Source organism: Taurulus bubalis (genome assembly GCF_910589615.1).
Source record: "Taurulus bubalis genome assembly, chromosome: 15".
Taxonomy (NCBI): Eukaryota; Metazoa; Chordata; class Actinopteri; order Perciformes; family Cottidae; genus Taurulus; species Taurulus bubalis.
This window is the reverse complement of record NC_136603.1, coordinates 23791782-23863870: the sequence shown is the minus strand read 5'-3', so window position 1 is coordinate 23863870 and position 72089 is coordinate 23791782. Positions and strand designations below refer to the sequence as shown.

The 72089-nt window shown below is 42.5% G+C and overlaps 2 protein-coding genes and 1 long non-coding RNA gene across 3 annotated transcripts; 1 reads left to right on the top strand and 2 right to left on the bottom strand.

Annotated features, from left to right (window-relative positions):
* Positions 1–6704: 6704 nt before the first annotated feature.
* Positions 6705–14251, bottom strand: LOC306747889 (ly6/PLAUR domain-containing protein 6-like; the record flags this gene model as incomplete). Its single annotated transcript, XM_079230989.1, has 4 exons — positions 6705–6878; positions 7275–7405; positions 11682–11780; positions 14134–14251. The coding sequence occupies 4 exons, from the start codon at positions 14249–14251 to the stop codon at positions 6705–6707; spliced, it is 522 nt and encodes a 173-aa protein (XP_079087115.1).
* LOC306747652 lies at positions 9876–11143 on the bottom strand. Its single transcript, XR_013771145.1, has 3 exons — positions 11112–11143; positions 10895–11007; positions 9876–10335 (listed from the first exon to the last, which is right to left on the bottom strand). It is a non-coding gene; the product is annotated as an uncharacterized lncRNA (long non-coding RNA).
* A 20232-nt stretch (positions 14252–34483) lies between the features above and the next one.
* LOC306747888 (interleukin-10 receptor subunit beta-like) lies at positions 34484–58172 on the top strand (the record flags this gene model as incomplete). The annotated part of the gene is made up of 7 exons (XM_079230988.1): positions 34484–34685; positions 35079–35202; positions 38782–38954; positions 39943–40097; positions 54215–54365; positions 57253–57398; positions 57513–58172. The coding sequence occupies 7 exons, from the start codon at positions 34484–34486 to the stop codon at positions 57648–57650; spliced, it is 1089 nt and encodes a 362-aa protein (XP_079087114.1). The 3' UTR covers positions 57651–58172.
* Positions 58173–72089: the final 13917 nt, after the last annotated feature.

Sequence of the window (72089 nt, the reverse complement as noted above, 5' to 3'; positions counted from 1 at the left end):
TGTCAGCCCTGTATAAATGCCTGTAGAAACACTATTGCAACAGATACAACAGTGCACCACATACTGTACATTCATACATTAACACAAACACCTGTACAGTACTTTATGTATGGACTTCCCGTGCTCACAATCACAGGCCTGTGTAATTTCACCTGGCCTGCGCCGCTGACCCACCTCTAATCCCTTTCTACTGACATTTCAGTGGGACAAGGGGAGAGTGTGTGTGTGTGTGTGTGTGTGTGTGTGTGTGTGTGTGTGTGTGTGTGTGTGTGTGTGTGTGTGTGTGTGTGTGTGTGTGTGTGTGTGCGTGTGTGTGTGTTGTATAAAATAAGCCGTATGCACTGATCCCATCTGCTTCTCCAGGTGCAAATGCTTAATTGTATCAGTTTCAGCTGTGCAATGGAAATCACTCTTTATATTCTTCTGCTCTATATCCATGAGTGAGTGAGAGATCCCAGCTGACATTGAGTGAAGGTTCACCCTAGACAGGTCGGCAGTTTATCACAGGGCACAATGTAGAGACCAGTGGCGGGCCGTCAGGGCCTGCTAATGCTGCATTCACACCGGACGAGGCGCGAATTTGACGAACGACCAGATTACATGCAAAGTGATGCACAGACCCACAGGTTGCGTCAGCCAATCAGCGTTGAGAACCTCCGCCCGTCATCACCGCCATCTTGCCGTTCCTGAATGAAACTGCTGCTGCTCCGCCTGAACCAGCACTGGCAGCGGCTTCATTGAGACGCTGTTGTGGGACTACGGATAATATTATGAACCCAGACACCATGGAGTTTGATGTTCCCACGAATGTGGAGTTTACACAACAAGTATAAAGCAGAACTAGTTGTTATTTCCATGGTGGGTGAAGGAATCGGTATCCGTTTTACGGAGATTAGCCAGACGCAGTTCCTGGAGGAGTCGGTGAAATTCACCGAGCTGTGTGCGGCTACGGATATGTTATGAACCCAAACACGAGGGTGTTTCATGTTCCCACATGTTTGGGACTTCCACAACAAGCAAAAAGCAGAACTAGTGGTTATTTAAACAGCTGTTAAACAGCAGCAGCAGGCGTAGGTCAACATCCACGGCCCGCCACCGAATAAATGTTAAATATTTAGTAATGCGTGATACCTTTTTTTGCATTGAATCATACAGGGATGTTTGCTAAAATTGATTAGATGGCTTTACCAAAAAAAAGATGAACTGGACTGACTCTAAAGTTGATTTTGTTTTCTTACCCGTTAAAAGTTTTACTTTGGGGAGTTTTCCTGTGTGAGGTACTAAAAGTCAATCTGAATGAATAAGGGGAATTAAATGGATCTTTATTCTGATTTTGAAATGTCAAAATAACAGACACATTTTTTTTCTAGTTTACCAAAAGAATAATAACTGTTTATTTTAATAATTAAACATCTCTGACAATAGTTATTTGTCCCCATTACAGCTGTAATCTTCCCCTCCAAGCTTTCATTGAAGCTGCTTGCAGAGAACATGTAGGTACAAGCATATTATGGATCAGCAAGCAGGTCACCATTAAATGAACACCATCACAGGTTCTAAGGTCATAGGGGTAAACTAATCCCTTCAAGGAAATAGGATTAGAAATTACACTTGAGGGTAGAAAGCCTGAGAAAGCTGCTGGCCTTCCTGGAAAGAGGAGAAGAAAGAAGAGAAGATGAGAGGCTTTTATTTATGTTAATAATGCTACATTCACACCAAAAGTGTTTTGAATTTTCGCAACGCTTTTGGTGTGGACGTAGCATTAGGTTGTTTCCAGACTAACATCTTCCAAGCAGCGAAACGGCTGCTCACGCCAATACACTGTGAAACCAAATGTGTTCAGCAAAGTCCACTTCATTTAGTCCACAGAGCCCAACTGGGACACAAAGAGTCACGTATTCCTTTATACCTCCTCACATCCCCGGAGAGTCTTAAAAGGAAATTAGTTATTGAGTTAATGTTAGAGATTACAATGTAGAATGTCAAACAATGCAACGCCTTCTTCTTTTGCCATGTTTAGTGAGATAAGGAAAGGAAATAATTAAGTTAAATTGTATTGCATTGTTCTGCATTGCATATCATTGTATGATATATAGCTTTAACGAGTTTCATCTCGTTTAAACCTGGCACGAGATAGCCTCCGGCCCCTGTCACCATTCTGATTGAGAAAGTAGAGGGTGTGGACTGTTGGAGTCCAAGTCAACAATAAACGTGACAGGTCAACCAACACTGGTGTCCTCTTGTTCAACAAGCTCTGATTTGCTACGCTCTGTGGTTTCTGGCTGTGATGTGCTGGGCAGGAGGCATAATGGCTGATGACACCAGCGGAGTCAACAAGCTACTCAAGAAGGCCAAATAAGTGTTCAGACTGGACAATCTGGAGGCCGTGGCTGAGAGATCATGTCTGAGCCATCCCAGATTACAACTCTCACCCACTCTGTGATGATCTGTGGCAACCGGGCACCTCATTCATTAGACTAAGAGCTGGATTATGCTTTCAAATAACTATGTACGTTGGGCTGTCACACCACTCTGTAGAAACAGAATGAAAAGATAGCCGTCATAGATGGGGCCACATTTAAATATGGATATAATGGCGCACATTTTCAGATTTCCAGACCGGAAAAAAAAGTGACAGAAATGGTGGTGTAAGGAATGAACAAAGAGAGCTGAGAGAGTTCAAACCCTGATTCCTCGCTCTCATTCACACACAGCTGTCTTCAGTTTTTTTTTTTTTTTTTTTCAATTTGTTGTTGAATTATGTCATGTAGTGTTAAAGCGCTTTGAGTGGTCGGAAGACTAGAAAAGTGCTATACAAGTACGGGTCCATTTACCATAAGGCATTTAAGTCGTTAAAAATGCATCACATCATGAAAGTGGCGCCACAAAGCAAGGGAATCTGCAGAGGAGACCAGGCAGATGAACAGTGGGTTGATGTCTGAATTGTTGATCTTGTTTTTAGTTTATTGTAGAAATACCTTAAAATAGGGTTTATCATCCAAAAATCTCCACCAATGATTTAAACATAGAGAAATATTGTTGTTATTACACAATGATTTTACTGGTCCGGCCCACTTGAGATCAAAATGGGCAGCATGTGGTCCCTTAACTAAAATGAGTTTGACACCTTTGGTCTACATTGTGGACTCTCTGCTCCTGTCGCCGACATGAACACATCTCATTCCTTCTCCTCATGGCTAAAGTTTCGTCCATGTAGTGGTACCAGTACATATCTGTACTTACCCCATTACCACAAATTCTAATCCATGTGACTAATCCATGACAACTGAGCAACTCCATTCACTGAGGAAGACAACAAGATGTGGTTGAAAGCTCCTGGTGGTTGTATAGTGCAGCTGTAGCTCATGGGGAGAGTGGTCGTTCTGAAACCACAAGGTTCCATCCCTGTCCTCCCCATAGTTCCCATGTTGAAGTGTCCTTGAGCAAGACACTGAACCCCCAGTGTCTCTCGGGCGCTTCACAGCAGCAAACTGCTTCTTAATTACTAAGGATTACTAAGGATAATTGAGGATTCAAAAAATATGAGAACTTCACCTTAACAGTAGCACGTGGCTACAAGGTTCATAGCAGGTGGAGAGGAGGTGAAAAAACTCTGTAGTTCTAATAAACATAAATAAAACATTCTATGATTAGTGACTAAAGAGAGAGATTTGCTGGTGTAGCCTCTGCTTGCTCTGGTTCCTTATACAGCCCTGTCATTCAGCACAAACACAAGAAGGGATGGGTGTTAACTGCATAACGACAACCATCATCTGTTTTCATTTCCCCTCTAAGAAGAGACAGAGGTCAGCAGGAAACTCTTATCTGAGAATACGGCTGCCTGTACTGATAGTGAAGGCAAACACTGCAGAGGAATCACATTTATTGGACCCATGCTCAGTCTGAAGCATGGAAACTCAACCATCAGCAGAAAATCACAGAATACAGAAAACAAGTTTAACAACATGACATGAACTTCATTTGTAACATGACAACTAATACATCTACAGATACATACATATACATGTATATTTACATATAAATTGGCACAAAATTGGCATGCAACTGTTTTCACATTCTTTGTACAAAAGTTTGCTTGATGTCAAGTGAAGGCAACTTGTGAAACATATTTTGAGTTAATACAGAAGCTTGAATTTGTCAAATATTGCTGACTACAATAAGATTAAACACTTCTTAGCCTTCAACTGTTGATAGAAAAAACATGATATGTGTCTGTAAATCAGAACTAGAAGCAGTGTTGCTTTGAAACCTGCTGAAACAAGACAGATAAGAAAGAGAGTGAGAGGCAGCGACAATGAGAGGGGAAGTTGGCAACCTCCTCCGTGTCTCTGCAACTGCAGATGCAGCATTTTCTCAGCATGATGGATGAGACAGATGTCATTATCGGTGATCCAGACACTGAGATCTGTGGGATTACAGCAGAAGACATAATGCTCCAGAGATTGATCAGCATGTGTGATGCACCTGCTGACACCGACGTCAAGGCCTTTCCTGATCTGTATTAGCAGCTATACAGCAACAGAAAGAGAAGGGACTGCAGATTGAGCTGATAAATGCTCTACACAACCTCAGTCCTGTTGTGGAAATTCTATTTTTGTTGAATTGTGAGACTTCTGTTGGCATTTTCACAGCATTTTCACAACATGACAGGGGCTGAAAGCAATCCAACAGAGCCTGGACTGGAAGTAAGAGTATATGAACATTAATCCATTTAGAAATGCACCTGTCTGTAGGTAGGAAGTTCACCATAGCCAATAAAAGCCAGTTATTGCAATAACCAATCAGTGAGCAGCAGCATGAGGACGTTTTCGAAGACTGTGGGGCTCATGTGAACCATAAAGACTGAACCAGTCCTCCGAACTGTGAAGGTTTGATACGGTCAGTATAACTATCACTATAAAATCCATCATCCTGACCAACGTTGGATGATAAGGCCATGTGTCATGTGGTCAACACTGCTGCTCACTCAGTCATTCGTGAGTCAAACTTTGTCAATAATATTTCATTTCTATTATATGTTTATTAATGCCATAATTAATAATTTGTCTGTGTGTTGATTGCACAGCAGCTGTTCCACAGTCTGCATATGTTTTCCTCTCAAGAGGCAGTGGGAACTAATCCCTGTGACATGGAACAGGCATTTCTAGCCTCTGTGTGATGAAACCTAGCCCACTGTTCTCCACCACATGATATTAGTTCAATTGAGCTGAATTGCATTCAAATTATTCAGAAAAGAGGAGAAACCCCATTTTCATGGTGAAACTGGTAAAGAACACCAAGCTAAATTCAAAATTTCCTTGAAACTGAAATGAGATTAGCGTTTGTCATGAGAACAATCCACAGACAACATCAATGTCATGACTAACAGTCTTTGACCTCAGTTCTGAACCGCAAGACTCCACGTCAAACTCTAACACCGTCAGCCGACAGTTGATATAAAATAAATACTATGTTGATGTACATCTATGACATACATCATGGATTACTGACTCACACATGCAACTTCAAATCCTAAAGATTTAGACAAAACACATTCTGGCAATGTTCGTCTGTTCCTCTTTGTGCAGTCTTTAAGCAGCATTGCTTTGCTGGACCTCTAGAGGAACCTGAAACACTGATATATCATTGTCTTTACCAATGTGCTTGCAAACAATCTAGAAGACACAGAGCAACACGATCCTCTTGCTAAAGTTGTGACAACACGGTAGATGAGAAAGACGCTGATGAGATGATGACTACTGTAGGAGAGTACTTTGCATGTGCTGTGCACTAGTGTGGCCTGATGAGCCACATGGATACTTTAACCTGTGGTTACACAAGTCCAGCCCATTTCAGCAACGTGCAGAAGATGTTTGTAGGACGATGACGGACTATTACAAGTCAAAAGAAGGTGCTTGTTGATTAGTTCACAGGGCTCTCAAGTGTCACGCATTGAGCGTGACTGCCACGCATTTCGGTCTTAAGTCACGCCCTCCCGCCACACATCGTATTTCTCACGCTGAAAAAAACCTCTAGGCTATTTAATGTGCCGCAGCGCACAAACATGACCTAGTCGCGCTGCCCTCACCATGGAGGAATCAAGCACGTCTCCCCCGAATCCCCTAGAGTTCTGCCGCGAGGTGCCACTCATCAGCCAATCAAAATCAATCAATGTCACTCTTACCTGTCTTAAAAACTTGAGAGCCCTGAGTTCACTTGCACGCATTGCTCCCTCTTGGATTTACCAGATTTACTATTCAGAAAATGCATTCTTTCATGTGACACGGTTTCCCTGTTGTTTGGCAACACCGTGTATGACGAGAAAATGAAATGAAATTGTGTCTTACAGGACAACAATTATTTTTTTACGTGAACTGTTGCAGCTGCAAAATGCTAATAAACCCCTATCCATCTTATTATTGCCTTTTTATTAAAACAATGTAGTTGGTCTGAGCAGGGTTGTATGACAGAGTGAAGTATGTTTTTAAGGTTTTGTTCCACAATGTAAACAATGAATTAAGCATGCCTTTGAAGTCAAGACACACTCCTTCTGTAGATATGTATTTAATGTATATGATAATGTACTTAGTTGAGGGGTTGTTCCACCTGCTAAAGTGTGTTTGGACCTCGCAGGAAAATAAACTGTCTGTCAGAGTAGAATCCAGCCTTCACTTAACCTCAATGCACTTGACTGTCTTCACTCTTCAAACCCCGCTTGAGATGCTGAAGGAAGCCATGCAGAGGGACAACGTCAGTGTGTGTCTTTGGGAACGCCCCACGGTGCTGCTGAGTGGTGAGGCGGTGGTGAAGGTAGCATCTGTTTGGTTCCAGGGCATTGGTAAATTACAGATGTTTCCCTCACAGCAAGCTGCACACACCTTGATGGGAAGATCATGGACAATGAAGCACATATGATGATATTAAAACTTGATTTATATCATGACATACAATCATACACAGCAACACGTGATGGCAAAAATAAGAAAACCCTGAGAGGGGGGGAGGGGGCTAGATTGTTGTACTATATAAGAACCCTGTCCCAAAATACTCTTTCAATTTTCCATTTCAATTCAATTTATTTCGTATAGCAAAACAAGCTTTACAAGCCCTCTGAGGCACATAATTCAGTCAGGAAAAACTCCTGACTGAATTCAGATTACAGATGTCACATTTCATTGTGAACACCACAAACTCTATTCCATTTGACATTTTATTTTGGTGGGGGTAGATAATAAGAACCTGGCAATAAGTCATAATATGTTCCTTCTCCTCACCTTGTTTCCTTCATGACCCGTTTCAGTGCATCCTGTGGAAAGACAGTCCTCCAGGGCCGCACAGCGCTTGGTCACCGACACACTGTCTCCCTCCACATCCATGATGTGCCGCGTGTAGCAGTATCTGGCTTCTGGAAAACATAAAGATAAAGCGCAAACATGTACCTGTTTAAGTTCGAGAGTAGAGTTGGGCGGCATGACAATCTTAGAACCACACCAGTGCTCTACCCCTTCAAAAGCATTCATATTAACATTTTAGAAAAAGCAAATATACCATGAAATATACCATGAAATACACCGGTACCGTCTGTGCTTCAAAATAATAACGTGATTGATTTTTAGGCCATACCGACTAAAATCATGAGGAAGTCAGTGTAAACTGTAAAACATTTGAAATGTTATCTTTGTTGTTGTTACTTTGTTAGTATCATCTATAGTGGTTATTTGCAGAAAACACACAATTAAATTGATGAGGAATTAAATGATTGTGTCACTGTGATTACTGGGAGTTTTATATAATAAATAATAAGTGTCTAATCAGTTGGTTGTTCCAAATGTTTTAAGGTTGTTCCTCCATGAAGTTAGATTTGTGTCTTTATTCTGCAAACAAAGAAACATGTTTTGAGAGCAAATTTCTGGTTTTGAGAGCAAATTTCTGGTTTGTAACTAGAATTTCTGCCTACAATTAAAAAATCTTTGCTCTCAAAATAAAAACCTTTGCTCTCAAAATAAAAACCTTTGCTCTCAAAATAAAAACCTTTGCTCTCAAAATAAAAATCTTTGCTCTCAAAATAAAAACCTTTGCTCTCAAAATAAAAATCTTTGCTCTCAAAAAAAAAAACCCCAAAAAAAATCCCAAAAGTTACGAGTTGAGTTTTGGACGTAGGGGGCGGGGCATACGTTGCTGAATGAGGCAGGAGTTCCTATTAGTGGGCTCGACTGGGCTCTTGGTACACACACACACACACACTAAGGACACGGAGGTAAGTTGACATTATATTGCTCTGTTCGTCAACATTATTTTAAATGTAGCAGCACTTCTCTTTGTTTTCATGTTGTTAATGTCGTGGAGTCTCTTTCTTTAAAGAGCGACATGGAGCTGCTGTGTTGACATGCAGCCCCACGTTCTGCCTGCATGTAACGTTAGCCCACAGTGAGCTACTTGCAGCTTGACTACGTTAGCAAAGGTTGTATGATACAATTTAAAATAAACCCTATGAGTTTTGGTTTCCCCACTGGGGTAGGTACGGTTGATGAGGTTGCAACCATGTTACTGTCTTGTATTAAACTGGATGAAGATAAGCTGAAGTTGAATGAGCCATTACATACTTAAAACTCGTTAGCTAAACACAGCAGCAGCATTTAACATCACTTTTTTAAGTAACTACATAGACAACTTATGTTAGCTTAGTTAGTGATATCATGTAGTGAAGGTGAGACACAAGTTATTCATAATTTGCTTGGTGTTTTTGATGAAATAATTACACTCAAACAGTACATTGTCATAGTAATATTTACTTTTTTTCTTTTAAAGTCAAAATGGAAACCAACAACAAACACCTCAGGCAATTGCTTAATTTGTTTCTATACAGCCTGTGTGACAGTAATGCATTACACTGTAACGTCCTTTTACCATTTTCATACATCTAAAATCCCTTTTCCAGTATGATGAACATGAAGCCGTAGAGGCTGCACGACAACTCCTGTCCCTGATTTCAAGTGCCATACCTGCGAAACCTCCAGGACAAAGGCAGGTTATGGAGAGATCTTCTGTGCAAACTAAAATTGGCGGGTAGACAGGCATGCACTGTCAATGAGCCAGTCAAATGTGTCATTAATCTGGTTTTTACCATGATGGCAGCAGTACAGTTACGCAACTGTCATATAACATTAATAATGCCTTTATTTAAGCTTTTTAGAAAACTATCTGGTTGAGGCCAATTTTAATCTAATTCTCCAGTCTACGAAAAGCCAACTTTGCAAAAGCAGCAGGTTCATAATTACTGTACTTAAATTTAAATATCTTTTATGTGTATTGTACCTGCTAATACAACCAAAAGAGGTGGAATACATCATGATTTGAGGTCATCCCCAAAATCTGTTTTAGTTTTTTTGTGTTTTCACAGGTGGAAGGAGAAAAGTCTCTGCTGTTCCTCTGGAGGCTGAGGGCTACACTGGGTCCATACTGAGAGGTTCAGGAAGTGCAGGAACAACCATGCTCTGTATTGTTCCTCTCGAAGATGAACTAGAGCTAACACCTTCATGCAAGAGTACCAGTGTTTGCACTGATGCTGAAAGCCAGCTGCAAAACAGAGATGCCTCTGCAAATGCTGGCACTCGCTATCAATGACTGTCTTCACTCACGCCCTGAAACAGGTAAATTACCTTACAGTTTGGGGTTAAGGATGATCAAAATAAGTACAAATTGTAATTTTAGGAACAAAAAACTGTTTCTGTTTAATATATCATCTTAAAAAGCTGTCAACAAATGATCTTAATTAATCTTAATGAACATTATATTTAACTGTTTGCATATAAAATGACTGGAGATTTATTCTGGTCTACACTTTGTATTTCTCTTCAAGATGCACAACCTGATGGCAACACGGCAGGAGAGGCTTTGACTGATCCTCATCATGCAGTGGATGATGGTCAAGCTCACAGACATCTGCTTTTGGAAGATTGGCAAACAAAACAAACAAAATGTTCCAGAATAACTATATACTGCAGCTATTTATGCCATCTTGTTATAATGTTCATAAGCAAAATAAACACATATGTATTTATTTACTGTGCTTTATTTGTAATTATTTAAAAGAGCATACTTGTTTTAGAACAAGCAAATTAGATTTGCATCATGTTTATCAATGGGAAACTTGGGGTCTGTTGAAAGACATGCATATAGATGTCCCGTCCAAAACAAGAGGAATCGACGGTGGGGTTTGGGGTTTACTTGCTGCACTGCAACAAGACCTTCAGTTGACAAGGGGCATACAGTGACCCCATGCTCTGGATCAGCACCATGAGGTTCCTCTTCTTGCAAGTGTTCTGCTTGCAGGATCTGAGATGGACCAAACACATACATTAATTACAGTTATAGCCATTGCCTCGTTTTGTTTACATACTGTAGACAATCTAATGTTAATATTTGTTCATTTAGGTTAGAGTGATATAACAAATGAATACCATACTTTAAATTGCATGTCTTTGTTCTATAATACACACTACCTCCTTCAGAATTAATTAAGCAATTACCTGAGGTGTTTGTTGTTGGTTTCTAATCTGACAAGAAAAGTAAGTATGACAATATACTGTTTGAGTGTAATTATTTCATCAAAAACACCAAGCAAATTATGAATAACTTGTGCCTCACCTTCACTACATGATATCACTAACTAAACTAACATAACATGTCTATGTAGTTACTTAAAACAAGTGATGTTAAATGCTGCTGCTGTGTTTAGCTAACGAGTTTTAAGTATGTAATGGCTCATTCAACTTCAGCTTATCTTCATCCAGTTTAATACAAGACAGTAACATGGTTGCAACCTCATCAACCGTACCTACCCCAGTGGGGAAACCAAAACTCATAGGGTTTATTTTAAATTGTATCATACAACCTTCGCTAACGTAGTCATGGTGCAAGTAACGTTAGCTGTTAGCTCACTGTGGGCTAACGTTACATGCAGGCAGAACGTGGGGCTTCATGTCAACACAGCAGCTCCATGTCGCTCTTTAAAGAAAGAGACTCCACGACATTAACAACATGAAAACAAAGAGAAGTGCTGCTACATTTAAAATAATGTTGACGAACAGAGCAATATAATGTCAACTTACCTCCGTGTCCTCCTCACGTAACCTCCAGTCCCATTAGTGTGTGTGTGTGTGTGTGTGTGTGTACCAAACCCAGTCGAGCCCACCAATAGGAACTCCTGCCTCATTCAGCAGCGTATGCCCCGCCTCCTACGTCCAAAACTCAACTCTTAACTTTTGGGATTGAGCTCGCAAGTTTTTTTTTGAGCGAGCAGGGTTTTATTTTGAGAGCAAAGATTTTTTAATTGTAGGCAGAAATTCTAGTTACAAACCAGAAATTTGCTCACAAAACCAGAAATTTGCTCTCAAAACATGTTTCTTTGTTTGCGGAATAAAGACACAAATCTTCATATTTCTCCACGACTCTCCACGGCTTATTCTTGATACAGATATTCATATTAAAAAGGTAAATACAGCCAATTATACACTTACATGCCTTTAGAAAAATAAGAATAAGATTTTGACTGCTTATGAATTCAAATTTTCATTTTACAGAAAAATTATGTATTATTTCTTCCCTTAAGTCACATAGTCTAACTTTAAGTAAAAACATGTGGTGCAGACATTATTGCGTACATGTTGCAGGAGACTTACCAGGAGGGCAGAATATGTCTGGTGCCCAGCGATTGCACTCAAAGTTGTCTGGTGCATCTTCACAGGTGAAGCACTTGAATCCTCCAGGAAATGGAGTGGCTGGGGAAAACATAACCATCACATCCAATCAACATTCAGCGCTAAACTACTTTCTTTCTGAAGAAATGGAATTCATCAAACACATGGTTTATTGCCAGGCTTATCAAGATATACTGCCCTGCATCACAGAGCTTGATATATTGCGTCCACTTGCTTCTTTATTAATATGCAGTTATGCCACCTCTAAATTCACTTCTCATTTAGTCTGAACACCATTAACAGACAGATCAAAGTAGACTGGTACATTTGGAAAAGTATGCTTCTGTCACAGTTACATTTTAGACAGCAGAAAGCTAACTAATACGATCAGAAACCTAACCGTCCAATGACTGTTTTAGGAGCCAAATACCTTATCAATCGATCAGGTAATGACTGACACATGGTCTTCACTTTTCCTGATGCTTTAGAACTCAATGCAGGACCGTAACAAGAAAGAAAGGAGATGTGCCTTAAGAAGAATTGATAGACAGATATTTTGAAGAGGTATGAGACCAGGAGTGCACTGTGCTGATTGGTCTTATTTCAACACCTAACTGGGAATTTCCTCTTCAAAACAATGACCATAGGCCAGTCCCCCTGACCTCTGTGGTTATGAATAATTTGGGAGCCTTATCCTGTCCCACCTTGAAGCCCTCATGGACTCATGGCATACAGACAACCGGTCTGTGAACATTTCAGTCCACATGGTCCTGTATCTCATCCTCCAACATCTGAATTCCTCAAGAACCTACGTCAGTGCTCTCCCAGCTGTTGGTACCTGACTCTACCTGCAGGTGGATCCCAGACTTCCTGTCTGACAGGAAGCAACACATGAAGCTGGGGACTCTTGGACCACCAGCACCGGTTCCCAAGGCTGCGTTCTCTTATACTCTTCTCCGTCTACACCTGTGGGTCTCATACTTTTTTTGTCACGCCCCACTTTGGAGGAAGACAAATGTTCATACCCCACCACAAAAAAATAACTTATTCCGGCTGCAATTAACCTGTTTTGCACTGAATATCTTTTTAAGATAATAACAATACCGTGCAACCTGTGCAAAACAAAACAAGATGAGTGCAGATATGTGTGAGCCATAATGTTGTATAAGTATTAGTGGCTGCAGTGAGCTGCTTTCCTCTACACATCTTTTTAAAAGGGGGTTGTAGATTTTATACGGCCGCTCTCAATTCATGCTCAATGTTGAGCTGTTTTGAGAGACGCAACGGCACTAGTGCTTTATCACTCAAGCTGTCATGCACGCTTTGCTTGTTGGATTAACTTGTATATTGAGTTTTTTGTTTCTCTCTCTGTGTTTTATTTAAAGGTTTTTTAACTTAAATGGCTTGATATGCTGACCCTACCAAATAAAAAGAGGAAAAGGAAAAGTTGTTGGTCCTTGAGTGGAATCCAGTTGAAATATTTGTTTAGACGTATCAATCCCTCTCAAGTGGGGAAACTGCACGTTTGAAAACGGAAAGGTGTTGTAGATATTACCGACACATTAAAATCTAAGCAGCATTTTAACATTGTAGTTCTTAAATGTGGTGACATGTTCTGCACAGAAATTAGTGCAGCTGTCAGGTAAGTGTAGTGGAGTACAAGTATAAAGTAGCAGAAAGTGGAAATACTCTAGTTAAGTACAGTACAAGTACCTGAAAACTGTACTGAGTTATGTACCACCACTGACTTCTTGAAGATCCTGCAGAAGTAGGACACTTATCGACGCCGTCTTACAAAATCAACATTAACACAAACGGCTCATTGTGTGGCTATATTAGACAGAGGACATCTTCTGTGTATTACTGAGCAAGCATACACCTTTGTTTTCAAAAGTTACATATTCTTTTCACGCTGAAACACAAATGAATGTGTTCAGATGAATCCACTCTGAGCCACTTTTAAATAGCACAGTTTTGGGTGTAAAACATGGAGACCCATTGTGGACAGAGAACCAGACGTAGCCAGTTAGTGTGGACATAAGCTATGAGTTTATTGTGCTCTATGTAAGGGCAGTTGGAAGTTCTCCTTGCTCATCCTCATGATGTAGTAGTAGTAGTAGTAGTAGTAGTAGTAGTAGTAGTAGTAGTAGTAGTAGTAGTAGCAGTAGTAGTAGTAGTAGTAGTAGTAGTAGTAGTAGTAATAGCAGTAGTAGCATTAGTAGTAGTAGTAGTAGCAGTAGTAGTAGTAGTAGTAGCAGGGCTCTCAAGTTTTTAAGACAGGTAAGAGTGACATCTCTCTCTCTCTCACCCCCCCCCCCGGACAGAGGCACGGGCTGGGGGGGGGGGGGGGGTTGTAAGTAGTAGTAGTAGTAGTAGCAGCAGCACTAGTCTGGAGGGCTAACAGCACTAACAGTGTTTGAAAGCAGACACCTACTTGAGGGGTGGAGGTGTATGATGTCTTGTTCAGTGAAGTCTCTGGACTGGGCGCTGTTCAGCAGGTCTGGCATGACGGTCAGCAGGAGGACCCAGGCCACTGCAGGCCAGGGCTCCATTGCTGGTTGCTATTGTTTCACACATGCAGCTTTCTGATTGTGGAAAGTCAACCAAATACCTGTGAAATGAACATAAAAACAGGAATCGTTAGGTCATGGCTGCTTAATGCACGGATGTAGTTTATAGTAATGCACACATCATCTTTGGTGTATTTGCATCATTGTTGTGGTGTTTATGCACTGTGACTGTAAAGAAAGTAGCACTTTAGTAGCACTTTGTAGTTTTGCTTTCCTGAAGAAATTGTACTTTCTTGATTCATGTGGTTCTGAGTTTGTACTCATGGTTGAATAAGTACAGTAAGTCACTTTGGATAAAAGCGTGAGCTAAATGAAATGCAATTTGACTCTTTTGTCTCTCAGCCATCAGGCTCTTGTTACTCATGACACTAAATGTTGAGTTAATTCATTATTTAGTCGAATTACGGTAGAAGCCACTGGTACTGTAGCTATTATTTATTCATTTGTTGGCAAAAATTGTTTAAAGTTTATTTACATTCTGATTGTATAACTTTTTGCTTTTTGTGTTCGAAGGTTTTCAACTTAGATGGACCAACCAGCCAACAATTGATAAATAATAAAAACAATAAAGATTGAGCTGTGTTGGAAACGAGTTGTCCCGCGCGTCCTTTGGGATCACATGTACCAGGTCATTGCAAGTTGGACTAAGAGTTGACCGAAAAATACATAGGAACTTGACAGTTGAAAACCACGCGGAGCAGCCTGGACTTGAGGATAAACGGCTTCAGACATCCAGACACAAGCTGTTGACGCAGAGAAAGTCAAAATGGCAGAAGACGCCCTGGGGAAGATGGTCAAGCAGCTCAAAAGAGAGAGGACCACTGCAAAAAGTAGCTTCACCAGACAGGCGAACTTCATGACCAGAGGGGTAAGCAGCATGCTTGAAGCAGAGTTAAAGGAGGAGTTCACTAAACTCTCAGACTGTTTTAGACAATTGCTTGATGCCAATGATGACTACAGGATTGGAGTGCTGGCTGAGATGCAAAAGCCAGAAGAAGAAGAAGTTGTGCTTGAACGACATTGAGAGGACAAAAAATTAAGCTGAAACCAGATTTAAACAAGTAAAAGACACTGTCCAGACAAACCTGTGGTCAAGGTATGGCAAGGATGGACTCAGAATGGCAATCTTAGGAGCAGAAAATGCATGTGAGCAAGCAGATGGTGTAGTTGTTGAAAGTACTAAATTGGAGTGCTATAAAGTGCACCTGACCCTCTTGGAAAAGTGGATAGAGGAGCTCACCACAATGATGTCAGCGTGGGAGCGATGGATCCCTGCATCATCAAAGGATGAGCTAAATAGCGGAGTCATGACTCTGAAAACAGCAAGCCAAAAGTTTGAACATGGAAGAGCTGAATTTGTCATGGCACGGAGGATTGCAGAGGAAGCGCTAACCACAGAAGTTTCAGGAGGTGCGAGGGAGAGACCACTGCCCACACCAGCAACACCAATCGTGAAGCTCAAGCCAACCACTCTGCCCATCTTTAATGGCTGCAAAAGAGAATATCACAGATGGAGGAACGACTGGCAGAGCCTACAAAGGCAAGGAGAGCCAACTGGATCAGCTGAAGTCAAGAAAATTCAGCTCCTGGATAGTGTGGAGGACAAGATTTCAAAGGGTCCTCTGACTTTCAACCTACCACACTGCTGAGGATATATTCAGAGTCATGGAGAACAGGTATGGCAACAAGTCAACCATCGCCATAGAAATCCTGGAGGAGATACCATATTCAATTCAGTTTATTTTATATAGCCCAACATCACAAATACAAGTTTGACTCGGAGGGCTTTACAATCTGTACACATGACATCCCTGTCCCGGGACCTCACATCGGATCAGGAAAAACTCCCCCAATAAAGATAGTAAAAACCCTTTCACAGGGGAAAAAAGGGGAAGAAACCTGAGGGAGAGCAACAGAGGAGGATCCCTCTCCCCGGATGGACAGAAGCAATAGATGTCATGTGGCCAGAATGAATAATGTAACAGAAATTATTCATATAATGAGTAGTATGCATGGTCCATGATCCATATGTGAGGGGGAACTAGCCAAGGAAAGTCATTGACCCCATACAGGCGGTGGAGAGAGCCCTAGTAGATCTCACAGAGCTGGGAAACTCCGGTGCCATAAATAACCTACTGGAAATTAAATCTATTGAGAGCAAGTTACCTGACTTTATAAAGAGGGACTGGCTAAAGTTCATGGTCGATCCTGCAAATGATGTCACTTCAGACAACCACTTTGACATGCTCTTAAAATTCCTAAAAAAGGAGGAAAGGAAGAAATTCTTGAGAGGCTTGAACAACTAAGGATTGTGGAGAAGATGGAGAAATCAGACAATCCAGGAATGAGATTTGGGCAGAAGTATGCTTCAAACAAGAACCACGAAGATGGGAGACCTGGAGGGTGTGTGTGGTGTGTGTGTGGTGATAGTGGACACACTAACAAGATTTTCTTCTGTCGGAAGTTCAAAGGGCTGAAGCTACCTGAAAAGAAGGATGCTTTAAAAAAGCTGGGAGCGTCCAGAAAATGTCTCGGATGCCACGATGACTATGAATATTGCAGAGATACCTTCCTATGCATAAATGAAGACTGTAGAGAAGGAAGAGGCACCCCAGACCACCATTACTTTCTGAGCCCAAAAAGAGAACTAAGAAGGGGCGGAGAAGAAAAGAGTGGAAACGGCAGCAGAGGTAGAAGCAAGCTAACAAAGGAACAAGAGGAATTCTTGTCGGAACTTTCCCCAGAACTAGCAGAACGGTGCAAAGAAGCTTTCACCAACAAAACCGCAGTTACAAACACTGCTAAATACCAGTCGGAGCTTTTAGGGGAAAGGGGGCTGTCTGAACTTCCTGTCGTCATGATGCTGATGGAGGTCACTGCAAATGCAGGGCAGAAGATTGGAACTCTGATTGACCTTGCATCTGACACAAACTACATTACTCATAAGGCTGCTGACAGGCTGAAGTTACAAAGTGAGAAGGTAACCTTAGTGGTGCACGGAGTTGGTGAAATGACCATGAAGGTGAACACTAAAAGATATGTCCTCAAAGTCAGAGTCAAAACTCCTCACGGAACAGAGAGTGCACATGAACTTGTCTGCTACGGCTCGGAGGAAATTGCCAGAGTGCACAAAGTAGTTGAACCTGAGAAGTTGCAGAAATTCTTCCCAGAGGTCGAGCTTGAGGTATTGAGGAGGCCAGAAGAAGTTGAACTACTCATTAGCCACCGAGAGGGGAGACTCGCCCAACAGAGGGAGAGAGTTGTAGGAGATCTTGTCTTATGGCAAAGTCCATTGGGTAAGACTGTGGGCGGAGCACACCCCAACTTGTTTGAGGAAGTAGAAGTGGCAGCACACGAGTCCAAAACACATTTTGCTCGCTCCATGAGGGCAGCTTCTGTCAAGTATGAGGAAATCCTCAGGAGTTCAACACCTGAGGCAGCCCAGTCACAACGGGATGATATGGCTCAGGCCAAGTTAATAGCAAGCCTGCCCATGTTTGCTCACTTTGAGGATTAACGACATGAAGAGGACAGTTACGTGGATGACCTCTTAACCTCCCACAATGACCTGCAGAAGCTAAACAAAATCACGGCAGGAGTTGAGGAGATCTTGAGAGCTGGAGGATTCATTCTCAAACCTCAGGGCAAAGTGGGAGGCGAGGCGCTGAAGCAGAAGTACTGGAAGGGGAAGTGAAACAAAGTAAAACCTTTTGTTCTTCCAAATCAAATGAGGGATGAAGACTGGTATGACCTCCCTGGGTTTAAAAAACCAGGAGCTCAAGTGGGAGGTGTTGAGTTTCAACCTAGATGGACCAACCAGCCAACAATTGATAAATAAGAAAAACAATAAAGATTGAGCTGTGTTGGAAACGAGTTGTCCCGTGCGTCCTTTGGGATCACATGTACCAGGTCATTGCAAGTTGGACCAAGAGTTGACCGAAAAATACATAGGAACTTGACACTAAATAATAATAATAACACTTCTGATTGAAGTTTATAAAGGATGAACACAGACATCAGTCAGCATCAGTTCTTCCTCCTGTCCTCTTGTCCTCTGTCCTCTTGTCTCCTGTCCTCCTGTCCTCCTGCTTTGTATCAGCCAGCAGAGAAGGTTTCCAACATCAAACTAAGACAAACAGACTACAGACAATCAGCTTCCTTCAGCTGGCTATCAGCTGAGCTAGCGAGCTGTGCTTGTGTAAACACAGCAGTGGTGGATGAGAGACCTCAGACATAGCTGATTGAATTAGGTTTCACTTTTGTTTACATGTGCGTTTGTGTTAGATAGAAGTGAGACAAATACTAATATGACTGATACTGAACAATATGATTTTTAAATCAGCCGAATTTCTAATCATTCAGTTTCCAATGAGATCTGTATCTATTCATCATGTGAATCATTCCCTGTATGATAAAGTATCGGCTCCTTACTTAGAACTGTTTTATTGCAGTAACAGTAATGAGCACAGTTGAATCTTCCCTTCACCTGGTTTACCTCACTGTCTTCACCACATCCTCTCTGCTCTGCTCTGCTCTGCTCTGCGTGCGTGTGCGCGTGTGTGTGTGTGTGTGTGTGTGTGTGTGTGTGTGTGTGTGTGTGTGTGTGTGTGTGTGTGTGTGTGTGTGTGTGTGTGTGTGTGTGTGTGTGTGTGTGTGTGTGTGCGTGCGTGCGTGCGTGCGTGCGTGCGTGTGTGTATTTTGGAAGAGCTGCAGCCCTGACCATGGACTGAGATTGGATTGGATTGGATTTGTGCTGTTGAGCTTCATAATATATTACACCAAAACATAAACACTTATCAATACTATAATGTAGCACAGGGGCCCATTTAAGAAAGCCCCTCCCCTACCTTCAGCTAACCTACAAGTGCAAAAGGCTCTCTCCAGAGTCAGAGTTCAGTGTGTCCGTGCTGGGCGGTGTAACATGGCGGACTCAGTGGAAGAGGCCACTGCTCCGGCTGCGCATTAATGAGCTTTGGAAAAATTGGAAGTGACAAATAATTGTCACATAACGAGGCTAAAAAGGCATCTAGACTTGAACACTTGGCTCTAGTGAAAGATGACTCTGAGATACTATCCAGATTCACGATCAGAATTGCTGACAGAGTAACTGAAGTATAAACGCATTATCGCATTATGGGTCGCACACTAAGGGTGCGACCCAAGTCTCTTAATTGCATCCCTGTTTCCCTCACATCTCAGTCCCTCCCACCAGGAATGCATGGAGAGACGCAAGGAAACCAAGCGAGGAGAGAGGACACAAGGAATGTTTTAAGAGATATGAGACGTCTTAATAGCTAATAGTATCTTAGGCTATACAACAATTGACCTCAGACAGACTGCCAGAGCTGCTTTGTGTCAAAAGTTGGAGTGAATGTATTCCAACTTTTTTCTGAAGCGCTGCAACTGTCACCAATTTTCTTCGCTGCCAGTATGAATAGTTTTGATACAAAATATTTGCAGATGAGTGTCTTTGAGAAACATTGGAGTTCTGAGGCCCCAATGCTCTTTTTGCCTACGTGTTAATCATAATCTACAAAAAGACACACAAATGTTTAAAAAAAAAAAGACAGAAAGAAAACATTTAGTTTTGAAGCCGTTTCATTGTACACACATTGTGTTTTACTTGCTCTACATGTAACTTATTAATGCTCCGTTTGCATTTTTATTCTGTCTCTCAACGGCTCACTCCTGCATGAAAGAGATTTAGTACTGACATTATACAAAGTGCTTTGAATTGGGATGTAGTTTGAAATCGGGACCAAGCTAATTACTTCCTTTATTATACAGTGAAATAATAATGTGACCATTAATCAAAGAATGAAGACGTTCCAATGGCCGGAGATTGCTTCATCCTTGTTTACACCAGAGAATAGACGTATGGTTGTCACTGGCAGAACTGGGACCAGTTTCATCCATCACCCTGCAGGTGAAGCCAGGCCAGACTGGCCCACTGTGGACATTGGCTCATTCAACAGCCAGGAGACACAGGAAAGCTTGTCCTATAGACAACACTCTGACACAGAAGGAAATGGAGCACACAGAACATTTATCACATGCACTTGACTCTGGTCCTTTTGTGGCCTTTTCTCCTCGACAGCCAGATTCATTGAAGGCCCTGCAGAAACCTAGACGGCTCATTATCGATGAGCTAACTCATTGAGCGGCTCACAAAGAGTCTCACACACACACACACAGTCAGACTACATTTATCTCTGAAGCTGCCGGAGTAATATTTGGCGTAGAACAGTGTCAACTGACTTGAAAAGGGTGCTAATCAACCATAGAGAGGTACAAAGACATGCAGTAGTGCTGGGTATTTTAAAACCTGGCAGTGTAAATGCACATTACATCATTAGCACATTAAGAGACAGGAGCTTAGCTGAAACCCTTCTCATTGGGCCTCATTCACTAATATGTGCGTAGAAGTGTTTTTTGCACACAAAATTACTGCCAGTTTCATGACGTGCACACTTTTAAGAAGCCTCCCAGTGAAAGCATTTCCCATGCTTGTACTTGTACTTGGAGTGAAAATGACCATCTTGAATCTTCATTCAGAACCGCTTTGCTGCTGGTACTGACCTCCCCTAAGGGAGTACAGTATGTAACTAACGGCCCTGTCCGTTTACCTTAGTTGCTTGTTAAACCCAGATGACATCCCTCCGTTGTCTTACAGTTTATGCAGGGGACAGGGAGGCACAGTCACATATGCCCAGTGTGTGCATTGGGATGTTGTGTTGAACGCACAGACCCATCTAACACACTGAACAGCTGTTTATGTGGTTAAGCTCCATCCAAGACACGCCCGAATGGTTTCGCGAGTGCATCTCCCAAGCCTGTAGGCAGGCAGGAAGAGAGCCTCCCTCTCTACAGTGCTGGCAGCGTTGTTCAGTGGGAGAAGTGATGAGGACATATGTAGTCAACGCCTCGTCCCTTCACTCGGTTCTCTTGTTGACATGCCGGCTCCTTCTCAATGAAACAACACAGAGCTTGTGAAAAGGGTTGGTGTGTGTTGGTTGTTTTGCAGCTGACCGACCCTCCGGGCTTGATCTAAATGTCCCTGTGCTCCTTGATGACCCGGTTAATGTGGTGTGTAATTCGTCTACTGCTGGTGTTTGCAGGGTTAGGCCATGGCTCAGATCAGTTACGTTTATTTGGTTGGCACCTACTTCTCCACTCTGAGTGTTAGTGAAGTAGCTGGTCTGTGACGAATAACCTTCAGTCGTTCAGGGTCACTGTAAACCCAGACTATATGAAAAGTGGGTTTTGCATATTTCCTTGCTGTGAACAGCGTGGTGCATGTACATGCAGTAGTGATGTGTCAACCATTAATTGGGATATTGCATGAGAGATTAAACAAAGATTACGATCACTGTAACACACACATTTAAGATGATTGCCTAACATTTAGGCTGCAATGGAAACCCCCTAGAAACTCCCACTGGAAGCATAGCTTTTGTCCATCAACAAATCTATTTAGCATGCTCATAGAATGTAGTGCTGAGGATATTAAGTCAGTCTGACAACCGCAGACAGAGGGCCTCATATTGAACTCAAAGAAGCGGAACACTACAGGACAGCATTTGGAAGTACAGGACTTTATCCCCTCCTGTTGTTCCTCAGCAGCGCTGCTCCTCCACTACACATCCAGTACCGGTCGGCCTAATCCACTCACCAATAATATAATCCACTTTTTTTTTAAGTGCTGCACATAAACTCTCTCACTTTTAATCCTCGGCTCAGCTTGCTACATGGAAGTTGTTTCCATTGTCATACCAGAAACAAAGCCTTTATTCATGCACATGACGACACAATACAAAGTGTTGGTCTTAAAACCGCAAACAATTGTAAACGTAACATGGAACTATTCATGTAAACAATAAAAGCCTAAAGTTATCAATAAATGTAGGCGAGTAAAAAAGTACAAGATCTCCCAAAGAGATGGGGTCTACTAGAAGTATAAAGTAACATAGAATGCAAATACTAGTCGTAGTACTAGTATAATAGTACAGAACAAGTACCTCCAAATTGCAGAACTCCTATAAATGTACTTTACATTCCTGAGGAGAGGCTGACATCTGGCGACTATTACAAGAGTGAAAGCAAAAGGTTTCTCATCCCCACGTCAGCTATAGTTTATAAACTGTTTTATTTATATTGCCTAGTTTTGTATTGATTTTACAATCTCAATCATTAATAAGAGAATATCCTGAAGTGTGATTTGATGGATTACATCGTTGGAATATGTTCTATGTATCTACAATGGTAACAGGACTGTACTTGTATAGCGCTTTTCTAGTCTTTCGACCACTCAAAGCGCTTTAACACTACATGACATCATTCACCCATTCACACACTGATGGGAGGAGTCACCTGCCCATCAGGACTAACTCACATATTGTGTTGTTCTGAGGCTTATGACTGGCCAGGATCTTCTTCTGTTACATTAAATGCTACCCCCTACAGACCTTTAATCTTGCTGCATATTCCTGGAGTCAGGAGGATCGTAAAGTGTGATCTCCTTCCGTGGATGGAAGTTACGTGGATGGATTATTTGGTAAAATAATTTTTTGTTTTATTTTAAGTAAAATAAAACAACCGTTGAAGGATGTCTGATCCTCCCCGTCTGCTGGTCTTGTTTCACACACACACACACACACACACACACACACACACACACACACACACACACACACACACACACACACACACACACACACACACACACACACACACACACACACGGTCCTGTCATATATTCTATCACTTTTGTGGGGAGAAATAAACTGAAACCAGGTCAGATATGTTCTAACCCTATATATCGCCAGAAGGAATAACTGCTGAAAGTTGTTTGCAGTGGATGTAGTCTACATTGAAAAACGTGACTCACACATATGGCTGGAGGGCACTGAGTGCCTGACACAACAACAAACCTCCTTGGATGTGCTTTCCAACATGGGGATGTTAGAAAGCATCCAAAGAGGTTCGTTGTCCCTCAACAGATTATTTCTGGGTGTTCCCACTGTACATCTTAGTAAGTAAATCTTCCTACACAAGGAACAACTGGAGAAATTGTCCTGTAGGACTATCATCTTTTATGATATGGGGGATACTCGTTGTCATGTGATATTGTGTTTTGTGTGGACAGATGAACACCTCCTGCTCTTGTAACAGGACAGCAGGTTAGTGGCAGTGGGTTTGAGAGAATTGACAAAGGAGCGAGAACTTAAATCATGTTTTTCTTTCCTCGTCGCGGCTCCTCTCCTCACGGAGGGATCTATGTTTCCACATTCCTGCATAGCACTTGTGGACTGTTGTGGGCACATAGCAGCTTCCACACGGGTCTGAGAGCCTGCATGAGAAGCAGAGGATGCCAACCAGATCCCTTTGAAGGTTGTGTGGGACATGTGTGTTTCCTGCTATGGTAAGCTTGAGTTACAGACATGCGTGAGGGATAATGCAGCTCTGTGACAGCTGCAGGGCTGGACTGGAAGGCCATGAACACTGAGACTCCGTTAAATAGGCGGAGGGAGGGAACTGGATGTAGGGGGTTGACTGCCCCATGTCTGGAATTGAGGTGAATAAACAGATCAGTGACTTAAGCATTCCAGTGGAGAAGCTCTGATAAACCCTCTGTTCAGTACCTGCATAGCAGCAGACAGAACTAGTTAGAGACTAGCTGGTGAACATAGACTTCTAAAGATACAGATATTTCCCTGATACAGATATTTCTGACCTCAAGGAATAAAACCACTGCAACAGGGAGCTGCGACTGAGCCGCGACCTCAGAGTGAGAGAGGAGGTCCTGTGTTCAGCTTCAACATCAGACTGGACAGCTTGAACTTCTCAGTGGTGGATCTGACTCGGCTTCAGACATGTCCTTCCCCGTTGATGAGACTCCTCAGATCAGCAGCTCCTCCATAATGCAAACGTTATCGTCAACTCTCCGCAAACAATGAACAGCTGAGCGATGTCTGAGCTCTCATCATGAGCTTCATCTGACACCTGATGCTTTACGTTAGCTGACAAGTCTTTGTGTTTCTGGCTCACGTGGTTGAATTGCGGCATCTTTTCCGGGCACATTATTTCTGGCTTTACTGAGGGTCTGTGGTATGTAGTCTCGTCTGAGAGGTTTCCGTGAGCTGAGCGACCTCGTAGATCTCGTATGGCATTTTCTCATGTTTTGTTCGGACGGCAAAAATATGATTGTTGAGCTAGCAGGCTAGCTGCTGTTTGCTTGACTTGCTCTCCATTATATTTTTAGAATCTGCTGCGGGCCAATACAACATGGGCCGTAGTTTGGACACTCCTGTAGAGGCACTGCCAGCTTCTCATCATTCTGCCATCCGATAAATATGAAGCCGCTCTTGTTTAACGGGTACATTTGAAGTATCAAGCATGTACAAAAATATGAGTCCAAATGAGGTTGGGTAAATATTTCAAAAGTGAAACATAACTTTGAGCTTATAATTAATATATTTTTGAAAACAAAATTCTGAAATGCTCATACATTTAGTTTTCTGTAAAGGCCTAAACTATTCATACAAATACTAAAATGACCATACACCTGACAACATTGCATTTAGCTGACGCCTTCATTCAAAGACTTACATTAAGTGCATTCATTGTGAGTAGCGGTTTAGAAAATCCACTTCAATGTGCGCAAAAGCTAAACCACTAATTTCATCTCAGAAAACATATATTGGCGAAAATAAATATCATGTTCATATAAACCATGTACTTAAATGATTTAAAACTAAAATAACTCCATACACCTGGTTGGGTTTAGGTCTGCCGTGTATTTTCTCCAAACCCAGTGATCTCCTGCAGACAGACTACACACACTTTGCTGCTTTGTGTAATCCCAGCTTCAAAGTCAACCAAGCAGTCGCTGTGTGAGAAACACAACCAGCATCTAACCTCATGGATTCACATTCAGGAAAGAAAAACAGAATCATTTAGTTGTCAAACATCTGAAGATTTATGAAATGTTTTCTTTTTTAATTCTGATGACCAATGTTTCAAAAAGACACAACTGTGACATTACTTAAAGGAATTCTGATTATTACTGGATTATTTGTGCTCCATTCACAGAGAAATGAGAACGTTGCTTCAGCGCCTGCTACTACAGCTACTACTAGTAAATGATTCATGCAGTACAAGTCTCAAGTTCAAAGGAGACCATCAAAGCAGAATCCTGCAGGGACTTCATCCTCTCTGCCTCTGACAGGCTGAAGCCTCCGCGGAACGCAAACAGACACGCTCACCAACATGTAAAGCATGTCAGGAGTTATGCACATCTTGCAGATATTCAGGGTAATTAGCAACAAGAAAGCATAAAGAAAATGTATGAATTGATGAATTACAATCAGCTCTCAGAAACATGTATGAATTCGATTTGTTCCCAGACCCTCTGAAAGAGTCTTCTTCTATCTTTATCTCTCATTTACACAATGAGCAAAATTCAACCGACAGCAATAAAACTTACAATAAATGTGAATGTTGACGTTAAAGAGACCATGACTGAATGCATGAAGAGGCCGGGCACAGGAGGCGTTTAACCGTGACACGGAAGGACAGGAGAGCAGCAGAAGGTCGACAGCAGGATCCAGATGGAGGACATGGGGGAGCAAATGTCCCGCAGTTACATACGCATCACTACGTCTAGTCCTAGAACCTGTTACTGGATGATCTGCTCTCTCACACAGCATGATACACATACGCTGGGTCAAGATCATCAACGTCAGCGTACAACCCAGGGCGCAGGTTTGTCTTCAGACATAAGAAGGACTCTGAAGTCAGAGGTCCACATACACAGTGGAGGCTATTTTCAGCATTTATCATTTGTATATATACATTGATATCTATGTCAGTTGAGTGAATTGGAATCCTATGTACATCTCTTTATTATTGGACTAACTAAAATCACATTTAGTTTCCTTGATAGAGGCCATAAGTCTCATGTATAACTGTCTGAAAGAGGCAAATGTTGTGATCTATACACACAAACTTGATAAGAGAAAGTGATCAGGACAGAAACTCTGATCCATGTGATCACAATACGAGACGGTGGTGAGGTGGTGAACTGAAGCCATATTGTTTCATGAAGCCTTTCACACATTTCAGATCACACGTTACTTATAGATCCAATTTATCATAAACATTCAAACCAGCAGTGAAAAACAATCGGTCCAGCATATAATCGTGATGTTTTGCGCGGAAATATGGTATTGATTTATGAACATATTTTTTATATAAACTATTAACATTGCAATTAGGAATGTTGGGATTAACCTCTTTGTCACAACTGGTTCTATAAGTATTGGTTTCATAACCATACAATGGAGAGCCATTCTAGTGGAGAGCTGCATATTTTCTATTGTGGTAGAAAGTTAGAGAGCCACTGGTTTAGAGGAAACTCACATCCTCCTTCAACAGTGACTCACAAAAAGCAGGTACTGAGGAGTGAATTCATAGTAATGTCACAAGCGATCACTTGTGACATTCCACGTGCATCATAACCGTCTCATGTGCTGCTCGGCCTTTCTGCTCACACACCTGGGAGCGTCCCCTCCCACGGCACAGATGTGGGTATCCCCTCCATCACAGCCATCATGGAAAGTGTCTGCTGCTAATGAGGGTGAGTAGAGTTTCCCTCACAGGCCACGGCCCATTTCTCAGCCCTGTCAGCGTAAGAGCTCCAGATGCCATCCATCACACAGCAGGGCCATGGCAGTCCGGCTCTATCCATCACGGCTCACACAAACACAATCTGCATATAGAACCGCGAGAAGGGATTGGGTGTAGTGAGAGAGTTATACGCTCAAACTGAAACATGGAGATGCCTCCACGACAGGTGGATGGGATGTAGTGTGTGATGCTCACAGCATTAATAACACAAACAGCCCAGTGAGGAAAAGGCTTTGACAGGGATTTGGGAGAGCAGAGGAAAGGAAGCTGGCAGGCGTTTTGGAGGCTCCTCCGGGTTTGATTTGTGAGGATTGGATCCAGCACCTCCTCTGTCATTATCATGCTCTGTCATTCTTGTATTCACAATTAAAGGTACTTTTACATTTTGCTCAAGTTTGCCTATTTTGGATGCAATTGAACCGGCAGCTCACTTTGTCTAGCATCAGTCAGCATAGGTTTGTGTTATTCTATAAGAACTGTATTTTACTCATTAAGAGAGAAAATACTTCTTCGTCACTATGAGCCTCAGAAGGTCAAATGTTGTATTTTCTTTTTAATGCAAAGGTTGGAGCCTTTGCCGGTGATAAAATGCACAGCCAGAAGGCAACACTAAAGGACTGCATCACCCCTGATGATGTGCATGCCTGATTATTATAGCATCAGTAATAATAACTGAGGCCAGCTGCTGTGCAGGTTGCTATGTATAAGTAATGGACGTGAAGTGTGATAGTGTCACACATTCATACATGTCATTATAACCTGTGTGATGGCTGATCATTATCATTTTAATGTGAAGTCGCCACTAGGAAGGATGGCCCTTTACTGTGGCCTCCATCTGTGGTGACACATCCCATTTCTCTTTGCTTTTTAACCAAAGAAGAACAAGCAGCAGCTTCATAGAACAACATGGCCGTGCTGTGAAGCTGCTGCTGAAGCTGCTGCTGAAGCTGCTGAAGCTACTGACAGACAGTGACCATGTTTTCATTATTGAGGAACAATAAGATGTGTTTTGTTTACAGCTCCCGAAGCTGCTTATTTATTAGACTGTATCTCAAAAGGATTTACAATAGTAAGAAAGCAACACATGCTCATATTGGAGAAGATTGTTTTCAAAAGAATTAAGGATGCATTTATTGGAATTGAAATTACATTTTTAAAATTGAGATGAATTGGTTTTCTCAGTTTTAGTCACTATTTAGTCAGTTTCGTCCATCGTAGATTTAGTCACAACAAGTCAAAGCGTCAACACAAAGTCATGATATATCACTCACTCATTACTTTAGTCAAAATAGTTTCTCTCTTAATTTTGTCAGCCATTTTGATATTTAGTTTAAAACAAAAACAACTGACTCACATGAGACATTAAGTTAAAAACACTCAAACCAGTAAAACTATTTGAAAGTAAAAGTTGTATGGTCCCTTAAAAAATGTATCTTTTATTCACTGGACCAACAGATGGTTGACTGTTTGCAGAGCGAACACAGGTTCATCTGAATCTTAAAGTAAGCCCATTGGCTCTGCAGCTGGACGGGGCCCCGAGGGGCCCAACAGAACACAAGCGTCCAGCAGCAGCAGAGATTCCTGCAGAAACGCTTTTCTTTCTTCATAGTGTCTATTTAATCATGTTCATCTATTGTCATGCTGAGTGAATAGAAACACAAAGGCTGAGCAGCGGCCAGACAACTTCACAGCTCTGAGCCTCTGCTCTCAGAGGTGATCTGTGTCTGTGAGCGGACGCAGTGAGCGTGCTGAGCACTCGTGAGTAGTTTCCTATCTGTTCTTTGACCTACATGATGTAGATAGAGTGTATTGTAGAGCAGTGGGGTTTACTGTGTTGGTGAATGCATACAGGGGTTCTGCTGTTTGGTTTGCGGTTGACTTTCGCTGCTCGCCATTGATGGGTTTCACCAAATTAACAAAGAAGCACGGCATTAAGATTTCCTCCGGCTTTGGCTTGTTCATCATTAAGGTCGTCATTAAGTCTGGTGCTGGTATGAACAATAATGGACCCATACTTGTATTTGTACACCAATGCTGTGGGGATGTTTGGGTTGAAAAGAAGAAGCCTCTTGCCACACAACGGAAATGTTTCCGTGTGCAGACAGAAAGCTGGTCTCACAGAGACAGAGGACAGAGGACACAGGACACAGGACACAGGACAGAGAACACAGGACAAGGGACAGATGCATTGAGAAGGACTGCTTCTGACTGCTGTCTGTGTTCTTAATTCTTTATTAACTTCACTCAGGAATAATATTTATTTAATTTAAATTTTAGATTTGTTTTCAGCAAGATATTTATTAATTTATATAGTGACTTATATTCATGCTGCTGCTCTAGAATTATTGACATATTATCTATAGTGAATTGATTCATAATTATTGCATTAATAATATACATCTATCAAGTCATATTGTCATAGCAATGTTGAACACTTACACTGAACATGCAGAGGTTCCTCACATGCTGCAGGCTACTAGAGCCGGTCTGCACACGACACGTTAATGCAGACACCTGAGACAGCAGTGATAAGGAGGTAGATTTGTGTCTTCATTATGCAAACAAAAAAACATGTTTTGAGAGCAAATTTCTCGTTTGTAACTAGAATTTCTTTTTGAGAGCGTAGGTTTTTATTTTGAGAGCAAAGGTTTTAATTTTGAGAGCAAAGGTTTTTGAGTTGTAGCCAGAAATTCTCGTTACAAACGAGAAATTTGCTCTCAAAATATTTTTTTGTTTGTTTGCGTAATAAAGACACAAATCTACCTTCATGCAGTGACAGCAGATGGACAAGAGTTTCACGCAGGGACACAAATGTTGTACACAAACACACACACACACACACACACACACACACACACACACACACACACGTATAACAAAGCCTCCATGAAGTGGGGGTGTTGCCCAGCTTTTCTGGCTGCACCCAATCCCTAAAACATCTCGTGTGTCTTCATGAAACGTGGAGGCGGCCCCACCTCTCTGCCTCCCTGTGTGCTGACGATCAGCGATGAAACTATACAAGATGGGCCTTATTTGTATTTATTTATTGCCTTAAGTTTATTGTAATTGTGTGTGTTAGGAGGACCCAGCAAAATAAGCTTTTCGTTGTACAGAATAACTGTTATCTGTGCATATGACAATACAAATATCTTGAATCTTGAATCTTGAACACTGGATTCTCCTCTCACATTTGAAAATCCTAAACTAAATGCAGACAACCCGAGAGGCGTGTAATAAAGCTCATGAGCTATTCATCAGGAATATGAGTTACAACAGAAGCCCTCTGTCTTTGTCTATGAGGCCTTGACTAAACGAAAATACATCTTATTATCTTATGGGGTGTAAATAAAATCAGCCTTTACATTATCTCATGTTACATGTATTTTATGTTCTTTTTCAGAAATAAATTTGAGCGAAAGAACAAATGTTATATTTGATGGTTTCCACAGAATCATGCCGTCATGTTTTGAGCTCTGGATGTGATGGACACGTGAGGAGATCAGGGTGGGTCATGCATCTAGGAGCCATTTCAGAAGCATGTCAGCTTCTCCTGCAGTGTTTGGTTGGAGAGGGAGGGGGAGAGGAGAGGGGAGAGGAGTCTGGTCCTTCTGGTCTCTAAAGGGCTCAAAGCTGCAGCTCAAATTAAAGTAGCTCCTTACTTGAAGAAAGGTGTTCCAGCTGTCAAACTCGCTCAGGGCCCCGCGGCGTGAAGAACAGTGTCCCTCCGCGTGGAAACACTCCGCTCCTCCGTGTCTCCTCTCGGGTCCTGGTCCCGGTGGCGGGTCGTCTCTCCGCAGTCTGCGGGAGGAAACGCGTGTTTCACTGAGCCTTGAAGAAGTGCGGCTCTGCGCCTTCAGAGGTCGCCTCTGATTTGCCGGCGCGGCTCGGTGGGCGTGGCTTCCCGATCTGAAGAAAAACAACTCGAGTGATTAGTACGCTTAATTATATTAAACAAATTATGAATATATTGTTTTAAATATGGAAAGTCCAACCCATCCATCCATTACGTAGCCCGCCTGCGTATCCTATATTCTTAACAACAAAAATAATGACTTTATATGATCCTTACTGTTTAATCTACATTCTATATGTATTATTATCAATCAATTCCTGATTATTCTGTATATATTCGTTATATTCTGGGCTTCGCTAATTGTTGCACTTCTGGTATATTCATAAATGCATTTCGTGCCTGTGCTCTGTGCAATAACAATAAAGTTAAATCAAAATCAATGAAATAAAAAATGTCCATAAGAAGATTTTAAAAAATCTACAAATTCTCTTATTGTGCAGTGTGTTTGCTTACACGTGTTTGTTAATTGCTACTACATTTAGCATTAAGATAAACAATTGATTAAGTTAGAAAAATAATAATGTGTTCATATATTTTTCTTTACAATGGTGAACAGACTCCTGTCTGGCTTGGCTGGTGAACATTGGACATTATAGCAATGCATAGTGCACTTTATACACTGAGCAATACTAATACTATATTCATATTTTAATTATTATTATACTATTATATTAGTTATATTCATAATTATTATAGTTAATAATTATATCATATATTTATAAATTTATAAATATATAATATATATTTATATTAATTATTATTATTATTATTCTTGAATCTTGAATCTCAAATGCAAACACTGTCCATCGATGTGTTATGTGTCATAGATTATTTTAAACTAAACCTCCTTTTAATGGCCGAACATCAAAATGACTTCAATCAGTATACATTGGAAATCATTAATAGCAAATAAAACAATTAAAATGTATATATATATATATATATATATATATATATATATATATATATATATATATATATATATATATATATATTAGACATGATTAGACAAATTCTACAAACTGTAAATTGATCGTGCATCTTCTAACGGACCATACTGTACATATTGAAATCAATATTATCATTAATATTTCACTTAACAGACAATGTTATTAATGGGGGCATTTCCCCCATCTTACTCTGTAATATATATTAATGTATATGTACGTTTAAAATGTCTACTTTAATCAAATGCTCTGTCTGTAAACATATTCCAGTAAAGTAACAGGCGGACAGAATTTGTTGGACAGTGTGGACAATATTCTTGTAAAGTAATGTATTTTCTTCTAGATGTCGGGGTTAAGGGTTGTGGGTTCAGCACAAAGGAACATTGTCAGTCTTGCAAGGAATCAGTGGAAATGGCCGTAATGCACTGTCTGAGGGCCTCTGGTGGAGGGATGGGGAACTGCAGGCCAGCAGCAGGACAGCAGCCTCAGTAGAGGTGCTTCTTCTTCTGCATCTCACCTGTAGCGCGTGGGGTCCCGTCAGGGCGGTCCTTCTGTGTGGATGTGCACGTTCTTAAACGTCGTAGTAGTCTGTGTAAAGTGTAAACACAATGTGGTCGTGTTAAACTTCACAGGCGAAAAAATGTACATACTTTTGTATATTTAAATAAATATACTTACATTTTCAATAGTATATTTAAAATATACTATCAAAGAAGTGTAAGTTCTGCAAATATATGAAAAGTATGCTGTAGTATACTTTAAAAAAAATATATTAAAAAATATATATACTTTAAGTGTAAGTTCTGTGCAATTACTCAAATGTACTTCTTTGAACTTTAATTTCAAATATATTTGTTGTATATTTCAGAATGTATGCTCTAAATTAGCATTGAAAAAAAATATTTAAAGCACATTTGATAAAGACCGATTTTATATATACACATTATTTTATATTTTAAGTAATATTTGAGAAATGTACTTTCTGAAAATATATAAAAAGTATACAAAAGTCACGCTTTCACCTATTTAAGTACAACTTAAATATATTTAGCACAAAATAAGTTGTTCCAAAATAGCACACTTTAAGTATACTTATGATTAGTATACTAAAGTATACTCAAGTATGCTAAGATTACATATACTTTGTATATATATTTATATATTCCATCTTTTGGGGTTTTCTCCCTTGCCTCTCTGGCCTTCTGTAACTATTAAATCATGCAATAATAATTAGACAATTGAGACCAACTCTAAGCCTACGCAGTGGTGAATTGGTGAATTTTTGTATGTAAAGACGCATAAGAGGCCCAGTGGCCCTATGATAGGCCCAGTAGTCCCGCCCACGCATTTTCCAGACCCCTCGTCCAGTCACCTTTAATGATGAGCTAATGAACGAAAAAAAACGAAAAGGCGGTGCAGAAAAAACTGAGGGAAAAGAAGAAAAAAAACTCTCGCAACTGATGCTGCTAAGAGCAGAAATATAATAAACATGTTTGCTGCTGCGGGGCCGGCGGCGGTGGTGTAGCCTCCGGCTCCGGGGCTTTGGCTGCGCCGGGCGCGGCGGGTCCCTCTCAGGTGTCGTCGGACAGTGAAAGTGAGGCTCCCGCTGCCATGGTGGCACAATGTCATGAAGGGGAGCTTCTAATGAGCACCAAGACACGTCTGGTATGAACGGACTCACTTTACTGGTGAACTGCAGTATTACAACTGTTAAAGCATTGAGAACGCGTTCTTGCACCTGACATGTATATATTTTCCACACGTAACATCAACATTAGTTATCGTCAACAAGCACGTATCATTGTACTTTCTGCCTTCAAAGTAAAAGCACTCCCTGTTTCCATGCTCTTCACAATAAGAGTAAATAATGTACTAAAACAAGTGACAACATACAGGAGGGGGAGGAGGAGATTGGTGGTGGTGATAGCCGGTGAGTGTGCTAGCTAACATGTTGATGTTGTGGATAAACACTCATTCACTAAATGTTCAGAAACGTTGTCTATGAACTTTACTTGACATAATAGATAGCGTGTGGTGTAAATCTAGTTCTAAAATGTTGGAAAATGATATACTATCCTGATTAATTAACCACTATTTTATGGTGCTGTGGTTTGAGCATGCATATCTGCTTTTTCACAATTTTTATAATTACAAATCAGGTCACCAGAGTTAAAGTGTTTTAATTATCAATATACTTTCTCTAAGCTCCAATTTGTTCAAATGTGCTTTACCTATTTTTTTCTGTCAGTGTTTATGGTTTATTGTCCATGCTTTTCTTTTTTTTAACACTTATTGATGGACATTTTCAGATTAAATTACATCAAATAAGAGACAAGGAGACAATGACCCATTTCAGTATAGTAGTGTACAAGGGCTTGTGTGATTATATGTACAGTACATCAACGGACCGAATTGGCACAGTATCTGCGCGCGGATTGTGGTGGGTCAGCCTGGACCAAAAAGTCCAGGGCCAAATTTTTGTCCCAGTCCAGGCCTGAGCCTACGTATAACACAGGATGGATTATTCTTCACGGATTCAACATATATTTTCAGAAGTGATCATAGTGAAGACCAATTGAAAAGTAAAATGTCCTATAAAGGCGGGGCTTACAATGCAGGAGCTTCCAGGTTTAGATGAGTTATGTGTGTACATGTTATGTCCACGAGCCTCCCTCAACAGGGTGACGGCGATAGAGACGCGCATATCTGAGAGGAGCAACACAACACATGCCGTTTCTGAGAAGGAAGGAGTTTCGTTTCCGCGTAATTCCCCTGCTCGTGCCAGCGCGCGCTACCAGGAAGCAGGACGTTACAGACGCGACTCTCTCTGCTGCGCCCGCGCTCCATTCACTGACAGGAGCCTTCACTAACATGGCAGTCGCTGTTTGTGGCTTCATCCTGACGTTTTCAACAATACTCGGACCCACAGGTAAATATGGCGGTGTCACCTGGTGGTTAATCATTACACTGAGAGTATAGAGAGTGCGCGCGCGTTCTTACTGAACTAACTCACCTTTAGACGCAGTTCTAACCTCGCGAAGCTGCTCGTTTAAAAGAGTGTGTTTGTGAATGTTTTGTTACTAGGACTTTTTAATTGCATTAACAGACTCAAATAATGTGTGTGTGTGGCTTGAAAAAACGAGCAGCTCATTGGAGACGTTGTGTACACTCACTTCTTCATGTGTCAAATTCACTGTGACACATGACAATGATGGACAACAATCAGATATTATAGTGCAGTGGCTCTGATGATATTTTTGGGATCATTGACTTGAGTCGAGTGATTATTTTAACGTTGTGTCCTATATATTTGGACGTGCAGTGGTATCAGGAGTCCTCAGTTCACCCACAAACGTCCGCCTGAGCTCCTACAACTTGAATCTGATGCTGACATGGGATCCACCTGCACAGCCCGCCAGCGGCCTTGTTTACACCACTCAGTCCACGTGAGTCAACACCAAGCTCAGTAACAGTAAAACCCTTTGGTTTTGCAAACATGTGCTGCTTTTCAGTCTTTTGGTGCTGCACAGCTGTCAACGCCTGTTTACGTTGAAGCTACAACTACAACTGTGGAATATGTTCATTATCAATCATAAGATGCAACAATTTGTCTAGAAAATGTCCTAAAAATGTAAATGCCCGTCACAATTTCTTAGAGCCTGACACCCAGCTATGAGTAATATCAAGTTTTAGATCGCCCACGATGATTCCACTCTTCTAACAAACACAGTAGCTATCGGCCGTTGAAACGCTATTTTGCATATGAATAGATCGTATCTGCTCCATCATTGTGCGGTGATGGAGCCAAACACAATGTTCACCTGACATGCTGATTCATTGCAAATTCATCTTGATTGTTAAACGTAATAATAAAGAGTGGTTGTATTTGTAAAGTGGTTAGTGTGGTTGAAGAGGTTGCTGGATTGGTCCTTTTGGTCCTGTGTATTTGGATCGAGGCTTTGCTTTAACAGACACATGTTTTTATTTTTGCGGAGGCTCAGATGTAGAGTGGGTAGTTTTACAGAAGATTGGTGGCTCATTCCCTGTGTTGTCCATTCCATTTTGAATTGTTCTTGGGCACTTTACCCACAGCGAATGGGCAGGTGGCAGCTTGCATAGCCTCCACCATCAGTGTGTGAATGGGTGAATGATGTAGTGTTAACGGCTTTAAGTGGATGGAAAACAAGAAAAGGGATGTGTATGCAGGATCACTTACCATTTTACTAACTGACAAACTGGTGAGGCAGATGAGCAGCGCTTCCCCTTCTACCACTGAACACTTCCCTCTATCAACAAGAATATGATTATTAGGTGTTGTACAGAAGTATCTTCTCTTCTGGGAAAGAAGACTCATGCACAATGAGCAAACACACGTCATTTTAACGTATAGTTGGTGTTAAATTAAAAATCTTCCATTTATGTCAAATGTGATTTTATTTGTCTCAGAATTATATTTTCGTTTTGGCACTGAGTTCCAGCATTTTTTATTTGATTTACAGTGATTGGCTCAGAAGGTCAACGTTTCAGTAACAATAGTTCAAAAGGACTATGCATATGTGTAAAGTGTCTCTTATAGGGTGAACACAGAAGTATCACCTGGTTGCGCTGCTGCTCCTGCTCTAACTCTGCTCGGGGTTTCCTAGGTGGTAGAAAGAAAAACGGCTCTAAATAGTGAGAGAATAATGTGATCACATGTTAAACATGTGACTTTCAGTTTGTCGTGTATGTGGACACAAACACGACTCCAAGTGATGCTTTTCTTCATGTCTGCTACATATATCACCTTAATATTAATTATCACCTTACCCATCTAAACAGATGTCTAACTGCTCACATGGTAGTCATAGTGACAATTAAGGTGATAATATGTATTGATCGATGGGTAGGAATTTATTTGACGGCATGGGAAACTGATCACTTTGTGTCAAAAGTATTTACACAAAGTATTTACACTACATAACTCATTAGCGTTGTGGTAGCTTCGGGGTTTTCTGTATCATATAGTTTTTCATTAGCATACACAGTTGAGTAAAACCATGTCTCTAATTTGATGCAGTCTGTGTGTCTGTCAGTGTGTCTGTCAGTGTGTCTGTCTGTCTGTCTGTCTGTCTGTCTGTCTGTCTGTCTGTCTGTCTGTCTGTCTGTCTGTCTGTCTGTCTGTGTCTCTCTGTGTGTCTGTCTGTGTGTGTGTGTGTCTGTCTGTCTCTCTGTGTCTGTCTCTCTGTCTCTCTGTGTCTGTGTGTCTGTGTGTGTGTGTGTGTGTGTCTGTCTGTGTGTCTGTCTGTGTGTCTGTCTGTGTGTGTGTGTGTGTCTGTCTGTGTGTCTGTCTGTCTCTCTGTGTGTCTGTCTTTCTGTGTGTGTGTGTGTGTGTGTCTGTCTCTCTGTGTGTCTGTCTGTCTGTGGCACTTTACAACTGCACAGACTTCCTGATGTTAAGTGGTATGTACTCAAACAGGCCCTGTATTTCTTATGTCGTGTTCACACCGGACACGACGCGAATTTGCAGGCCCGTGTCCACCGCGGAAGTTTACTCGCGCGAGTAGAAAGAGGGTGTTCACACCAAACGCGAATTCGCGTGGCTTAGCTCTGTTGCTTGCCTCTGTGAGAGACAAGCGACGAAGCTTTCATTTCCGCTATCGACCATGGAATGAATAACCACTAGTTCTGCTTTATACTTGTTGTGGAAGTCCCAAACATGTCGGAACATGAAACGCCCTCGTATTTGGGTTCATAACATCATCCGTAGCCGCACACAGCTCGGTGAATTTCACCGACTCCTCCAGGAACTGCGTCTCGCGTATCTCCGTAAAACGATACCGATTATGCCATCCACCATGGAAATAACCACTAGTTCTGCTTTATACTTTTTGTGTAAACTCCACACATGTCGGAACATCAAACTCCATGGTGTCTGGGTTCATACTATTATCCGTAGTCCCACAACAGTGTCTCAATGAAGCCGCTGTCAGCGCTGGTTCAGGCGGAGCAGCAGCAGTTTCATTCAGAAACGGGGAGACGGCGGTGGTGACGGGCGGAGCTTCTCAACGCTGATTCTCAACGCTGATTCTCAACGCTGATTCTCAACGCTGATTCTCAATGCTGATTGGCTGCCGCAACTTTGCGTCACGTGATTTCTCCGCCAGAGTTGGGATAATTCAACTCACGCAAATTCGCGCCGCGTCCTTCGCTTTGTTCGCCCCAGGTCAAACATTCTGTTCGCGCCACCTCAAACGCGTCTATCTCGCCGCAAATTCGCGCCGGAGCGCGTCTGTGGATTGACTTAACATGTAAACTGGTCGCGCAAATTTGCGTCGCGTCTGGTGTGAACACGGCATTAGAAGGGAAAAGCCCTTCGTTTACCATAATTTAGTTTTTTTTCTCGTATTTTCTATTAATTCAGAGCCACCAGGTAACACCATAGTAATGTGATAACCACAAAACAGCATTTTGCGTCTATCTCATCTCTTCCAACAGTACTGACCAAATGTAAAGTTGATCTGATAAAAATAACATTAGTAGGTTTTCTTTTACCAAGCACCTTAAGAGACTTTCTTTAAATCTCCATGTGATTTATTTCATACATTTCTAGGTGGAACAAACTGCTGGGGCTGCTTTTTAAAAAATATATTTCTAGGGGGCGCTATTTAGGCAATTTAGCCGAAAAACTATATTCAGTCACCTGTGACACATGTAAAAAGTTCCATTTTCCAAAGTCAAACTTTTTGAGCATCCCAAGCCACAGACAAATAAGAATCCTTTTTCATTGTGAATGATGCATTCAACAAAGACTAAGGTAAGTCTTTCCTTACAACGTTTGAGTTTGATCTGGTGAACTGGCTAGGAGGAGTACATTATACAACTTTGGGCGCTCATATAAAGTGCTTCTCAAAGTCCTGGGCTGAATTTCAGTTCCAGCATATCCTTGGTCACTGCTGTCTTTTTTTAATATGTTGTCTTCACAAACACCTCAAATGAATATCATGAACAGGCAAGTCCATAATACCAGCACTGTATTTCGTCCACAGATCCACAGTCTCGGATTACAAAGTGGACTGCGTGAACATCTCCAGCCTTGCATGTGACTTGAGCAGCAACCCTCTATTTGAGTACGGCAGGTATACAGGCAGAGTGCGGGCTCAGTCGGGGACAGAGACCTCCGCCTGGGTGGAAAGTAACGAGATTGCCTTGGACAAAGATAGTGAGTAACATCTGTTTTAAGGCTCGTCACTCTCAAACAGAGCAGTGACATCTTTCAGTATTTACAGATAAAAGCACATCTTGTACACATCTTGTAAGAAATAATTTTAGGATGGCTCTTTTATTATTATTTATAATGATTTCTCCTCTAAGGTCTCTATACACTGGTGGCGTTTTTTGTGTGCGATTAAACTGTTCTTTTTTGTCACTTTCACATAGTATGCCAATATTACACGTCAAAAAGGAAGATTTGTTTTTTCAGAACGAGCTTTTGCATCTTGATCATCTAATGTTGTGCGGAGCGGACATATTCAAAAAGTGGAGCCGAGGCTAATGAGCTCCATTGGTTCGGCTCCACGACGGCAAACATCCATTACTCTTTCCAAACTTAACAACGGCAGCGCAGAACAGATCCACTTCTATTGTCTACTTTTCACAATAAAAGTAACTTTTTACCGGAGCAAACTCAAATTCACTCACTTTGTGAAAAGAAAACTCAACAGTAGCTTACAGTCGCTTTAAACTACGGTATATAACAATTGCCCTCAGACAGACTACAAACGCTGCTCTGAGTCAATCGGTTCATAGTGTCCTCTGTATGTGGAGATCTAGTCAAACCTTTTATTAAACAAATGTTGCAACTGCTGCGAATTCGCATCCCTGCTAGTATTAATTGATCCGTTGCGAAATCATCACAGGTCTTTTTCATTTATTTATTTTTTGACACAATCAATGATCGGGGGAAAAACAGTCGTTATGTATGCGTTATTATGCTGTGACTTTACTGGTCCGGACCACTTGAGATCAAAATGGGCAGCACATTTGTTACAAGGGATGACTAAATAATGACTTTATTATCACTGTATCATTGTCTACGTCAAAAAATTGTTATGTCTTTACTGAAGACATGGCAGAAGTGTTTTATTTCAAACCCACCGCCATTTACTTTTTCCAGAAGCTTTGTCAACTCTGCTCTCTTTCTCCCTCAGCCATTATCAGTTCTCCCAACGTCTCTCTCCGCTCCTATGGGGCTGAGATCGAAGTCAACATTAAAGATCCGGTGTTCACGATCTCTGCACTCAGAAACGTTTACCACACTGCCACCTACAACATCACCTACTGGAAGGATGGCCAGAGGGAGAAGGTGAGACTAGTTTGTTTAAGTGCTGTTCATATCCGAGTGGTTCTCATGCAATTATGGTTCCTGTGTGGGATACTGGGAAGAGCAAGGTGTAATTAACCATAAGGTTTGAGGATCTGATTCCATACTTAGTCATATATAACAAAGATATCTGTACTCATTGAGCTTTAAGATGCTTTAAAATGAGAATGGTAGGTCATGTGCGGAGAATAAAAAGACAGAGTTTGAATTGAGTAGCTACTGAAGTTTTGCCAGTATTCAAAACTCAAGTAAACACAATATATAAAGATGAAAGCGACCTGAGACGACATACCCCTGTCACTCGAAGTCGCTACGCCCTTAATAGCTCTAATATCATTTTAACGGGTGAGTTATATAAAAATTCACCCCTTGTACAATTGTCATTGATCGAATAACCAACTGTAAAGTTAGTCATTTTAACAAGGGGGTCTATAGAGATGTGACCCTTTGGGAACCAGCCTCAAGTTGCCATTTGTGGAAATACAGTTTTTGGCTCTCCCTCGTTGGCTTCATGTTTCAGTCTCGGAGGCTGCTGCTTGGTATCGACGTGTCTCGGTGTGATCAGACACTTATAATACTGTAAAAGTTGGGTTACAAGCCGCTACTACGTTCGGTGGGTGTCCCCGCTAGTTCCCTGCTGTAGCCAGCTAGTGCTGCTGCTAGTTCCCCGCTAACTTCCGCTAGCTATCCACTAACTTCCGCCAGCTCTCGCTAGTTCCCCGACAATCACCGAAGGTAGCGGGACCAGCCCCAGCTCGACGCCAGACTCAGGCAGAGGGGACACGGGGAGCTAGCAGCAGCGGGGTGCTAGCAGCGGGGTGCTTGCAGCAGGGTGCTAGCAGCAACGCTAGCTTGCTACAGCGGGGACAACCACCGAAGGTAGTAGCGGCTTGTAACCCGGCTTTTACGGTAGTCACTTTCAGCTCCTTTTCACAACGAATAATATTGACATGTTCTGACCCCTCTACGTATTCCTCTTCCTCAATCCAAGTATTAATTAAATTAGATTTTCTCAATATACATTTTGCCATTATTGTGTATGTAAAGCAGAAAAGGGAACAACATCACTTTCAATTCAGTTCAATTTATTTTGTATAGCCCAAAATCAGAACTTTGCATTCGAGGGCTTTAGTGCAAGTTATGCCTTCCAGTGGTGAAAAGGCTAACATCCAAGAACTCAAATCATCTGGCACAAAGATTTTACCTTTGTGCAGCAGCGGTACCCATACTAATTAAGTGCAATACTCATGCATGTAAAGGGATGTAGAGAATATCTTTTTTCTGTGTTATTGTGGATGTAATTTCTGTTACAGATAGATTGCTGCTACACTGCCCTGTTAATACCCTATGACTTTTTTGCTGGCAGTGGGAAAGTTGTTTTTGAAAGGCTAAACGACAACAAAAGTTGTTTGAAGCAGATTATTTCGTGAAATAAAGACGTGTTGAAAGTCTGAGTTTTTTGAAGATGTTGGGTGTCCAGTTCTTGGGTTGGATTTACACCAACCTGTAACAGCAAATAAGGGCACTTTCTTAATGAACTGGGTAAGGAACGGGAAGTCTGTTATTGATGATTCATGGGAGTCGTATAGTTCTGTATTCAGGGACATTGTGATCGTTGATTTTCTTGCAAACATATAGGTATATACTGAAGATGATTTTCTCAGCGATAGAATCTGAAATGTGGGGATGGTTAGGCCTGCGTGGTCTTTGGGCTTTTGCAGAGTGGATCATTTGACTCGTGGTTTCTTGTGTCTTCAGGAAAATGTTTTTATGAGGAAGTCAACGTGTTCAATGTGCTCATTTCCTTAAACCATCTTTTCACGTTGGGATTCCTCTCAGGGAAAATAATAATTTTGATAAACTGGAAAGTGCATAAACCACCCTGCTCTGTGATAACTTGCACTGTGATGTTGTAATCTTTGAATGACCGTAATAGCAAAAAAAACTAGAAAATTCTGTATTTTTGAGGTATACGACATGCTGTTTCCCTGTGAGCATACAATGGTTTTATTACCTTGTTTTCTTTACCATTGCAACAATGAATGACGGTATGAAAGATGAAAGTGATATTTACAATTTATTATCAATGTTTCATGCATATAAGACTCTTATGTTCCCAACAAACAATTTAGGCGTGAACAAAACTCTAATGTAAATAAAAGATTGGGTTAAACTCAAAAATTGGTCTCAGTTGTGATAGCTAGGAAAACACAAACATGTGTATCTCCATTTAATATCACATAACACGTTGAAGAAGAAAAACAAGCATTATTTTTTGTAAATATTAATATATTTTAAAATGTAAAAAAAGTAATATATAAAAATGAAAAGAGAATCAGAAATCAAAAGTCGAAAGAAAAAATAAATATTATGTGTAGTAATATTAATATATTTTAAACTGTTTAAAAAAAACGGCAACATGGGAACAAAAAATCTGAATCAGAAATCAAAATTCATAACTTTGCTGTCAGTTAATGTAAATCGCAGATAACCAATTGTGGTGAATACAGGTGTCCAGGTGGGTTGAGTTGGAGTAGATGGGCGTTTGGGAATATTGCAGTAATCTTGTTTTTTTTCTCTGAAAGTACACAAAAAAAAAAACATTAGCAATGACAATATTTTGTTAACATTACATTTTGATAGACAAAAAAAATAAATAGCACTTAGCTTTTGCACAGTTCTCCTTCTGCCATGATGGAACAGGACACTGCGTCTTGGGTTTGCAGGCAAATAAAAAAGAAAAGAGTTAGTTGTAGTTTTGTTTGTTTTGGTTATCTAGAATCCTTGAATTTGCCAATTCTGCCTGCCTCACCTCTGTTGTGGTTATTATTTTCTATAATAAACTGAAGGGAAAAAAACACATTGAACAGCATATCCCAGGTCATTACAATTAAAGGGAGTTACATTTTGATGTTAAAAAAAAATAGCGCACTTAGCTTTTAGACTGTTCTCCTTCTGCCATGAAGGAACAGGACACTCTGTCTTTTGGTTGGCAGGCACATATCTTGGCGGCTATGGGAAAAAGAAAACTAAAAAAACAAACAGCATGACCATAGGGCCATCCTAAACATGTCTGCATGAAGTGTAAAACATATCATCAAAAGGACCCCATCAAAGCTTTTTAAAAGGTGAATTAAAGTAGTGAATTATGAACACCAACAATGAAGTGTAGTCTAACTTTATACTTATCTTAACTTATATTTACCTCAATGTCTTCCTCTTGGCTGCATCTTCCTAACTCTGTCTGCATCCCTGGAACTGTAGTCTATTCTAACTGTATGTAATGCTCTTGTCCTCAGAAGAGCTGCCTCTGCCTTCCTCTGCCATGTCTCTTCTTTACCCTACTTCATTCTTGAACATTCACAATATCTCTCTCACATTGACAACAAATATGGTCATGGCTGAGTCACAGATAATGTTCCAGTCAGTAATGAGGCCACAGCTAAGCAATTCAATTCAGTTTATTTTATATTGCCCAAAATCACAAATTTGCCTCGAAGGGCTTTATAATCTGTACATGTACGACATCGCTGTCCCGGGACCTCACATCTGATCAGGAAAAACCCTTTCACAGGGAAAAAAGGGAAGAAACCTGAGGGAGAGCAACAGAGGAGGATCCCTCTCCCCGGATGGACAGAAGCAATATATGTCATGTGTACAGAATTAACAATGTAACACAGTTACAGCACATTACATGAATATGACAGAAATGATTCATATAATGAGTAGTTGGCATGGACCACGATCCAGATAACCACCATCCATGTCAGCAGAAGGAGGTAGAGAGGAGGGGCATCAGCAGGGCCCATGGCAGGAGGCAGGATGGGACAGGCCCGGCTCCAGAGTTGCTTAGTCAAAGTTCCTCATTAAAGTCCCCACAAACGATGACAGGCCACTCATTCATGGCTGGTAAGGTCATCACAGAGGAAGAACACAGTAAACTAGTCTGTGATAACTGTAATAGGTTTGCGGTACACCCGATTGGGGGCAGACAGTTGGTTGCGATATGTAAATGTGATCAATCACTGTTCAGTTGTTGCAGCTGTGATCAGTTGGCTAAAGCCTCTGGACTGAAAAAGCTCTTGTACAGCCTTTTTTCCTTAACAGAGAAGGTCCTCATTAAAGTCCCCACAAACAATGACAGGCTGCTCATTCATGTCCAAAGAGTCCAAGAGGCTTTGCATGTTTGGTAGGAACTTGCCAAGACTGAAATCTGGCGGTCTGTACACTGCTGCGATCACTGCTCTGACTGGGGTCCCAACTTTGACTTAATGCATCATAGAATACCAGACATTCATGTTTCAATATAATTTAAGAGTGCCTGATGCTCTCATTGTGTTTTACTGCTTTTTGTTGCATTTCCAACGTTTATGCTCCGAAAAGACGTTTCAGCCTCAACAGAGTCCAAAAGTGCATTCTGTTGTCGAACACTTACATTATATGATTTCCTGCATTTAATGCATCATAGAACACCATACATTCAAGTTGTACTATAGTGTCTACAAACTCAAGATCAGTCACATTGAGCATGTACCTCCGAGCCTCTGCATGAATATAGCTCTTACAGTACACCGCAACGCCACCTCCAGCTTTCGTTGCCATATCTGGATATTTGTTATAGGAAACATGTCTGCTCCGTGTAAACATGTTGTGTCCTTCCAACTAGAACGTTGGAGCAACAGAGGCTCCAGACAAATGTGTTTCTGTTACGCATAACACATCGGTAAGTCTGAGTTCATGGTGACGCTTCATGTCCTCAATGTGACTCGGAAGTCCTTGTGTGTTGTGGTGAATAATTGTCAAACTTTGAGCGGTTTGATCTGCTGATTGCACGCGTTTCAATAGCGGTTGTGAACTTTGGAAAGATGCTCTACTCATATTTTGCAGTGCAGCTGTGATGTGAGGATCAGCATAGATTTTCTTTTCAGCAAAGTCTCTGATGTACAGTCCTTGAAGAGAGGTGGTCCTGCTGAGAGCAACATAGGACATTCCAGGCTCCAACACACGCTTTAAGCACACCACTGCTGACTCCATTGTCATGCCTTGCACTTTGTGAGCTGTACATGCAAAGGCCAACTTCATTGGAAACTGCCTTCGAACTATTCCTTTTTTCGTCATGCGTTCTTCATTTCGCTCTATGTAGACCAAGTTGTCTGTGGGGCCTTGTATTTTTTTGCGGAATCTCTGTCCTGAAGTTGGATTGTCCAATTGAAGACCAATCAGCCTCACTGTCGTTCGTCCATTTAGCTCGACACTCACTATGTTGGAAATCGTTCCAAATGTCCCATTAACGACCCCATCCTCCACATCCAGGTTCCTGATGATCATAACACGCACTCCCTGTGCTGATTTTATACAATTAGGTAAATCTGTTGGTGCCGTTGATGCATCCTAGTTGCCTCATTTCCCCTGTGGTGGGGTCTTTCGAGTAGTCTTCTGCATCAATTTGTAGAAAGTCAGAGTGAAGGTCAGCTACAGTTGCAGAATTGTGCGTGTCAACCTCTTTGTTTGTTGCAAATATATGGAGGACATTGAGTGGCGAGTCTTTGACATCAATGACAGCCTAAGTGAGCAAAGCTCCGTCGTTGTCGCTGAGTGCATCTGCCTTTTGCTTTACCCTCATCCTGTTCAGGAGCTCTGCGAAAGCAAGATCATCTTTCTGGCGCATCATCTGTGTCAGGTTGACCATTTGAAAGTTGTCTTTCCACAGGTCTAGCACATCCTCCTCATACACGCAAAGTGGTTTGGCTCTACCAAGGGGAGGCAGTTGGTAGAAGTCTCCTACTGTGAGGACAGACATCCCGCCAAAAGGTTTCTTGTTGCCTTTGATTTGCTGAAATCTCCAGTGGACATAGGAAAATAGCTGTTTGGAAACCATGGATATTTCGTCGATTATGAGAATTTCTGCATTGGATAGTGCCGCTCTCACTTCATCTAGTGCATGTCCAAGGCCTTGATATGGCGGTTTCAGACTTTTTGTCAGTTTAAGAATAGAGTGCAAGGTTTTCCCAGAGATTTTGAACACTGCAGTGCCAGTAAATGCAGCCAGTAGCACTGCTGGCATGGACATGTCTGCTTGGTCACGGAATCTGGGGAGTTGCCGCAGAATCTTTGTCGCCTCCTCAAATATGCACTTTATGACATGGGATTTTCCACAGCCAGCTCCTCTGGAGACAAAGTAGAAGAACTGTTCAGGATGGTGGCCCAACACACATTTGAGACACCACTCACGCACAGCATAGAAGATGGAGGCCTGCGTTTCGTTGAGGCTTTGGTCCAACTTTCTCACAAAGTCTGGGCTCAACCTTGGTGCCTCTATTGTAGGTACAGCGCCACCACTCTGAAGATTGACCTGGTAGTCCGGTACGTTGTCCCTATCATTCTCATCATTACGATTTACAGCCTCTAGCTCGGCGACACACTCCAAACGATCCACTTCAACTTCGGGTGCAAAAGTGTTCCATGCATTAATAGCTGGGCCTTGCTCTCGAACCTTTTCAAGTGTCTTGTCAATTTTCTCGCTATGCCCGTCATATTCCTTCTGCATCACATCAACCAAGTCCTTTACAGAAAAGCCCTACTTGCAACCATTCTTGTAGAACTGCTCATAGGTTGGGTGTTGTTCAGTTTTCAGGACATCGTTTGATCTGTGTGGAAAATACAGTTTGAGCAATCGCCTGTAAAACATTTCTGGTTGTCCTATACTCTGAAGCAAACTTAGCCAAACAGATGAATTCTAACTCAGGTGTTTCAGGTCTTTCGGCGTATTTATCTGGTAATCCTGACATCCAAATTTCCTCTGCATCTGGTGGCAATTATTTTAACCTGCTCATGGGAAGACTCATCTTCAGTGCATCCTCTTCAGTCTGTATGAAGACCACATTACGTGAACACTTTTTGAGTGGCAGGCTGCATGTCCGGGCCACAGACTCTTGAGCGCTCACCTGTCGTTGTTTGGCGTATGCCTGCATTATCTGTTTCATTTCATTCCGTTGATTCACATCCGTTTTCTTCACATCACGAATAATGTCGTTAAGGAACTCATTCATCTCATGTTCTGGCTTGGAGACATATGACATCATGTACATGATGCAGCTGTATTCATCAAGCACAAATTGAATGTCCATGTTTGCGTTCCATGCCCTCAGTAAATTTGGATTGTATGGATTGACCCAACAGTCATTTGGATGACGCTTTAGCATGACGACATAGCCAGCGATAAGATATGTGACATATTGCATGTAGGCGCCGGACGTCAAGTTGCATTTCTCCAGCAACTCTGACAAGCTGTTGAATGAGAGTTTTGGGTCACTGATCAAATCCCTCAGTTTTTGGAGCTTAGCCTTGGCCTCCTTTTGTAGCTTGTGAAGAGGTCTCTTTTTTATTCAGACTTTTTGTTTTTGCACTTTTGTCCACATTTTCCCTTTTGTCCACATTTGCTTTGCTCTTGCTCGTCACCAGCTTCTTCATCATCATCTATATTTGTGGGTTCTGTGATGATGGTTTTATCCATGGGTAGTTTAGGGAACCCAAATCTGCACAACATATTGCCTTTCTTGCATGATTTTGAGTGATTCCTGCTGTGGACCTCTGACACAATTTTGTGGAGCTCAGGGTCTGCCTTTGGGTCAGGCATCTGGCAGGTTTTGTACTTGTCAATAAACCTGGTCACCCTCAGATCAAGACAGTCTTCAATCTGAGGTGCATCTTTGACCCAAACCACAAGGTGAATATGTGGGCTTCCTCTGGCTTGAAACTCCACTCTATAGAAGTAATCCTCTACTTCACCGATGGGCTGTGCTGGTGACAGGATCAGATTTGTCATAAGCGCATCGACTCTTTTCTCAAACATGCGCATTACAGTGACTGGGTTGCTTCGGAGAATTTCGCATTTCCCATTCCAGTCGAACTGTGAAAAGTCAACTTGTCCACCTTGTTGAGCTTTTATGACGTAAATGACCTCAGGCCATCTCATTTCAGCAGCAGAAAATGTCAGGAAAAATGTAGGCTTCCCCAACTGTCTGACCATAGCGTTGAGATCTTTTGAGTGTTTTAGCCCAATAAGCTGGAGTGCCTCTCAGAGGTTGCATGAAGCTTACCAGTCTTTCCACCTCTTGATCATCTCGAAGCATCCTACTGGAAATATTGCGTCCATCTCTGGTGATGGCTTTACCTTTACGCATTTGGATAGACATGCTGTTTGTTGCAAAACTCACAAACTGTGCAAAGAACAGGTAACTCTGGTCATTAGCAAAACGAGTATCTGCCGAGAACAGCCTTGCATTAAAGTACATGCTGGGGGACAGTTTAATTTGCCTGACCTCATCCAATGTGTTCTCTCCGGTTGGAAATTGCACTGGAAAGGCCATGGCTTCTAGTTTTGGTATGGAAAAGAAGCCAACGGGTTTGTTTCCTTGGGCGGGTGCAATGCTGAATATTCCATCACCGTATGATAAAACTTCCTCTGCGATGTCAGGTGGCTGCATGCAAGTGCCCAGAGCCAGTTCCTCTTTCTCTGGATTGTTGGACTGCTCACTATTTGCATCAGCAGTGGGTTCCATATCTGACGTAGTTTGTTCTTTTGGGTTCTTGGCCTGCTCAGCATGTGCATCTGCATTGACCTGTTGAGTCTCCTCTTGATCACTTGGCTCATCTGGGAGAATGGTGAATGTAGCATTTTCATCGATACATACATCTTTGTATTCGGAATGCATGTCTTTGAGTTTTGCTCGTGCTGCTAGCACATTTTTCATGTTGACGGTGTAGTAGTGCTGGTACCCCTTGTATTGAAGCCGTCGTTTTAATTTGACCTGCAACAGCTAGGCCTCATTACTGGGTCTTGGGAGACTGTTCACTGTTGCCTCGACCGCTGATGGCACACACACACAACAGCTCCGTGTACTGCTCTTTGCTGTCCTTTGGGTAATGCCACTATTTTGGCAAACGGTAGGATTTTGGCAATCAGCTGTCTTTCAAGCACGTTTAGATCATCCAATTCTGGGGGAATGAACTCCAATTTATTAGCAATGGAAACGGATGACATGCGTCCTCTGGTCAAGTGGTTGTCACAAGTATAGCAGATCCTTTCCTGCTTTCTCTCTTGTGGATGGTACAGGTGGCAGAGCATTCACCGTCACAAATGTGAACATATTTTCCCGTTAAGCAAGCAGCTACCACATCAGAGTTTTTGACATATTTGGACCGGTTGCAACGCTTCACTTGATTCGGAAAAAGGGACCTGTGACACACTGTACAGACATGGGTGGGTCCATGCCAAATTCTTTGAGAGAATGAAGATATTGCAGCTTGCATCACCTCGTCGATCATAGGCTGGGCTTCGACTTGTGGCTGTGGAGTTTGCCGGTGGTGATTGACAATCTCTCTGTATTTCTTTTTTATTCTGAGTGCACGCTGCAACTTGTGATGAATGTGAAACACAGCATTGGAAGCCAACTTGTCTTTTTTATTCTGGGTACAGCGCTGTATGTGATGCAGCCTGAATGCTGGGTCACTGTGATACCGTTGGATACTGCACTGCAAGTGATGCAGCCTGCATGCTGGGTCACTGTGATACCGTTGGTTACCACGCTTCAAGTGATGCAGCCTGCATGCTGGGTCACTGTGATACCGTTGGTTACCAAGCTTCAAGTGATGCAGCCTGAATGCTGGGTCACTGTGATACCGTTGGTTACCACGCTTCAAGTGATGCATCCTGAATGCTGGGTCACTGTGGTATCTGGTTTTAAAAACTTGTTTTTTTCATTTCATAGCCTTAACTTTTTTCATCTGAAATTCTGAACAGCTGGCATAATGTTTTTTTGTATAATGTCTTATTGCATTGCTTCTTGATCTCTGAGACACAGATTGGTCCTCGGGTGGCACATGTTTTTTCCTGCGCATAGATTTCCGTCGCCGTTGTGTATTTAGTTTGGAGATTCCTTTTTTGGCTTTTCCAGTTTGATCCATTGAGGAAATCCTTAGGACCTGAACATTTCCAGGTTGTGACGTGGTTTCCTGGGCTTGAGCAGTAGCTCCTGCTTGAGGCACAACCAAAGAGATGTTTGAAACCTCCACCTTGCTGTCTGCGATTGGTGCATCAGGTGGTGGTAGAGCTGTAGCTGTCTGTGTAACAGTCACATCCGCTGACTTTCCAGGACATTCACTGGACTGGTTGTCAGATTGAAAAGAAACTGGTACAAACTCATAGCAGGAAAAGCCACCGCGGCTTTTAAACAGCTTGTGAAGGTGGTTAATCATGTCACTGAGATGACTGAACGTCAGCATAACTGCAGCTCCATCAGGGCATGGCAAGCCTGCTGCACTTCGTGAGTGAGAATCAAACACTCCGTACTGCCCTGATCTGTCACGGAATACTGCAATGCATTCTGGAGATACAACGATGACAACATGGCTGACATCAGTTGACAGACACTGAAGTTGTTGGGCAAGAGTCAACCATCCAACAGGGCCATCTTCTTGGGCCTTTATGTATCCACATCTCACAGTAGACATGGACACATTGTAGAGATTTGTGTCCGTTAGAACTTGCTTTTGCAATTCCTCTACCGGGAGGTTAGAGTTTACGAATGTCTCATCCGAAATAAGCTGGGTTTTGATCCCAACATAGAGTGAATATCCCTTCGCAAGCACTCTGTCAAGGAAGGTTGTGTTGAACTGTGAACCTTCGTTGTGGTAGGCCAGAAATGTGAGCGCCATACAGCTGCACTGATGATTTTGTGAGAATATGTTGTACCTCTGATCACCTTGACAATGAGTTGCTCTCACAGACTGAATTTGTTGACATTTGTTGCTGTTTGGCTTCTCAATCTTGGTCTCATTATGGAGGGGTGGGAAATCCCCTACCTTTTTACCTGGAGAACGGCAGCATTTTGGGAACTTGATGACACAATATTTACATTTATGGTCTGGCTGGTGGAGGCGTTTCAAACACCTGACAACACATGATACCAAGTTAATGAACATTTAAAAAATACAAACACAGTATATTGTCATTACATGCGGACAAGTGTGTCAAACGCACTAGAAAGCCAGGCATATACATTTATTGTTTAGGTACCTGTTTGTCAAAACTTGGTGGACTGGCCTGGCCGGCATCTTCCAGGTTGAGCGGTGTCCAACGCAAAATTTTGATCCGATTTAACATGGAGGTTGATGGAGCAGTTGGCCGGACTTCTTGTCGCTTTCAGGCTTGCTGACAAAACAGTATTCGTTTGTTGGATTCCACGATGCATGTGTAGCACAATATTTCCAACGTTTTCATATATAAATTATGCCTCAAAAGTCAATATTGTGGAGTGAATTGCAAAATACAAATACAAAAAGGTTCGTTAGGACACAGCTCCTCGTGCTCTAGGAATGACATCACAGCTCTAACCTGCCCCATACACACCCATTGTAAACTCTATAATGGTTCCCACATTTTCCTAAACTTGAACAATAATTACATGAAAACTGTGCTAGCTATCAAAAAATGCCCAATAGGGCAAATAAACTCCAGACTTTTGTCAACGTTTTAAACTTTAAATCATTTCTCTACGATAAATTATGGCGAGTCACTGTGGGCACAAAGATGTATGTTTTTTGCTCTCTTCAGTCCGAAACCCCAGTCAAGTGAATGGGACAATTTCTCGCCGTTTTTTGTACTTTTCGGGAAAATGGCCGGTCGAATCTCTTAGAAAAGTCGCACGCGAAAAGTAGCACACGATTCCCGATCAGGCTGCACGTTTTGATGTATTTTTTTACGCATGTGCTGGCGACGCTGTGGGAGGAGATACGCGCCAAAGTTTTTGTGGGACTATGATTATTATTATTATTATTATTATTATTATTATTATTAAGCCCGCAGGAGAACATGAAGTGCGCTTGCTGCAGGGGTCTATGACCCCTTGCATCTGAGCCACACTTAATTAAAGCCATTATCACAAGTTAATTATTAAGTTGTCTCTAACTCGTTCTCATAAGATAACACGTTCATAATCTTGTTGTCTTGAGAAAACAAGTTCCATCTTTATTTATCATGTTTATCAGAGATCAGGAGCACAATGCCAGCATGCATAGATGACTGTGGTCAAGCCATCACTCGCATTGCTGTGGTCGAAGCAGCTGACAGTAAACTAGGAATGCATCCATATACTGACTCATGGTAAATGTAAATAAGTATAATATAAAAAGACTGGATATAAAACGTCAGGGGCAGTGCCCAGGAGGCAGGGGGCCATGATGCAGGAGAGTTGTCCAAGGAAACAGGAAACAGGAGGCAGGGCCCAGGAGGCAGGGCCCAGGAGGCAGGGGGCCATGATGCAGGAGGATGGGCCAAGGAAACAGGAGGCAGGGCCCAGGAGGCAGGGGGCCATGATGCAGGAGGGTGGGCCAAGGAAACAGGAGGCAGTGACATACACAGGGCCCAGGAGGCAGGGCCCAGGAGGCAGGACTGGCTCCAGACAGCCACGATCCATGGAAACTTGAGAGACAAGAAAGCACAAAGACTCCAGGGAAGAGACATGAATTTGTCCAGAAGGAGAAAGAGAAAGAGGAGAAGAGGAGCTCAGTGTATCCTAAGATGTCCCCCAGCAGTCTAGGCCTATAGCAGCATATATAGGGGCTGGACCAGGGCAAACCTGAGCCAGCCCTAACTATAAGGCTGAAACAGCCCTAACTATAAGCGCTATCAAAGAGGAAAGTCTTAAGTCTACTCTTAAATGAGGTGACCGTGCCTGCCCCCCGAACTGAAAGTGGAAGCTGATTCCACAGAAGAGGAGCCCGATAACTGAAAGCTCTAGCCCCAACCTACTTTTTAACACTCTGGGAACCACAAGTAACCCTGCATTCAGTGAGCGTAATGCTCTCGTGGGGTAATATGGCACGATAAGGTCCTTAAGATATGAGGGTGCATCACCAGTTAAGGCTTTGTAGGTAAGGAGAGTGCAGAGCAGCCAATACAGGAGTAATTTGATCTCTTTTCTTAGTTTTTTCTTTCCAGTGGTGCTGGATGCCAGAGCAATGCCATCTAGAGAAACTATATCATTAGATAATTGATTTCTGAGGTGTTCTGGGCCGAGTCTGAGTTTAACATCAGGGTCATCCAGGTTTTTATGTCTTTAAGACACGTTTGAAGTTTAGCGACCTGGTAGATTTCATCTGGCTTGATCGACAGATATAGTTGAGTATCATCAGCATAACAGTGAAAGTTTATGGAGTGTGATTACCATCCTCGTTCAGCATAATATCATTGAAAGGGTTCATCTGTCACAGCCTCTCGTGTCCTCTGTTCACTTCACTTACCCATGGTGATTGTCTGCCCCGTCCCTAATGGCATCCTCCTGTATTGAGTCACCTGCACCTCCCCGTGCATTTAAACCGTTTGTCTCCTTCCCAGCGTTGGTTTCCCTGTTTCCCTCTTTACCAGTGCTGTATGCCCTGATCCTGTTCTGTGTTTTGCCCGTTTTAGATCTTCTTTGATTTTGATTCCACTGCCTCCTATTGTTTTGTTTTGGACAAGTTTTTTGACTGTTAAAATTACTCATTTTAATCATTCCTCGGCTCCTCATCTCTCCTGGCATTTTGGGTCCATCCCCGTTGCCCTTTCCCCCTTATACTGAGCCTGACATCATCTGCTGGTGGAACAAGAAGAGAAACATTATTATAATTCATCCTGGGGAACAAGAATATCTGCACCAAATACATAGTTTTGTGTTGACTGCATAATCAGCCGTCTTTGAATACTATTGCCCTAATAATAATAATAATTGTATTTGTGCTGTACATATGCATTTAAATGGTTCATTTGTATATGTATTTATTTTTATACTATGCCATAAATATGATACTGTGATGATATTGTCCTGGCTTCAGTTGATTTGTATGTTTGCCATGTCCTGCATGTCACTGTACTGGGATTTAATTTGGTTAAATTCAGTTTTCTGTCTTAAATGTCAAACCAAAAGCCAGCCGGATGCTAATCCTCCGTGTTGTGGTGTAGGATAGATTGCACCCTGATTATCTGTGACCAGTTCTCTTTCTGTGGTGTCCTGTAGCTGCAGACCAGACCACACTATTGACCACTTCTGTTCTTCCTCTAGGCCAGAACCGACAGCAACATACAGCAAAACAGAGTGGTTCTTGATAACCTGGACCCCTTGACCAAGTACTGCGTCCAGGTTAAAATCATCACAGAGAGGAACCCCAACCTCAGCAAGCCCAGCGCAGCTGTTTGTGAGCGCACCACAACCGGTAAGTTTCTTTTGCTGGACTTTTATCAATTGATTTAATTGTAAAAGCACGGTGGGTGGCCTGCTATACATCGTTTAATCCACCTGTGACTTACACCGCCACTCTCTCCCATCATCTGGTCAAATGTTGTATTTGTTTATAACCGAATACCTGCAAAGCTCATTCCCACTAGCCTCACTTAATGAATACAACATGCTAAACTAAGATACTAACAGGTATACTAACAGTATACCTGCTGAACATCAGCATGTTCGCATGCTGACAGTAAATAGGAAATACTACTAAGCATGTTCTCTGTGGTGATTACCTAAGTGGCTAGTCGTAGTTGAGAAATTAAAGAAAGTGTTAAAAAGCTTAGAAAAATTGTTTGTCAGAAAACGTTTTGTTGCTGCTGATAACCTGACATATTGTGTGTTGAAAAGGACATTTATAAAGTTCCATTAAGGTCATCTTCATCTCTTGTGGTGTTATATACACTGTTGTCGAACAGAAGAGAAGTGAACTAAGAAATTATGTTATTACATCGTGGTGTAACGGACCGCTGTAGATCTGTGATGCTATAGATCTTCCCTTGCGGTTCGGCACACATGTGAACTGCAGATTAATTACACAGTTCAACATTAACTATCACAGTGTGAAATAAAGTTTTACCGATTATGTTGTCAGCTGATATTTACTAAAATATTGTGATCAGGTCATTGCCGATATCAGCAATACCTTACTCCCTTAATTCTATTTAAAGCATGTAATATGTCAGTTTAATGTTATTATATTTAATATATAAAGAGCCGTGTTCCAGTCAGGATGTTTGTACGTAGTATGCAGCAGGATGAAAGGAGACATTCTGAATTTATACAGTGAATAAAAGATTACACACACATTGATAAATGCCATACAAGGTGTCACCTGCCAATCACGATTTAAACAAATACTAATTCACACACATCGACACATGCCAATGGCACAGCTTTGGGGAGCATCTTGGGGTTCAGTATCTTGCCAAGTAAGCAACGGCAGTGTAGATTCTAAATGCAATACTTGAAGCAGTTAAGCATATTTGTTGAAGATGTACTTTTTTGCCGTTGTACCCACATGGTTTGAATGCACTTATTGTAAGTCACTTTGGACAAAAGCACCAGCCAAGTTAAAGTTCCTGTTAGGGTAAACCATCATAAGTAAACCATCAAAAAGAAGACGTCTGTTTCTAGAATTATTCTTAATGCTCGTCATCGGTGCCACCGGGTCGGATTCTGGTGAAATCCGATAAAATCATGAAGGTTCACCAGAAACGCCTCAGACCACCAACTCTGGAGGAGAACCAGACCCTGCTGCAGTAAAATATCTATTGCACCATTGTATTTATGTATGATGTATATTTAGCAGGTCATATGAGGGCTGTAAACCAAATACAACAGCAGTACAATAAATCCTATCTTGGGGAAGCCTTGCATTGTTTGTAATTGTTTACTCTTTTTACCTTCTTTGAGACCATAGTTACTACTGATTCTGAAGTGGACTGCATTAAGGTTTTTCTAATTGTGTCCACACTATCTCAATCAATTAATAAGGGCTACTGTGAAACATTCCAGCAGGAGTCTGTTTAGTTTCGACAGTGGTAAATATGGTAAATATGTTTGCTCCCGGTTGACAGTAGCTGGTTGGCTGTGACGGTTCATACCTCATGAAGAGTTTATGGTGGATGGATGGCTCATGCTCTGGGATCTTAATTAGGAGAATTGGCTTACTTACACTTTATCGACTCACTATTTTATGTTTTTTATTATTATTTTAAATGTTCACCTGCAGTTTGGTTAGTGTTAAAGGAGCCCCTTACCTGAGCTACTGAGGTGTTTTTCCCTGCTGTGCCTCGATTAGTTTGTGTTCCTTTGACTTGATCCAGTGATCCACGGACATGTTATAATGAATCAGTCGTGTTTATTCCTTTATGCCGTGGATGAACATTAATATGGTCCCTGGAGGCCGACTAATAACGCTGTGTTGCTCGAAGCCCAACAGTACTGTAGAAGCGGTCAAAGCCCTTTCCGGGGTCCAACACCGTCAATCGTGTTCTAATTGCACATATAGATAATCCCAGGCACACAGAACAGCGCCACCCAGTGTACATATTTAGGAACAACGTTTGATCCCATTTGGCTTCTACAGTTAGGTTAAGGCAAACAAAAATACTTATTTAAGGTTTAGGAAAAATATACTGTACCCAACTCGCCACTCCTCAATACAACAGTCTTGAGAAGTGAATGTTCACACAAACGTACTTTATTACCAAACAATGCAAAGTGTCATGTGCTCACTCACGCCGTCCGGCTCCTCGTCCACAATACCGTCCCACTCTCATGGGCTGGTGATCCTTTTACTCTGTCCTCCGGCCGCCAGAGCTCCAGCCTGCTACTGCTTTAAACGATGAAGGATCATTAGCAACAGGTTACAGCCAATTAACCCTGGCAATGTTTCCCTGATCCACTCCCACAGATCTCTCCCCTGCAGCGGAGCACAGACCACATATACATTTCCCCCGTAGGCTACATACAGTATCTAATGTGTGCTCAGGTGGGGTGCGATAGCATTGCTGGCTACAGACACCTGTGTGATCCTCTCTGCCTTGCTAAATACACCAGGGTGACACATTCTTTCCAGCTGCTAATAGTATTGTTGACTAGGTGCTAGTAGCATATGACTAAATAAAACATTTAAAAAAGTAAGCAACTGCAATGTAAATATTCTGAGTATAAGTGGACAAAAGATTAACCAACTGGCACGTGTTGAATGTTGCAGTGACTGATTCAAATCAAAATGCTCCATGGCACAACAAGTACATTACAACTGGAAACATACTCATGACTCCTGCTGCTCTTGCTCTGTGTTGCAGAAGAAGCGACTCCCTGGGTTGCAGCTGTCGGGACGTTTTGCATCGTGGCAATACTAGTGGCTCTGGTGGCGGTTGCAGTGGTGTATCGGAAACATATGTCACACTTTCTCTATCCAAAAGATGCACTGCCTCAACACTTGAAAGCGGTGTGTATATTTGTGTGTGTGTGTGTGTGTGTGTGTGTATAGTTTTTCCCCTTCTTTTGTCTTCTTAGCCAGGTATTTAACATACACTTGAGTCGCTTCCTTTCTGCCCCTCAGTACCTGCAGGCACCCCCCAACTCGCCCATGTACCTATCCATGCGTGACTCTCCACCTGACGAGATCTACCACCAGGTCAGCATCATCGCAGATGCAACCACTGGAGGCAGCAGAGAGAACCTGCAGCAAACCGCCTAACGCCACAGAGAGATGGAGGGAAGGACTGAAAAGCACAGGCGCAATGAAGAAGAGCCGATATACAGGCTGCCCTCCGTTGGGACTGTTAAGAGACGATCAGCAGGGACGGCTTTAAAGACTTGAATCAGGGAAATTGTTGGTTCTTGCTTTACTTCAGAGATTTAATGCAACTAATTATACCGCAGGCCCATATAATTCCTCAGAGCAGGAGTTACTGTGAAGGGATTAGACATCAGAGCCACAGAGAGGTGTAGATAGTGTACCGTCGTAATGTTGATCCCAATATCACCACATACTCTACTTCACAGAAGGAGAGCGGTGTGGCACATTGGAGCTTAATACTGAAGTATTTACACTGCCATTGTGCTATAAAAGCCCTATTAACCTGTATGATTCTGAATTATTATTATTATTAATTTAATAATAATTCAGAATCATACATGCATTTTTCCATATCCATACTTAATAATCTTATGTATGGATGTGGATTTAAAAAAAACGCATAATCTGCCATTCAATGGTCCTCACATATCATAAAGCATACATAGTTTGTATTATATAATAACATGTACTTTAATTGGTATGCTAGTCCTATTCTTAGTAAGTTCTTGTATTTATTTATATATATATATATATATATATATATATATATATATATATATATATATATATATATATATATATATATATATATATATATATAAACACAAATTGTAACTGTTGTTTTTGCATTTGTTCTGGAGTCACAGACTCATAGTGTCTTTATACATTAGGTATGACATCTCAAAGTTTACGCAATCTAAACACCTACGAGTATAAATAATGTATAGTTACGTTTAATAGCCAACTGTTTACAATTATTTGAGTTATCTGCCACATAAACTGGATGTTTGTTGGATGATTGTTCTGCCGGCAACTTTTCTTTCAACATAAACACAGACCACTAACGTGTCTGCTCCACAGTAAGGAGAATGTTCTCCCACTATCTTGCCTCTCAGGACACTGATTTAATTCATGATGCATATAGATTAGGTACACATGTATATCTGCATGGTCTGTCTGGATAACAATGTCTATCTATGTTGCGTAATTGTTAAATTAATTTCTGTCTGTAATTTATCAGGTGTTCACCATTATGCAGCTAAGACGGGCCAGGTTTTAAATTGAAGAATTAAATAGACTACATAAGTAACTTAATTCTGTAAGATAATACTAAATTAAATAATCAATGCAGCTGTTAGGATAGGAGTGGTTTGCTGTTCCCACCTTTCTCAAAAAGATAAAGCAAGAAGACGTCAGAGGACACTTCTCTTCTAATCTGCATCACCCTTTCCCCCTTTGGAGCAGCAGTTCTGTCCATCTGCAGGCTTCAGGATGCACTTTGAGCCAAGAAGCAAGAACCTGGAGAAAGGCCTTCCTTTACCTGGGTTCTAATATGCTGCAACCATGATCGATAACTTTGAATCCTGCACACCAGATCTCTTCTCTTGCCTTGTGTTGCCGTCTCATCCACTACGGCCGTCCTGTGCCATGCAGCTCCAACCTGCGATGCATCAAGGTTTGTTTCCAGCAACGATTGAGAAAAGAAACTGGCAAAGATGGAGTAATGACCCCTGCAGCTACAAAGGGAGGTGATAAGATGAGAGAGAGAGAGAGAGAGAGAGAGAGAATTAACTTCCAAAAAATGAGAGATGGAAGAATGGGATTAAATAAATGTAGGTGAGATAAGCCAATATACAATGTCTTTAGATTAAACCTGAGACTGAGACACATCAGAGAGCTGATTGGCTCTTAGATTTGACAACAAACACCACGTGTTGTCGAATATTACATTTTTCTGAGTAGTTGTAATACTTAACGCTTGATTGATGCTATAAGTCTAAAAACATATTTTGTGTGATTGATAATAATAAAGCTAATTTAACACATCAACACGAGCAGCAAAATTGTCCCTATGCTCATATATATTATTCAATATATTTATATTGTACATAGTAGTTAAATGTTGATGCTTAGTTTCTGTGTCTTACTGTGTTGTCTTTCATGTCTTTGTTTATTTGTATATAACATGTATTATGTATGATGAGAACAAAGTGTAACCGAGTCAAATCCCATGTATGTGATTGTGTACACACAGGGTGGTGGTGTCATCCGCGTACTGATGGCACAACTGTTGAAATATGTGTAACAATAACCCAACATTACCTCACTTCACTTATCATGTGCAATATGTGATATATTTTGTCTGTGAAATCATTTCTCATACACCTTCTGATAAAGGTGCAATATTCTAACTGTGCAATATCCCCACACAACTTTCTTAAACCTCATACATTTTCTATATTCACATATAACTCTCCCCTTTCCCCTCTTTTCACAATCCAGGAACACTAGAACTATTTATTACTGTTATTTAATATATGCCCTCTCCTTTGTGGAGAACTTGTTTTTAAAACTATATCTACAAGTGTACATATTACCACCTTTCTGTACATATTACCACCATATGTATAGTGTTTTTATATTTTATTCTTTCTTATTATAGTGTGTTTTTATATCCTAAACTGTTGACTCAGAGAGCCCTGCACAATAATTCCAATGTGTCTCGGACTGTTGGTCTATGCACAAATGGCAAATAAAAAACCTTGAACCTTGAACATATAATGACACACATTGTTAGTGCAATAACGTATTTAATTCAGCATGTTTGAAGTTTAGTAGCTTTGTATTCCAACCTCGTTATTAAAGTAATACTGTGAACCAGGTTGTTTATGTTAATAAAGTAATACTATGAACCGGATTGTTTATATTAATACAGTAATACTATGAACCGGGTTGTTTATATTAATAAAGTAATACTATGAACCGCGTTGTTTAAATCGTCTGCATGACGCAACACTGTAACAAAGTATTTAAGATGCGCGTTTAAGTAGTCCACCTTCAAAACATTGTAGTTTCACCGCTGTAGACTGACGTCACTAACATGCACCTGCCGTCGCGTCATCACTACGTAGCTTAGTAAGTGAAAGTGGAGTCGGATCCTCTAAACACCGCAGTTGTCTTGTCCTAACTCGTCATGATCACTCCTTCCCATCTTTTCTTGAACCTGTGACGTTTTCCACAGAGGTCAAGGATAAGTGGTTATTAGACGTTGGAGGAAATGTTTTTGACTATTCGTCCGCAGCCCAAGTGAACAACTGTCCGGATCTCGAGGAGTATAACCATGTCCGCTGCTCTTCACTCGAGCCTTCTCCTCTGCTTCCTCCAGACCAACGCCGTTGAGTTCTCACTGCCGTCCGTTGGTGTGTAACTTTATTCAGGAAGCGACGTTACTGTGAGATGAGCATGTTTCTATGAAAGAAATAATGAGATACATATTGCTCTGACAGTAGGGTTCTATGCTTTGATCCCAAGGTTCCATGCTCTGATCCTCAGGTTAACGGTCATTTGGGGGAAAAATTACTTCCAGGGCATAATTTGTCATACTTTACCCAGGTTTGAGGTCACGTTCTCTGGGTACAAGTTGTGAAAATGCCCCTCTCCAACTGCATTGGACAAAGAAGTCCCACTAGCAAAGTACCAGGAACACATGGGAACTTAGCGGTCATTTGGCAGAAGATGACTTCCAGGGCCCCTATAGTCTGACTTTACCCAGGTTTGAGGTCACTTTCTCTGGGTTAAGTTTGGGGAAATGCCCCTATAAAAGTACATGGGACTCTGGGTCAGAGTTAGCGGAAGCAACAGGGACACTGGGGAACATGAGGGTGATTTGAAGGAAGATGACTTCCAGGACATCCATTGGCTAACTTTACCCTGGAATAACATCACCTTCTCTGGGTAAAAGTTGGGGTCAAGTGACCCCCTGGAACCAGCTCTGCAGCTCACCCCCTAACCCGGCTCACCCTCTGACCCCGTGGACCCACACTTAAGCACCCCCCCCCCCCCCCCCCACCTCCCCCTCCCCTAAGGAGCCTTCAACCACGGGGATTACGCATGATTTGAATCAATTCAGTTCATTTTGTATAGCCCAGAATAACAAATTAAAAGTAAATTGCCTCCGAGGGTTTTACAATCTGTCGCACAAACACTACTAGACAGCACGACAGGGCATTACACACACAGCCGAAGAGGTCCGACCATGGCTTTCGTGCACCCCAGAGAGTTTGACAGAGTTTGTGGTGGGGCGTTACGAAACGCCCCACCACGCGTTACGAAAAACTCTATGGGCGAAGCCGAATTTCCGGAGATAGTAGACATTCTGCAAAAGAGGGAGCCGCCGCACAGGGACCCGGCAGTGGCAACCGATCCAACAGCGGCGGCGATGATGTGGTTCGACGGGGAGGGCACGCCGTGGTACCGTCTAACAGCAGCGGCCGCGGTGTGTTTTTATCACTATGAAAAAATTGGATACCTGTTCAGCACTATAACCAGCGACAAATACATGTACTACGAGGTGACAGTCGGCCCTTTGGGTTATTGCGTCGACGGATCGGACCAGGGCCGGCTCTAGCCCTTTGGTTGCCCTAGGCGAGATTTAGTTTTGCCCCCTCTCCCCCACAGACACACACAATACTGTACATCACTGAAGAGACATATATTAATTTAACTGCTTTACTTTGCATAGCAGTATTTCACCCACTTATAATTATACTATTCTACATTGCAGTTCAACAATAAATGGTCCATGGACAACAAACACCAGAATAGTTTCAGAACATTTTCTTTTTTATCATTTAAAATAATTTATTACACACTCAAAGTTAGGATTAAATTAATTCCATAAACCGTGCAAAACACTCTCTCTTTTTTCAAATATGTTTATTGAACAAACCTCAAAACATGATACAAGCTGTATAGGGAATCCCCCCCCCCCCCCCCCACTTCACCTCTCCAGGAATTACAGAGGGTGAGGTGTCTGCAGGCGGCAGTGTAGTTTCACTGGTGCCCTGAGTGCTTGATGTGGTCCTGGATGTCCCTTCACCTTCACCTGTATTCAAGCAAATTGTATAGCAAGACAAGCGGTGTTTAATATAATAAGTGAGATGATCATGAATGTGGTTGAACTTCTTTAAGAAAACAGGCTACTGTATTTAATACATGCTAACATGTTTCTATTGTACTTTAAAGTATGAATGTGGCTTGAATAAATACTATTAAATAGACTCACCTGATGCAGGCTGTGTGTTCCTGGCCTGTGTGTTACTGGCCCCTTGAGTACTACTGGATGTCCCTTCTCCTGCAGCTGTATTTAAACAGAGTTCATCCATGCTGTTTGTTACACAATTGCATTTGGTCATTTCTATCATCCTACCACATAGTTGCATTGTACAAATACATTTTATCTGACCATGTAACTTGTAGTAGATCAATTACAATTACTGCCACCACTGCTACAAGGCTAAATAATGCTACTGATTACAATTAGTAGTATTAATGTGATGTGATTATGAAAGTAAAAATAATAACAATAACAAAAACAGCAACAATAGTACTAGTTGTGTATGCTACTTACAAAGTTCAGAGGGAGGCGAATCAGGCGTCCTTTCTCCAGCAAAAAAGATTTGCCAGAAAAAATTGCCTGAGTGCATCTGGCCAATTTAATAAAAAAAACAACACACATATACATTTTAGTATATTCCTGAGGAGGAACTGTACAGAAGGGTGAACACCACCACTATCCCCAAAATGGTTACTGTGTGTGTATGCCCCTGCTAGTTGTGAATTCATTAAACAGAACTTATGCCATTATAATGAATGTAGACAGCAACTGTACTTTTCATAAGTAGCATACATTATCCAGATACTGGTCTTTTGACATGTGCATCCATGTAGGTTATCAGTGAAGTTACGTTTGCTAGTAATAGCCTATGTAGCAAATTAGCAAAGTAACAGTTGCTAGCTAGCTATAGCTGTGTATAGAAGTGACGGCAATGAAACGTCCAATATTAGGTGATGCACAATAATAAATGTATTTCGTTTGACACCTTGATGGCTGAGATCAGAAGACTTACCTCTATATCTATTTCTTTTCCTCTTCCTTTTTTCGTCCCTGTTCTCCAGATGGTTTAGACCGCTTCATTTTTGCAAATGTCACGCGCCAGTCAAAGTGGCCGCGCAATACATTTATTTTTCAGATCGCGCACATTTTTCAGACCGCACAAACTTTTTTTGGAGTGAGCCATCTTTGCAATAGAAGATCTTTGATGTGACGTGTTGAGTCTTGGCCAATCAGCGTCCCGTTTTCTCGACAAAAAAAATCTGATTTTTGGCCGAGTTGTTCTCATCTCCGTAATAGAACATCTTAGATGTGACGTGTCTTGGCCAATGAGCGTTAAGATGTTTGTAGCGCCCGTTTCTCAATATGCGTGTCTCTCGGTACTTGATGAGAAAACTCACAGCTGAATCGTCCCTGCTCGCGGGAGCCAGCGCCGCCCCCCACCCCACGGTCGCGTGGTGAGGGCGCCCCCAACCCATTTGTCGCCCTAGGCAGTCGCCTAGTTCGCCTATAGCAATCGCCGGCCCTGGGTCGGACTACTCCAACCTCAGAGATTTGCTGAGGAGCGTCACCACAGAGGTCCCCTTTGCAACCATTCCCATCGCCATGTTGCAGGAACTTTGCTTGCGACCGGTACGTGAGCTCAAGAAGACGAACCCGGCGATGGACATTCCGCTGTTTCTCCGCGAATCCATCGACCGCGGCACTTCGTAGGCTGGGGGGGGGGGGGGGGGGTCTCAATGTGTTGTTCCAAAGCCAGTGTTTTCTTATCACTGTATGTACATCACATCAATAAAAATAAAATAAACGGTGACCAAACATTGCTCTGGTGTAACTTTCATGTTTTTAACTCCCAAAACACATAAAAATGGTTATTTATTTTCTTAACATTTTAAGCCACATGGCAGTTTATAGGATTCTGCTCGAAATAGCATACCCAAACTAAAAAGGGTGTATCTCTGCAATCACAAAGGCTATTTGAATAATTTTGGTGTTATAATAAAGGCAACCCATGTGAGCTTTTGACTTGAAAGTTGGCCACCCCGACTAATACGACCGTCGCGGTTCCAGCGGTGCCAATCTCAATCTTTTAGGACCTCGGCGAGGCACGTTTCTGAGATCGGCCATTTTACTTTACAACACTCAGGCTCGTCAACTTTTAGCTAAAGGCCAGGGAGACTTGAAAGTTGGCCGCCCCGACTAATATGACCGTCGCGGTTCCAGCGGTGCCGATCTCAACCTTTTAGCACCTCGGCGAGGCACTTTTCTGAGATTGGCCATTTTGTTTCACAACACTCAGGCTCGTCAACTTTTAGCTAAAGGCCAGGGAGACTTGAAAGTTGGCCGCCCCGACTAATACGGCCGTTGCGGTTCCAGCGGTGCCGATCTCAACCGATCTTTAGGACCTCGGCGAGGCACCTGTCTGACAATCGGCCATTTTGTTTTTAGAGCATCAACATCAATAAACATCAATAATAAAAAATAAACAGTGACCGAACATTGCTTTCGTACGTCTTTATTTGTTAGTGACAAAAAAAACAAAAAAAACAAAGAGAGATCTCCCGATTTTCAGAATCTCTAGTCTTTCAGAAAGCCTCGCCCGCTCACGAGGCACTCGTCGGGCAGTATGCCAGCGCGCAGCCCTTGCAGATGTACTTGTCGCAGCCGGTGCAGACAGTGTACGTTTTACAGTCCTTCTTCGGTGGACAGATCTGACACCTCTTCCGCTTGCTCGCAGCCCCGCGCGGCACGGCCGCGGGGGCCGGGGCGGCCGGATCCTCGGGCCCGTCGTGCGCTCTGGCCCTCTGGGCGGCTTTCACGACGGGCGGCGGACGCTTCCGTGCGGGGCAGACGTCCCCTTCTCTCCATGAAGGGAGCCACGAGAGCCTTTCCCAGCCGTTCGAGGAACACCCTCCTCTTGTTCCGCTTGCCGGGCATCCAGTCGGGGTTGAGCTCTCTCCATATCACGAAGGCGTTGTAGGCGGACACGTCGAGGATATTGTGGAAAATTACCAGTGGCCAGCGCGCGGTCATCCTTCGGCAGCTGTACGTGCCGGTCACCTTGTCGAGGTTGTCCATGCCGCCTTTGTTGCGGTTGTAGTCAAGGACGATGACGGGCTTGGCATCCGGGCGATCGCTGACGACGCCCTCTGCGTGCCTCGTGCTCAGGAGCGCCACGTTCTTGCTCTTCTTCGGGAGGTAAGACACAAGCGTGGCGGTGGGCCTGAAGGCAAACTTTAACGAGAAACGTCTCTCTGCTTGGACGCGAGAAGCGCGGCCGGGAGCTCTAGCCTGTTTTTCCAAACCGTGCCGACCACGGTGTTGTTCCTGAGCAGGAGCCGCCGCGCGAGTTCGTAGGTGGTGAAGAAATTATCGCACATGGTCCCTCAGTCACGTCGAGCACGACCCGCAACCCCAAGTTCTTCTCTGGGCGTCCGCCGCTCGGCTTTCTTGACTTGCATCTTCCAAGCGTAGCTAAATCTGGCGTCGCAGGCGACCCACGACTTAATCCCGTATTTCGCCGGCTTACTGGGCATGTACTGACGGAAAGGACAGCGGCCGGTTTGCGGAGAGGAGAGGAGAGGAGAAGAGAGCGTAGGAGAGCAGCAGGTCACGAGATGAGAGGAGAGGTCATGAGAGGAGAGCAGAGGTCATGAGAGCAGAGGAGAGAAAGGAGACAGATTATTATTATTATTATTATTATCGTCATCATTGTTACACAAAACGGGGAGCCGGCCAAGTACCTCTGAACGGAACCAGTTGCTCGTCCACCGTCACTTCGGGCCCGGGGTTTTAGAGGCGTGGCAGCTGCTCCACACAGGCGTCCCAGAGCTCTCTCACGGCTGCCAGTTTGTCAGTCTCGCGTCTCGCGGCTCTCATCTCGCGGTCGTGGAAGCGCAGCAGTCTGGAGTACGTGTGAAAACGTTTGAGTGACATCGTGGCACGGAATATGGCCCTGCCGCTTTCGGCGTCCCACAGACTGGCTGCGGCTTCGCCCCGGGACCTGTACACGCCCGCCAAGATCAGCAGTCCCATGTAGGCGTGCAGGTCGGTGTCGTCCATCCCTTTCCAGTCGTCGCCGTATTTTCACAAGCCCTCCAGATTGGTCATGTCCAGGACGATTCTTTCTACGGCCGGCGTGACAAACATGCGGAACGTCGAGGCGATGTCACGGCCGTGGGACGTCGCGAACGCCGTGGGCCCGGGGTTCATCGGCGTAGCGTTTCGCACCGTGCACCCCCCCTCTTGGTCGTACGCTGTCGAGGACCATGATATTTCTCCGTTCTTTGACAGGAAGGTCTGTCTTTTGCCTCGAGCGGCGCCGTCTCTGTCTGCGGCAGCGTCTGCTGCTTCTTCTTCTTCTTCTTCTGAAGACGACGTGTCGTGGACTTGGCCGGATTCCTCCCCGTCATCCTCATCATCCTCATCGTCCACTGCCTCGTCTTCATCGTCAACTTCCTCGTCGTCTTCATCGCCCACTTCATCATCTTCATCGTCAACTTCCTTGTCGTCTTGTACTTCTTGTTCTTCATGTTCTTCTTACTCTTGTTCTTCTTGTTCTTCTTGTTCTGGGTTTACCAGCATTCTGTCGAAACGTTCTTCTTCTTCTTCTGCTGCTTCTTCTTCTTCTTCTTCTTCTTCTTCTTCTTCTTCTTCAGGGTTGACAACTTGACTTCTGGTCAAACAACGCGCGGTCGTGATGACTTTGGGAGAGCGGTGGAGAGGACCACCACGACCTCGGCCTCGGCCGCGACCACGACGGCGGCCACCTTCTTCTTTTTCCTCTGATGACGGTGACGCATCGGCGCGCGATGGGTCGACCAACATTTCGTCACGCTGACTTCTGGTGAAACAACGTGCTGTCGTGATGACTTTGGGAGAGCGGCGGAGAGGACTACCACGACCTCGGCCTCGACCTTCTTCTGTTCTTCTTGTTCTGGGTTTACCAGCATTCTGTCGAAATCTTCTTCTTCTTCTTCTTTTTCTTCTTCAGGGTTGACAACTTGACTTCTGGTCAGTGCCGTAACAGAAACACATGAGGCCCCCCTGCAGAATAACCCTGAGAGCCCCCCCCCCCCCCCCCCCCCCCCGATATGTAAGGGATAATGTATTGTCCGGCGGTCATTATCCAAAGATAAACGAACAGGTATGTGAGGTATGTCAGGTGTGTGTTCGTGCTCTTTTATTTCCAGGCACTTTTATGGCATGCAGATCTTCTCTCACCAAAAAGCCAACAGGGCTCACAATATACTCTGTCAATTTTGGGGGAATAACACAGCCATTTGCGTTGTATCTTGGTTCCTTTTTTTGACACTCAATGATAAAAATCTTTAGAAAAACATCTCCCCTTTTTATCTTTAGGATACGGACCTTCACATTTACATGGTCCCTGCCTTAAAATGAACTTTTTCATGTCAGCATCAGTGATATCCACCGGGAAATGTGCCCGGTCACCAGGGTAAAGTGTAGTATTAGAAGTTTCATCTGACTCTGTCACACGGCTACCCGAGGCCTCCTCACTGCTGCCTGGCTCCTCACGGCTGCCTGGCTCCTCACGGCTGCCTGGCTTTGCTGGACTTGCAGAACCTTGGCGCACGCCTTGCTCTCCCTTATCCTCTGTCACAGAATATGATTTAAGTGTCAACGATGAATGGGACTTTTATTTTGACGGCCACAGAGATCAGGAAGCAAAGGAAGTTTCGAACGTACACAAACCAGGCATCGTTCACATAGCAACTGTCAATTAGCAAACTGTGAAGACCCATTCACCCGGTACTGGGGGAGCGCCTCAAGATTAAGTTTTCAAATAGTCGTTTGAACCACAAATGAGTTCTAATACTTGTATTATTTTAAATCATTTTTTTTTCAGAATTTTTTGTGAAGAAAATGTATATTTTCAAAAAAAAAACTTTTATAACATATCTTGATCATAACTATGAACATCCAGCATGATCTAAATAAGAATGGCAGAAAAATGCTTTTCGAGCGGTTTCCGACACGTTCAAAATGTTTGCTTCAGACCCTTACCAAGGTCTCACATACTAATAACTAATAACCCCTTGTTAGAAAGAACAGAGCCTAAAGAACCCGAATATGCAATGAAAACCAAGTGTCGGGGTCATTTGAAGGCTTTTCAGGGGGAAAACTATGTAAATCTGTTCAAAAATGAAAAACGTCAAAGTTCTATAAGAAAACTACATTTCCCAGAAGCCAGCCCGGGCGCATTCTCTTCAGTATACTGTGCATGTGCCATCTGAGGTGGATCAAAGATTCCCCTGTTCATTTGACAGGGGAAATGCTGGACCCAGAAATGTAAAATAAAAGAATCTCCGACGGTTAACGGAATTTAAAGTTACTTATAGGTGGCTGGTAAGGATCTAGATGGCGCCGTTCGACTCCTACATGCCCGCACAGTCACGGAGATGTGTTTATTATTGAAATCCGTTGTTTTAAAGGATAGTTGGATAGCGATTTTGTGAAACGTTACTTGAAAAAAAAGTTGAGAAAAAATAAAAAAATAAAAATTGCCACTGTCCATGCGAGCCTGTTTCTGGTGAAACAAGGTGCGGTCGTGATGACTTTGGGAGAGCGGTGGAGAGGACCACCACGAGGGCGGCCACCTTCTTCTTTTTCCTCTGATGACGGTGACGCATTGGCGCGCACTGGGTCGACCAACATTTCGGCAAGCTGACTTCTGGTGAAACGACGTGCTGGCGTGATGACTTTGGGAGAGCGGCGGAGAGGACTACCACGACCTCGGCCTCAGCCTCGACCGCGACCGCGGCCACCTTCTTCTTCTTCTTCTTCTTCTTCTTCTTCTTCTTCTTCTTCTTCTTCTTCTTCTTCTTCTTCTTCTTCATCTTCTTCTTCTTCTTCCTCTGATGACGGCGACGCATCACTGGGCCGACCAACATTTCGACAAGCTGACCTAAGGTGAATCGCCGCGATGTCATGATGACTTGAGAGTGGTGGAGAGGCCACCATCAGCAGCACACGACTGGAGACCGGGTATGGACAATATCTAAACACTGGGCACCAGACAGTTTTAGTTAGTACGTATTATCTTTCGGCACGCGCGCGCGCACACACACACACACACACACACACACACACACACACACACACACACCTGCAACGCTGTCCGTGGTCCTGAAGAGGACAGACGGGGCTCAGACGGGGCTCGTGGGCGGGGCAATATCTTTGCATAGTCTCGGCCGCCTGAATTTAAACCCCTGACCCTGTGCCTAATATGTGTGTGTGTGTGCCGTTGCTTGTAACACTGGAAGCGATGACTAAATAAAATAAAATAAACCAAGGTTTTTTTTCAAAAAAAATACAACTCTCTGTGTCCTGTGATCATTGGTTGTTTTTTTTGCGTGCGAAGCTTTCATATCTTGATATCTAATGAGAATTTTTTGACTTGGGCTCGTGATGGTGTATGAATGATCACAACTGTCACTGTTACAACATCTTTTATTTTGTTTCTTACTGTTGCACAAAACACATCAATACATACATGTCTCCTCCCAGCATTTTTCAACCATTTTCAGTGTGTCGAATTTGTCAGGTTTGTCGTCGAGCATGCCATGATAGATGTCACGGATGTCAACAGCGTCAACACATTTCAGACCGTGCATGAACATTTTTGCAGCGCCTCAGGTGTTTGAAGTGCTCCCTATAAAAACCATCCTCTATAGGCCACAAACAAGGATGCTGCTTCTGACTGCCATGAGCAGTCTGACACCCATTGCAGACCTCCTTGCGGTGTAAGGACTAGTCATGACCTTGTTCAGGAAATGTAGCACGCTGATGCGAACACCCTTTCGGAATGCTGACGAGAAGACTGCTGTTGTATAGTTGCCACCGTTGGCTAGAGGCCCTTGAAGGCCCTCGTCGCTGGCAAACCCGATATCCTCGTCGCTAGCAAACCCGATATCCTCGTCTCTATCCTCGCTAGATGGTGGAGACGCAGATGCGGTTGAGGCTGTGCTCTGCTGAGATGAGGTTGGCGATGGAGGTGCAGTCCCGCACTCCTGAGCCAGTGACGAAGGGGAGCTCTGCTGAAATGGCAGAGATGAGGGGCAGCTCTGCCGAGACGGCTGTGCAGTTCCGCCCTCCTGAGCCGGTGACGAGAGACCCGTCTGGTGTCTCTTGGCCACGGGCGCTTCCACACCGGTATTGCCAGGTCTACGGGCCTGCAGACATACCGATCGCACTGCCCGTTGGGGTCTTTTCCAGATAAGCGGGAGACGACATGATGCATTAAATGCAGGAAATCATAGAATCTAAGTGTTCGACAACAAAATGCACTTTTGGACTCTGTTGAGGCTGAAACGTCTTTTCGGGGCATAAAAGTTGGAAATGCAACTTAATGCAGTAAAACGTGATGAGAGCATCAGGTACTCTTAAATTACAATGAAACATGAATGTCTGGTATTCTATGATGCATTAAATGCAGGAAATCATAGAATCTAAGTGTTCGACAACAAAATGCACTTTTGGACTCTCTTGAGGCTGAAACGTCTTTTCGGGGCATAAAAGTTGGAAATTTAACTTAATGCAGTAAAAAGTGATGAGAGCATCAGGTACTCTTACACTATAGTACAACTTGAATGTCTGGTATTCTATGATGCATTAAATGCAGGAAATCATAAAATCGAAGTGTTCGACAACAAAATGCACTTTTTGACTCTCTTGAGGCTGAAACGTCTTTTCGGGTCATAAAAGTTGGAAATTTTAACCTAATGCAGTAAAACGTGATGAGAGCATCAGGTACACTGTGGTACAACTTGAATGTCTGGTATTCTATGATGCAATAAATGCAGGAAATCATAGAATCTAAATGTTCGACAACAAAATGCACTTTCTGACTCTCTTGAGGCTGAAACGTCTTTTCATGAAAGTTGGAAATTTAACTTAATGCAGTAAAACGTGATGAGAAAATCAGGTACTCTTACATTATAGTACAACTTGAATGTCTGGTATTCTATGATGCAATAAATGCAGGAAATCATAGAATCTAAATGTTCGACAACAAAATGCACTTTCTGACTCTCTTGAGGCTGAAACGTCTTTTCATGAAAGTTGGAAATTTAACTTAATGCAGTAAAACGTGATGAGAGCATCAGGTACTCTTACACTATAGTACAACTTGAATGTCTGGTATTCTATGATGCATTAAATGCAGGAAATCATAGAATCTAAGTGTTCGACAACAAAATGCACTTTTGGACTCTATTGAGGCTGAAGCGTCTTTTCGGAGCATAAAAGTTGGAAATGCAACTTAATGCAGTAAAACGTGATGAGAGCATCAGATACACAATAGTACAACTTGAATGTCTGGTATTCTATGATGCATTAAATGCAGGAAATCATAGAATCTAAGTGTTCGACAACAAAATGCACTTTTTGACTCTCTTGAGGCTGAAACGTCTTTTCATGAA